This window comes from Pinus tabuliformis, chromosome 1_2 (genome assembly GCF_031772625.1).
Source record: "Pinus tabuliformis cultivar Carrire ecotype Pingquan chromosome 1_2, CPIR1, whole genome shotgun sequence".
NCBI lineage: Eukaryota > Viridiplantae > Streptophyta > Pinopsida > Pinales > Pinaceae > Pinus > Pinus tabuliformis.
Window position 1 is genome coordinate 4,727,207 of NC_142298.1, and position 72,089 is coordinate 4,799,295.

Genomic DNA, 72,089 nt, shown 5'->3' on the forward strand with positions numbered 1-72,089 from the left:
ATGAAAGGGGATTAGGGTTGGAATGATTTCTTAGAATAATAGCTTGGTTGCTTGAAGTTCGAGCATTAAAGCCACCCATTAAAAGGATATTTCCTTCATTCCTTAGAGTAGAAATATCATTTTCTAAACCAATGTAAGGACTATTTTAATCTAGATTCTTTTTCTTATAGAAGTTAGAATTGATTGGGGGGGGGATAGCATATTGCTATGTAGGTATTTTTATCATAAGTCTTAGTAATTTCTATCCAAATATATTAGTTGTGAGGGTCATTTTTATAAATCCTAGCATGGGGAGAGATGTTCTTCTTAAGGTAACAAGTTATACCCCCAATGCCTCTACGGGAGGATCGCTTATTCCAAGTAGACCATAATGTAAAGCCATCTATGTTAGTGACCTTAGATTCTTCATGCTCCCAAGTTTCAACAAGAAAAATAATATCAACATAATTCGAGATCCAACTTAGCTTGGGGCCTTTGTTACATGGAAAGCCCAGACAATTCCAAGAAAGAATCTAGAGCATGTTGAATTGCTATTTATTATCATCTTTTTGGTTTCTATCTCAAATAACAGCTTTTCTATTTCTGATTATTGCCCAATTTCCTTCCTTCCTAGCTTCCTTTACCTTTTGAACCTCCTTTCTCAATTTTGTTTAATCTTCTAGAATGATATCTTCATTTATAAATATTCATGTTCCTTTTATACTTGAGGTTTTACTAAGTATGTCATACTTATGGTCAGTAGAGCTCACCATTATTCGGATTAGCCTTCCTTTATTCTCAGTTAGTTTCCCCATCCTTGTTGCTTCTTGTGAGACACGTTGTTTCAATTTGTAATATATCATGTAATTATGTCTGGGCTATGTGTAAAGTATCCTCATCTATCTCCTATTTAAAACCGAATATTATAAGGTTCAAGGCCCTTTTGTTACGCTCATGGTATAATTCTATCAATTTTTTCATTTCATCTTTAATTGGTTTGATATCTAATTTAGCTACCACACTATTTAGGCTGAGGCAGTTATTAACTTTATCTTCTACTTCTTTAATCATGTCATTCATTTTAAGACTCTCTAAAGTATCAACATCTACTTGTTGGGATGTTTGGTTCATATCTTGGTTTTGTTTTTCTATTACCTGCAACCTAGTCTCCATTGCCTCCATCTTATTTTCCAATAGTTCTATTTTATTTTCTATTTTTTTTTTGATCTTCTCTTCAAGAGGTGTGAATTTTTCCATCATGGCTGCTAACTCTATCTGTAGCTTGACTTCTCTTTCTTCTCTACATTTCTCTAAAGACTTTATATACTCATAGAGGCTCTATAGAGTAACTATGCTAGGTCTACCTTTGGTAATCTTTGGCAATTGTGGTGAATTATTCATACCTGAAAATATATGAGCAGACATGTATTAGAACAATATAAGGAATGTGTGCACTTGATATCAGCAAGCTTCAAACGCACGTGAGCCGGATTGTTTTTCTGTTACCGCAAAATGTGAATTATTACAACAAAGAGATAATTATGACCGCAAACATCGTAAATTATACAAAACAAACATATAATTAAATTTAAAAAAAATAATATTAATTTAGGGCTAAAAATAAAAATTATTTAATTAATAATCTTAATTAAAAACACTTTAATTTTGTATTTAATGTCTCTTACTACTTAAAGCTAGTGATATGGAAAGTCACACTTGTTATTCCTTAAGTGTCCAACTTCACAAGTTCCTTTTATTTATGACTTAGTAAAGGTTGAGAAATAAAGCATGGATTTTAAATCAACCATTTAATAAATGTGAACAATTATAAAAATATATTTATAAAAAGTCTTTTATCAAGTCAACCAAATATATTTAAAAAAATATTAGTATATTAATTATAAAAATTAAATCTAAATCGAATAAAAACTAAGCAGTGTAATTGCCTTCTTTCCACCAACTAATTCTATATAAATTATTATTCTTCATTAGAATTTATAATTATTCATTAATAAATTATATAAATTAAAATCATTCTTTAATTTATATAATTTATTTTAATAAATCTATGTTGGATGTAAAATTAATGCCAACTATATTATATGATCTTGTATCCATAATGTTATTATCCAATATTATGAAAAAAAATCTTTTATTACCAGAATAATAAAATAATATAAAAAAATAAATAGTTAAATTTTAAAAATTAATATTTTTTTAAATTAAAAAATCCAATAATGGTGTCAACTATATTGTATAATATTGTACTGTTATTATCGAATATTATTATAATTTTTCTTCTATTATGAAAATGATATAATAATATAAAAAAAATTAAAGATTTACATAATTAAATTTTGAGAAAATAATAATAAAATCCAAAATATTTAGTTCACAATATTAATATTCCTTCGTTGAAGCAAGAGTCATGCCTTCTATTCATATTAAATAAAAAGGATTAATTACATAAATTACAGCCAACCGTAAGGAATCAGGGGACGTAGAATTAACTATCCCTCCTACAGTATGGGCCCACGAGCCCAAGGCTAACTAGTTGTGCCATGGGTTCCCACCCATATGTCCTTCAAAATACAGATGCAATTTGATCGATAGAAATGAAGCGAAAAAGGCCATACAAGTTGGAACTAAAATCGGACCCGAAAAGGAATTAAAAACCAAACTATTCAGATTTTGGGTTTGAAAAGGGGCATAAATATTGCATATGTGGTCTGTCCAAAATTCATTACTACCTACCACGAAGCTGAACAAGCATGGACAATAACAATAAGGCATAACTCTGACCCGGACCCACCAATATACAAAATGATCCTGGGCTATTCATTTGCCTCGTAAGATCCAACGGTTGATAAACATATCGGATGGAAAAGAAGCTTGGAGAATACCTGCCCGATGAGGGCGGTATTCTCCCTCCTACTAGGGCCATGTGTTCCATGTTGAGTGGCATCGAGCTCAGATCTTTGAAACCACTTTCCGGAGTTGAGAACTTCCGATAAGCCAAAAACCACCTTGAGGGTAGTATTGAAACTAAAGGTAATTATGAGGAAGGTTTCGAGTCCGCTGAAGAAGAAAAGACTCTGACCTGAACCCATCAATCTGTAATTCAAATCTCCACCCTTGATCCTTAGCCATTTGATCCAATAGATGAGAGGTATCTCCATTTGAGGAAAATCAGGAGTGGTTCCTGCCATCCAAGCATCTGAAAACCTATAGACCAACCCCGCCAGTTCTCTGTATCCATTGCCCATACTTATATGCCTATGGTGGGGTGCTATTGTTCCTTCTAATTGAAGACTCTTCACCCCCTCTTCCCACCGAGTAAAACTGAGTTGATCTATGTTAGGAGAATTTTTTGAAAAATTCCTCAATCTGCAGATCATCTCCCACCCAAGAACTTTGTGTCTGAGTTGTTCTGGCCTAATAAAGCTAACAAAGGCCTGCATGCCGTTTTCAAAATTACCTCTAGAAAACCCCTTCATGTTGATAGTGTATCTACAAACTACTATTGACATTCTCTATTCTAATGCATCTCTTGGTCCTCATTTGCCTGGTTGAGACAGTCATCCCTCAATCTATCTCGTGGAAACTCTTGCCATCTATTCTTATTACTACTTTTAGTGTAAAGAGCACCTTTCATGGCAAGTATGTCCAAAAATTTATTGCTCGTGTTGTGCACATGTGTGAAGCTTAAGGTTCTCATGTTTTGAAGGCAGAGATGGATTATTTGATAGACCTAAAGAGGCCTCCAGTGTCTCGAGACCTTTTCCGAAGCCTAACCACAATGGATTCTCTTGACCGAATTGATGATCAGCTCAGAATCTGCTTCAAATATGATATTCTGAAGATTATCATTCTTCAGGATTTTTAAACATTGCTATAGTGCCATTAGATTCGCCATATTGTTTGTGGCTCTTCCAAGATTGAAATGAAAAATGTATTATATGAAACCCTTTTCATCCCTTTTTACACCACCATAATTGGCCATACCCAGATTTCCTTTTGAGGCCCCATCTATGTTACATTTCATAAATCCGTGAGGGGGAGGATGCCAAAAATCTTTATCAGTGACCAGTTTCTTTACCAACCTATTCTTTCCCTGAGGAATAAGTCCCTGCATACCCAACTGTAGAAGTATCTGCACATCAGCATTTCAAGGGAGATTTGTAGGGGGTGTTTGCATTAAAGTTCCAACCATCTCCTTGAGTTGTCTTAAAATTTGTTCCATGATGGTTTGGGATGAACTTTTTTTATTTTTCAAAATTCTATCATTGTGTTCCTTCCATACATCCCATATTAGGAAGCTTGGAGCTAAAGCCTAAACTTTGTTTATCGTTTTATAATCAGAGAAGTTCCTCCTCCAGTTGCTTAGGGTATTGGTAATGCTTCGTCTTTCCCTGTTTGTTTGTCTAAACATTAAGGAAAACCCATCCCACAACATGGAGGTAAATATGCAGGTGTTGAGAAGGTGCTCCATTCTTTCCTCTTATGATTCAGAAAGTTGGCATGTGGATGGTCCCAAAACGCCCCTTTTCTAGATATTCTCCCATGTCAGAATTTTATTATGATGCACTAGCCACATGAACAGTTTGGTTTTCATCCATCCTTGTTTCCTTGAGAGATTCTTCCAAGCCCAATCCGGTTTTGTGGAATCAAGCTCAAGGGCTATGCGTTTTGCCTCTTTAAGGTTAAAGGTGCCTTCATTGTTATTTCCCCATCTAAGTTGGTCAAGATCAGCTGATATTAGTATCTTTCCTTGATCCATAATGGCCATTAGAGCATCAACCTTTTCTTCCAACGGGCTATTATCCCTGTATTCCATTTTCTTGCAGGTTCTCCATTTTCCTTCACTATTTTTCTGATCCCAAAAATAATTTACCCTAAGTAACCCTTTGTTATCAATATCATTCTTGAGATCCACAAAGTCCTCTCTTAACAACTTAGGTTCTTGTTGTCATTTATCCTCCCAAAACCATGTTGGGTCTCCTACTCTAATCTCCCAGAAGCTATTCCTTTGAACTATGTCTCTATTTACCCAAGCTTTATTCCAGATGTGGGAGCCTTTTATGATTCCAGACATTCTTATGTGGTCCTTGTTTTGCCAATTGCTTGCATATTTCTGGTTCCAAATTTGAGCCTAAAAAGCATCAGAATCTTTTACACATCTCCACCATAATTTTTCCCCCAAAACTTTATTTAGCACTTCAGGATCATCCAGTCGTAAACCTCCATGGTTTTTAGGTTTACAAATCTTTTCCCAGGCTACCAAGGCCCATTTCTTCTTTTATTCCCCTTTACCCTAAAGGAAATCTCTTTGGATATTTTTGCATTGTTGCAAAACTCCTTTTGGAGCTGGAAGGGTTGAAAACATGAAGATGGGGATTGTTTGCAGGACAGCTTTTGTAAGCACCAATCGGCTTGCCAAGTTCAAAGATCTGTCAATCCATATGCGAGTCTTGTCCTACAGCTTATTAATCACGGACTCCCAAACAGTCTTGTTCAGAGGTTTGTGTGTGAGCGGTACTCCCAAATATTTAGAAGGTAGCAAATTTATTTGAAATCCCAGAATTCTGGAGATACTTCACTGAATAGCAATGTTAGTATTCAAAAAGAAAATATTTGATTTGGAGACGCTCACCTATGTGCCCTCCACCATAGTGAAATCACTCATTATTAGTTTGCAAGCTAGTGCTTCTTTGACTATGGGAATGCCCTGTAGCATTGTATCATCTACAAATTGTTGATGGGTCAAAGCCTATTCGTTCCCACATAGTTTGAGACCTTGGATCTTACTTGCTTCTTTAACGAAATTTATGGCTCGACCTAGTCCTTCCATAATAAGAATAAAGAGAAAGGGGCATAGAGGATCTCCCTGCCTGAGTCCTCTTGAAGGTTTAAAGGTCTTAGATGGAGAACCATTTACCAAAACTGAAAAACTAGCGAATGTCACTAGGGCCATTACCCATCTTACCCAGTTGTGGTGAAATCCAAAATCTAGCAGGACCTTCCTGATGTAGGTCCAATTTAACTTGTCATACACCTTTTCTAGGTCCAATTGCATAGTCATTCTTTCTTATCTTTTACTCATCAATGGGTGAACCACCTCATGCACTTGAATGATATTATTGAGAATTTGTCTACCCTCAACATATCCCGTCTGCTCCAAAGAAACCAGAGTAGGAAGAAGGGGTTTGAGTCTATTGGCAATAATTTTGGATATTATCTTATACACCACATTGCATAAAGCTATAGGTCTAAATCTGTCTTGTGTCGTAGAATTGTCATATTTAGGAATCAAGGAGATGAAAGATGTATTAAGCGCCTTCAATACATTTCTATTTTTCCTGGAGTCCTCCACCATATTCAAAATATCTTGCTTGAAAATACTCCAGCATGCTTTAAAGAAACCTACATTGAAACCATCAGGGCCTAGCGCGTTTCCATTTTGGATTTCTTTGATGACCTCACTAACCTCCTTTCATTCATCGACCTATTAAGATTATAATTATCTTCTCTTGTTACTAGCATAGGGATGTGCTTTGTGAAGTATCTGATAAATTGTGATCTATCTAAGAGAGCTTCCTCTACTATGCTTTGAAAATGTTGAACCAACACAACTTCTATTTCTTTATGGGTATTGAGATATTGGCTTCTGGAGTCCTTGATCGTGGAGATTCTATTGTGAGACCTGTGTTCCATTGTAGATTTATGGAGAAACCTCGTGTTTCTTTCCCCTTCTTTTAGCCATTGTACTCTTGATTTTTTTCTCCAAAATATTTCCTCTAATTTGCATAAGTCCTCCCAATCGTATTGATTCTTGTTGGCTTGTTCATTTCTTTCCCCATCAAATCCATCTGTGATAAGGGTTTGATTATTTTCCTGCATTTTCCTTTCAACAACTTTTTTCGCATCAAAAATATTGCCAAACTCATTCTTATTCCAATATTTGGGCCTGAGTTTGATATGTTTCAATCCTTTTTGTAATAGAAACATCCTCATTCCTTGGATCTGCAGATCTTCTTTCCACCACTTTTCAATGTTTCTAATAAAATTTGGATGGATGAGCCAGATGTTTTCAAACCTAAAAGGTCTATTCTTTGAGGTTCCAATGCGGTTCGCCTCAAATTGAACAGGCCAATGGTTTGAGCCAGCAAAGCGGAGAATTCTCACTATCATATCAAGGCCTGTGAGCATGAGGTACTCTGAGATAATGAATCTATCAAACTTTGAGGCAACTTGAGACTCTCCTCCTATTTTGTTGTTCCAGGTAAAGAGCCCATTACTTGTAACTATGTCAACTGGCTTCATGTTGTCTATAAAGTTCTAAAATTCTATAGAGTCTCTGCTTAGTTTTTGGTCCCACCTTTTCTTCTGACAGAGATTTGATCATGTTGATGTCCCCACCCAGAATCCATGGTATTCCTGAATGTCTATCTCTTAGATCCTCTAAAGAAGTGAGTAGTCTGAGTTTGTCATCAGGTCTCTGAGGCCCATAAACATTTGTGATTAAACAAGTCTCCCTATCTCCCACACGTTGAATAGCCACTGATAAATAATTCCAAGATGCCTTAGCATCCACTATGCCAAACTTTTGGGGGTTCCAAAGTGTGAGAATACCTCCTGTTGTTTTTTCTACCTTGACTTCTAGAAATTCATATCTCTTGAGCCATTTTCTATGTGTTTCTCTTATTTTTTGAATTGAACATTTAGTTTCCTGGTTGAAAATCATATCTGGAGTTTCTTGACTTCTTGTTTTGTTATCATTACGGTTATTTTGTGTCTTCCTTCCCCCTCCTTTCCCTTTTCCTCCCACTTTAGTAAAACCGGTGTGGTTTTTCCCTTTACTGGTGTTTAGGTATTCCTCCCTTTTGTTAAGAGGGAAATCTCTGAATAGGTGTACATGCTCATGACATTTGTGACATCTCAACAAGATGTGCTCATAGTCAACTACCTGACCCATTCATCGTCATAGACTTCTAGAATAACCTCATCTGGAGGAACTCCTGATAGGTCCATCTCCACACATGTACGGGCATAGGAGGTATACTTTCCTCGTAGTGTTGCTTCTGAAATATTTAAAAAATGACCTAATTTATTGCCTATAGCTTTTAAAGACTCTGGCATCCACTAATCTAAGGGTAAGGAGTAGAGTTTAATCCATACTGATACCGATATGAAAGTTTCTCGCTCTGGCACAAAGTTCATCATCCATGGGTGTATATAGAGACCAGCTGTTGCATAGAAGTATGGTCCTCCTTCAAAAATCTTATCTTTGTTGTCCTTGTTCGTGAACACTGCTGTAAAAAAACCTTTGGACCCCAAATGTATATTTAACTCCCCCTTTTGTTTCTAGTTGTATTTTATCCAAGTGTATAGCGCTTTCTCTATCCGCCAGATTCCCATAAACTTGCATATTATAGCGTGGTTTGTCATATGATCCCTGTGCACTTGTAGAGCAATATCATTCAGCATTACCCGTGGTTTAGTGTTGGTCTTGGATTTGCAGGGCCCCATCTTGGTTCTGTTCTATGTTCCCTGACCTCTATCTTCCACTTTATCCTCCTGTCGGTCTTTCCCATGGGTCCCTTGCTCTTCATGGGTGTTGCTGCCTTCCACCTTCTGTGTTTCAGGAATTTTTGTCTTGTCCTCCAAGGAGTGTGAAGGCTTGTTCTTATTCCCTACTCTTCCTCTGTTTGAAACAACATTACTATAGGAGGGAGTGGAACTCCCTCTTCCCTGCGCTTCCATGGTTACTTGTTGACCCCTGTCTCCTTCTTTGTTGAACCCCAGAACCTGGTCACTTCCCTCGGCCCTACGAACAAACTCTTCATGTTCATCCAATCGTACAATATTCTATTGTTATTATTCAATATTATTACATTTTTTTTATTATTAAAATAACATGATAATATAAATGAACAAAAAAATTTATATGATTAAATTTTGAAAAAGTAATATTAATTTAAGATTAAAAAATCTAAAATAATTAATTAATAATGTTAATTGCAAACACTTTAATTTTTTATTTAAAGGATTCTACTTAAAGCTAGTGATATGAAAATTTAAAGGATTCTACAACTTAAAGTTAGTGATATGAAAAGAATTTATTTTTTCTTTGACTGCCCTTTTATTTATGACTTAGTAAATGTTGAGAAACATAAGCATCGATTTTAAGTTAACCGTCTAATAAATTTGAACAAATATAAAAATATATTTATAAAAGGTCATTTAATTGGTCAAAAAAATATATTTAAAAAAAATATGTATTAGTTATAAAAATTGAATTTAAATTAAAAAACACACACACACACAAACTAGTGCAACTACCTCCTCTTCCACCAACTAACTCTATACAAGTTATTATTCCTTGTTAGAATTCATAATTCTTCATTAATAAATTATATAAATTAAAATATTCTTTCAACTTATATAAATTATTTTAATAAATCTAGGTTATTTGTAATGTTAATGTCAACTATAATATATAATCTTGTATTGATAATGGGATTATCAAATATTATTGTATTTTTTCTTTTATTATTCAAATACTATATATATATATATATATTGAATTTTTAAAAATTAATATTAATTTAAAATAAAAAAAAATCCAAAAATTAAAGAATTTATAATTCTTCATTAATAAATTATGTAAATTAAAATTATTCTTTTAATTTATATAATTTATTTTCATAAATCTAGGTTAGTTGTAATGTTAATGTCAACTATAATATATAATCTTGCATTCATAATGTGATTAGCGAATATTATTATATTTTTTCTTTTATTATTCAAATAATAAAATTATATATATATATATATATATATATATATATATATATATATATATATATATATATATATATATAAAATTGAATTTTTAAAAATTAATATTAATTTAAAATCAAAAAGTTCCAAAGATTGTGTTAACTGTATTTTATAATCTTCTATTGTTATTATTCATTATTATTAAAAAAATTCTTTTATTATTAAAATAATATGATAATATGATGATGATGATGGTTAACTTCCACTGAGACCAAACTTTGGTCTATCGGACCTAAAGAAACGAATTATTTAGTTTGATTTAAGATTTTATTCGTATGGACAAAAATCTTGGAGAGAAGCCTCCCAAGCTCACTGTAACTTTGACATCGTAAAAGCGCTAGGAATGTGAGTATTGCAACAAATATTTTGAAACTGAGATCTAATGTGGTTATACGTGGGGCACTCTAGGAGGAGTGATTTTCATCCTCGATGTTTGTATTCTCACAGAGATGGCAGAACCTTTCCATCCATGGTGTTTTAGGAACTGTCCAATGACCCATTTCACTATGGAGCTCATGAGAGTTCGTTATAATCTTGGCTTTATTAATTTTCTTCTTTGACCTAATTAAAACAGAGAGATAATTTTGATCTTCTAGGGTGGGGTTCATGACCTCCTTATAATATCTTAATTTTCTTTTAGTTGCTAAATCTTTCTCACACCACATTTTTTCTTTGAACTTAGAAGTAACAATATTTTTAATGTTATTAATGTTTTGCAATGAAACATTCTCGTCGATATCCCAATGGTTTAACCATGCCCTGGTGTCTTTATACCAACCTCGTTTGAGCCTTAGGTGGTTTTGGCTAGAATTTAAAGCTAGCTTAGGAAGTCTATGGTCACCTATGTTATTGAGTTTGTGCTTGTACAACAAAAGCCTAGTCATAGTTAGGCTCTTGGTAGGCGAAATACCCACTTCTATAAGGAGAATAGGATAATGTGTGTTTCTTTTAATTTTGAGGTTATACATTATAAAATGCTTCTAGATTTGCTCAATATTTCTCTAGGATTCTCTATAGATGCTACAACCCCAAACCTCACATCCATATAAGATAACGAGAGTAACTAAAGTTTCAAAGAGGAACATATTTCTATCCCACATTACGAGGTTTACCATTTTACAATTATTTTCAAGACCAAAATAAGCTTTCCATCCCCCATTAATCCTTTTCTCAATGCTACAGTGCGAGTTGAGCTTGTGATGAATATCAATTCCTAGGTACTTGTAGGAAGACACTTCCTCCAAGTTACTATTGTCATACATAAAATTAGTGTAAATGACCTTCTTGGACTTGATAATCATAACTTTTGTTTTGTGAGTGTTAACAATCATACCCATGGTAGAGCAGAAATCCTTAAGAAGTCTAAGTTTCTTATCAGGATCATATGGGCACTTTGCGAGAAGAACAATATTGTCAATGTAGAGAAGAAGGATGATGACCATCCCAGCTAAGATCATTCCAGCACATCCTTCTTCCTCTGAACAACCTTCTAGCTTACCAATGTAAATGCCAAAGATGGTAGCAGAGAGGGGGCAACCTTGTTTAACTCCAATATTACACTTAATATCCTTCGACCACCCCTCATTGCTCTTTAACTTGGCAATTACATTCTCGTATAACCTTATAGCGGCAGCTGTCAACTCAAAAGGAACCTCTATCTCTTTTAATCTGTTCCAAAGTTTGTTTTTAGGAACCATATCGAAAGCCTTTCTAAAGTCCACAATGCAACAAAAGAGATTAGATTTATTATTGCGGCATTCCTCCACAATGATCCTAAGCGTAACGAGGTGGTCTATTGTTGAGTGCTGCTTTCTAAAACCCACTTGGCCTTTAGCCCGCTTACCTTCACTTTCAAGCCATATGCTCAACTTCCTTTCCAAAATAATACCATATAGCTCAGCTAGGAGAGGCTGATCATAATTGTCTGATAATTAGAGGGGTTATTTGTATCCCCACTTTTAAAAATAGGGATAATGAAGCTTTGACTCCATGGTTTAGGGAACCCTTTCTTGACTGCTTTATTGAAAATCATGTGAATGTGGGGGATGATAGCACGACCTCTAATGTTTAAGATTTCCTCCGGGTAACCTTCAATGTCCTTAGCTTTCCCATTAGCCAAGCAATTAACCCCAAAATCAATGTCTTCTAATGGGAAACCTTCTTTCGTTGTGAGCAGGGTTTCAAAGTTATCAATGACATTTGGAGATTCATAAAGCTTTTTAACATAGGAGTTCCACTCATGTAAAGAAATTTTATTATTGTCTTTAGTTTTCCTAGTTAGAATCTGCCTCCAGAATTTCATAGCAGCTACCTTAGAGAGGTGTAAGAGATTCTCTTGTCTTTTACGAATATACTGCCCTTTTTCCTTTTAGTTAGGGCTTTGTATATTTTTATCTTGCCAATTTTAAGAGATTCATCAACAACTTCCTTAATTGCTCTCCTCGCACTTTTACAATCCTAGTCATACCATGGGTTTGTTTTGTTATTTCTTTTATTACTTGAAACTTCAATTCAGAACTTGTTAATACAATATGAGAGGGTTGTAGTAAAATTATGATAGAGATATTCTATGTTGTCTATACTAGATAAAGGAAGAAAATTAGTTTTTAATTCATTTAGAAAGAGATCTTTTTTATTTCTATCAAAGATTAAGTTCTTTTGGCTATATGGATTATCTTCTATGGGATATCTATGCATGACAAAATTCAGAGTTATAAGTAAAGGCCTATGATCAGAGACAGGCTCGTGGTCATTTAAGTTGTCAAAATTTGTTATTTCATTGTATAGAGGGAGATAGGAGATAACATAGTCTACCACAGTGCTACCAAGCCCATGGATGCAGGTCATCTGGCTAGAATTGGGCCACTTCTTTATACCGTTGCAAATTATGAGATCTTGAGCACTACAGATCTTGACTAGCTCCAGCCCAAACAAATTCTCCCTGAGGTCTTCAGAGCTCCTTTTGTACCGGCTAGGGAGAGGAAGGTCTTTGTCTAACCAAAGAGGATTAGGGTTGGAATGATTTCTTAGAAGAATAGCTTGGTTGCTTGAATTTTGAGCATTAAAGTCACCCATTAAAAGGATATTGCCTTCATTCCTTAGAGTAGAAATATCATTTTCTAAACCATTGTAAGGACTATTTTAATCTAGATTCTTTTTCTTATAGAAGTTAGAATTGATGGGGGGGGATAGCATATTGCTATGTAGGTCTTTTTATCATAAGTGTTAGTAATTTCTATCCAAATATATTGGTTGTAAGGGTCATTTTTATAAATCCTAGCATGGGGAGAGATGTTCTTCTTAATGTAACAAGCTATACCCCCAATGCCTCTATGGGAGGATCGCTTATTCCAAGTAGACCATAATGTAAAGCCATCTATGTTAGTGACCTTAGATTCTTCATGCTCCCAAGTTTCAACAAGAAAAATAATATCAACATAATTCGAGATCCAACTTAGCTTGGGGCCTTTGTTCCATGGAAAGCCCCGACAATTCCAAGAAAGAATCTAGAGCATGTTGAATTGCTATTTATTATTATCTTTTTGGTTTCTATCTCGAATAACAGCTTTCCTATTTCTGATTATTGCCCAATTTCCTTCCTTCCTAGCTTCCTTTACCTTTTGAACCTCCTTTCTCAATTATGCTTAATCTTCTAGAATGATATCTTCATTTATAAATAATCATGTTCCTTTTATACTTGAGGTTTTACTAAATATGTCATACTTATGGTCAGTAGAGCTCACCATTATTTGGATTAGCCTTCCTTTATTCTCAATTAGTTTCCCCATCCTTGTTGCTTCTTGTGAGACACGTTGTTTCAATTTGTAATCTATTATGTAATTATGTCTGGGCTATGTCTAAAGTATCCTCATCTATCTCCTCTTTAAAACCAAATATTATAAGGTTCAGGGCCCTTTTGTTACGCTCATGGTCTAATTCTATCAATTTTTTCATTTCATCTTTAATTGGTCTGATATCTAATTTACCTACCACACTATTTAGGCTGAGGCGGTTATTAACTTTATCTTCTACCTCTTTAATCATGTCCTTCATTTTAAGACTCTCTAAAGTATCAACATCTACTTGTTGGGATGTTTGGTTCATATCTTGGTTTTGTTTTTCTATTACCTACAACCTAGTCTCCATTGCCTCCATCTTATTTTCCAATAGTTCTATTTTATTTTCTATTTGTTTTTTGATCTTCTCTTCAAGAGGTGTGAATTTTTCCATCATGGCTGCTAACTCTGTTTGTAGCTTGACTTCTCTTTCTTCTCTACATTTCTCTAAAGACTCTATATACTCATAGAGGCTCTATAGAGTAACTATGCTAGGTATACCTTTGGTAATCTTTTGCAATTGTGGTGAATTATTCATACTTAAAAATATATGAGCAGACATGTATTAGAACAATATAAGGAATGTGTGCACTTGATATCAGCAAGTTGCAAACGCACGTGAGCCGGATAGTTTTTTTGTTACCGTAGAACGTGAATTATTACAGCAAAGAGATAATTATGACCGCAGACATCGTAAATTATACAAAAAAAACATATAATTAAATTTTAAAAAATAATATTAATTTAGGGTTAACAATAAAAATTATTTAATTAATAATCTTAATTAAAAACACTTTAATTTTGTATTTAATGTCTCTTACTACTTAAAGCTAGTGATATGGAAAGTCACACTTGTTATTCCTTAAGTTTCCAACTTCACAAGTTCCTTTTATTTATGACTTAGTGAAGGTTGAGAAATAAAGCATGGATTTTAAATTAACCATTTAATAAATGTGAACAATTATAAAAATATATTTATAAAAAGTATTTTATCAAGTCAACCAAATATATTTAAAAAAATATTAGTATATTAATTATAAAAATTAAATCTAAATTGAATAAACACTAAGCACTGTAATTGCCTTCTTTCCACCAACTAATTCTATATAAATTATTATTCTTCATTAGAATTTATAATTCTTCATTAATAAATTATATAAATTAAAATTATTCTTTAATTTATATGATTTATTTTAATAAATCTATGTTGGATGTAAAATTAATGCCAACTATATTATATAATCTTCTATCCATAATGTTATTATCCAATATTATGAAAAAAAATCTTTTATTACCGTAATAATAAAATAATATAAAAAAATAAATAGTTAAATTTTTAAAAATTAATATTTTTTAAAATTAAAAAATCCAATAATGGTGTCAACTATATTGTATAATCTTCTACTCTTATTATCGAATATTATTATAATTTTTCTTCTATTATTAAAATGATATAATAATATAAAAAAATAAAAGATTTACATAATTAAATTTTGAGAAAATAATGATAAAGTCCAAAATATTTAGTTAACAATATTAATTTTTTTTGTTGAAGCAAGAGTCATGCCTTCTATTCATATTAAATAAAAAGGATTAATTACATAAATTAGAGCCAACCCTACGGAATCAGGGGACATAGAATTAACTATCCCTCCTAGGATATGGGCCCACGAGCCCAAGGCTAACCAGTTGTGCCATGGGTTCCCACCCATACGTCCTTCAAAATACAGATGAAATTTGATCCATAAAAATGAAGCGAAAAAGGCCATACAAGTTGGAACTAAAACCAGACCCGAAAAGGAATTAAAACCCAAACTATTCAGATTTTGGGTTCGAAAAGGGGCATAAACATTGTGTATGTGGTCCGTCCAAAATTCATTACTACCTAGCACGAAGCTGAACAAGCATGGACGATAACAATAAGGCATAACTCTGACCCAGACCCACCAATAAACAAAATGATCCTGGGCTGTTCATTTGCCTCGTAAGATCCAACGGTTGATAAACATATCGGATGGAAAAGAAGCTCGGAGAATACTTGCCCGATGAGGGCGGTATTCTCCCTCCTACTAGAGCCATGTGTTCCATGTTGAGTGGCATCAAGCTCAGATCTTTGAAACCACTTTCCGGAGTTGAGAACTTCTGATAAGCCAAAAACCACCTTGAGGGTAGTATTGAAACTAAAGGTAATTATGAGGAAGGTTTCGAGTCCACTGAAGAAGAAAAGACTCTGACCTGAACCCATCAATATACAATTCAAATCTCCACCCTTGATCCTTAGCCATTTGATCCAATAGATGAGAGGTATCTCCATTTAAAGAAAATCAGGAGTGATTCCTGCCATCCAAGCATCCAAAAACCTGTAGACCAACCCCGCCAGTTCTCTGTATCCATTGCCCATACTTATATGCCTATGGTGGGGTGCTATTGTTCCTTCTGATTGAAGACTCTTCACCCCCTCTTCCCACCAAGTAAAACTGAGTTGATCTGTGTTAGGAGAAAGTTTTGAAAAATTCCTCAATCTACAGATCATCTCCCACCCAAGAACTTTGTGTCTGAGTTGTTCTGGCCTAATAAAGCTAACAAAGGCCTGCATGCCATTTTCAAAATTACCTCTAGAAAACCCCTTCATGTTGATAGTGTATCTACAAACTACTATTGACATTCTCTGTTCTAATGCATCACTTTGTCCTCATTCGCCTGGTTGAGACAGTCATCCCTCAATCTATCCCGTGGAAACTCTTGCCATCTGTACTTATTACTGCTTTTAGTGTAAAGAGCACCTTTCATGGCAAGTATGTCCGAAAATTTATTGCTCGTGCTGTGCACATGTGTGAAGCTTAAGTTTCTCATGTTTTTAAGATAGAGATGGATTATTTGATAAACATGAAGAGGGCTCTAGTGTCTCGAGACCTTTTCCGGAGCCGAACCACAATGGATTCTCTTGACCGAATTGATGATCAGCTCAGAATCTGCTTCAATTATGATATTCTGAAGATTATCGTTCTTTAGTATTTCTAAACATTGCTCTAGTGCCATTACCTCCGCCATATTGTTCGTGGCTCTTCCCAGATTGAAATGAAAAATGTATTATATGCAACCCTTTTCATCCCTTTTTACACCACCATAATCGGCCATACCAATATTTCCTTTTGAGGCCCCATCTATGTTACATTTCATAAATCCGTGAGGGGGAGGATGCCAAAAATCTTTATCAGTGACCAGTTTCTTTACCAACCTATTCTTGCCCTGAGGAATAAGCCCCTGCATACCCAACTATAGAAGTATCTACACATCAGCATTTCAAGGGAGATTTGTAGGGGGTGTTTGCATTAAAGTTCCAACCATCTCCTTGAGTTGTCTTAAAATTTGTTCCATGATGGTCTGGGATGAACTTTTTTTATTTTTCAAAATTCTATCGTTGTGTTCTTTCCATACATCCCATATTAGGAAGCTTGGAGCTAAAGCCCAAGCTTTGTTTATCATTTTATAATCAGAGAAGTTCCTCCTCCAGTTGCTTAGGGTATTGGCAATGCTTCCTCTGTCCCTGTCTGTTTGTCTAAACATTAAGGCAAAACCATCCCACAACATGGAGGTAAATATGCAGGTGTTGAGAAGGTGCTCCATTGTTTCCTCTTATGATTCAGAAAGTTGCCATGTGGATGGTCTCAAAACGCCCCTTTTCTAGATATTCTCCCATGTCAGAATTTCCTTATGATGCACTAGCCACATGAACAATTTGGTTTTCATCCATCCTTGTTTCCTTGAGAGATTCTTCAATACCCAATCCATTTTTGTGGAATCAAGCTCAAGGGCTATGTGTTTTGCCTCTTTAAAGTTAAAGGTGCCTTATTTGTTATTTCCCCATCTAAGTTGGTCAAGATCAACTGATATTATTATCTTTCTTTGATCCATAATGGCCATTAGAGCATCAGCCTTTTCTTCCAAGGGGCTATTATCCCTGTATTCCATTTTCTTGCAGGTTCTCCATTTTCCTTCGCTATTTTTTTGATCCCAAAAATCATTTACCCTAAGTAACCATTTGTTATCAATATCATTCTTGATATCCACAAAGTCCTCTCTTAACAACTTAGGTTCCTGTTGTCATTTATCCTCCCAAAACCATGTTGGGTCTCCTGCTCTAATCTCCTAGAAGCTATTCCTTTGAACTCTGTCTCTATTTTCCCAAGATTTATTCCAGATGTGGGAGCCTTTTATGATTCTAGACATTCTTATGTGGTCCTTGTTTTTCCAATTGCTTGCATATTTCTGGTTCCAAATTTGAGCCTAAGAAGCATATGAATCTTTTATACATCTCCACCATAATTTGTCCCCCAAAACTTTATTTAGCACTTCAGGATCATCCAGTCCTAAACCTCCATGGTTTTTAGGTTTACAAATCTTTTCCCAGGCTACCAAGGCCCATTTCTTCTTTTATTCCCCTTTACCCTAAAGGAAATATCTTTGGATATTTATGCATTGTTGTGAAACTCCTTTTGGAGCTGGAAGGGCTGAAAACATGAAGATGGGGATTGTTTGCAGGACAACTTTTGTAAGCACCAATCGGCTCGCCAAGTTCAAAGATCTGTTAGTCCATATGTGAGTCTTGTCCTGCATCTTATTAATAATGGACTCCCAAACAGTCTTGTTCAGAGGTTTGTGTGTGAGCGGTACTCCCAAATATTTAGAAGGTAGCATATTTATTTGAAATCCCAGAATTCTGGAGATACTTCACTGAATAGCAATGTTAGTATTCAAAAAGAAGATATTTGATTTGGAGACGCTCACCTATGTGCCCTCCACCATAGTGAAATCACTCATGATTTGTTTGTAAGCTAGTGCTTCTTTGACTATGGGAATGCCCTGTAGCATTGTATCATCTACAAATTGTTGATGGGTCAAAGCCTGTCCATTCCCGCATAGTTTGAGACCTTGGATCTTACTTGCTTCTTTAGCGAACTTTATGGCTCGACCTAGTCCTTCCATAATAAGAATAAAGAGAAAGGGGAATAGAGGATCTCCCTGCCTGGGTCCTCTTGAAGGTTTAAAGGTCTTAGATGGAGAACCATTTACCAGAATTGAAAAACTAGCGAAAGTCACTAGGGCCATTACCCATCTTACCCAATTGTGGTCAAATCCAAAAGCTAGCAGGACCTTCCTGATGTAGGTCCAATTTAACTTATCATATGCCTTTTCTAGGTCCAATTGAATAGTCATTCTTGCTTATCTTTTACTCATCAATGGGTGAACCACCTCATGCACTTGAATGATATTATTGAGAATTTGTCTACCCTCCACATATCCCATCTGCTCCAAAGAAACCAGAGTAGGAAGAAAGGAACTTTAGCCATCCATCACAACCCTTAATTATCGAATGTCGAACTTCATTCTTCCATATATAGTCCAAATAGCTAATTTATCAATCTCTCTAAACCACTCATGTGCATCATGTTTGCAAATGAGGCTACTTGTGTCAACCTTCTCTCGTTTTCTAGCCAAGTTCTCTTCCAAGCCTATCTTGGTGCATCCAATGAGCATGAATTTCCATTATCTATGATGCATATAGTCATTAAAAGGGGAATCAAACTTGTCCATGGCATACCTTGAAAATGGGCCAAGAAATCCAAATTGAAAAATAAGGCATCAAACTTTTATCATGTTTATCTATGCTATTCAAATCACTAATGTGATTTTCTGGTGGATTCAATTAAAGTCTCACAAGGCTAAGGCCATATACAAGGTTTCCATTTGTTTACACCAAGGTTTTTGTTGTTGCAATATCATAATGGTATAGAGAGAAATAAATTTTCTCGTTTACTAAACATTATGCTTCTTAAGGAAATATTATCCCCTATACAAAGCCTTAAGATATGTGTTGGGTGTGGAGCTTAATTATCTTCTGTATTCAAAGATTTCAGCCGGATGTATACCCCAGGAAGACTATACACCCCTCCACACAGGGGGGTGCGGGTGGGACTTGTCCCCCCCCCGTGGGGTTCTAGGGGGGTAAATCCCCCCTGGTTGGGGGGTTCAGGGGCTAGCGGTCCCCCGGCGGGGGTTCGGGGGAAGTGCCTCTGAAGCTAAAAAAAAGATGTAAAATTGCCTTCTAAAAGTCTAGTAACTTCTAGTCAATCTGGGTCGTTCATTAGGTGGATGATCTGATGGTAGAAGTTAGGTTTAATTTAGGTTTTTTTTTCCCTAGAAGGCAACCCCTTACTATATATGAGGGAATTGTATTGTGTCTACGTAGACCTATATTCTGACTGAGGAAGAGAGAGGAGATTGAGAGAGAAGAGGGAGTTACAGTGGATGTGATGTAGGTTGTATCTCTTCAGTTTTCTGGATAATATAATAAAAGAAGGACTGGCTATTTCTCCGTGGACGTAGCCCAAATTGGGTGAACCATGTATATTTGTGTCTCTCTTGTTTTATGCATTTTCTATGTTTATATTTCTTCAATATTTTATGTGTTCCATTGCTCCATAATATATAATTTCCTAACAACTGGTATCAAAGCCGAAGGTTTATTTGGCTGATAAACTCATAGGAGAGAAGGGTTTATGGCTCAAGTGGGAGCAATGGCAGAAGATGGTAGGAATAGGGTCGAAAAATTCAACAACCAAAACTACCAGCTGTGGAAGATGTAGATGGAATATTATCTGTATCAGAGAGATTTGTACCTATCATTGAGCGGAAATACAAAGAAGCCAATGAGTATGACAGACATAGAATGGGATATTCTTGACAGAAAGGCACTTGGAACAATACAGTTGTGCCTAGCGGAGTCAGTAGTGTTTAATATTTCAAAGGAAATTACAACACAAGGTTTAATGTTGGCATTAGCCAAACTATATGAAAAACCCTTGGCATCAAATAAGGTATTTCTTATGAAGCATTTATTTAATATGAAGATGTCAGAGGGTGGATCTGTGGCTGATCATTTAAATGATTTTAATACAGTTACAAGTCAGTTAAAATCTATAGGGGTAAATTTTGATGATGAAGTTAGGGCTCTATTATTTCTATGCCCATTGCCAGAAAGTTGGAATGGTTTAGTTGTGGCCATTAGTAACTCTTTTTCTTGATCTAGTACTTTAAATTTTGATGATTTTGTCAGTGCTATCCTTATCGAGGAAATGCAACGGAAAAGCTCCGGTGAGACACCAAGTAATGCTTTGAGTGCAGAGTCTAGGGGAAGAAAAATGGAAAGAGGAAAGTGTTTAGGATATCGCAGTAAATCAACAAAAGGAAAATCCAAGTCCAGATCGGGGATAGTGTGCTAGAAATGCAGAAAGAAAGGACACCTAAAGAAAGATTGTAGATCTCGGAAGGGAAAAGAAGGAGGTGTTACAAGATGCTTTGATTCTTTCTTTCAAAAATATTACTGATTCCTGGGTGGTAGATTTAGGGGCCTCATTCCATGCCACACCTCATAAGAAATATTTTCATGACTATGTTTAAGGAGATTTTGGACAAGTCCATTTGGGTGATGATAAACCCTGTAAAATTGTTGGAATGGGTAAGGTTCTTGTAAAATAGCAGAATGGAAACCAATGGCTACTAAAGGAGGTAAGGCATGTTCGATATCTGAAGAAAAATATGATTTCAATAGGGCAGTTAGACAGTGGAGGTTGTGTGACAACTTTCACAGATAAAGCTTGGAAGGTCACCAAAGGATTCCTGGTAATAGCGAAAGGAGAAAAGGTTGGTACATTGTATTTATACAATGGTATTTCTAATTCTGTTAATGCTTTAACATCTACAGGAGAAGATATGGCATTGTGGCATTATAGGCTCAGGCACATGAGTGAGAAGGGGATGTAGATTCTTCACTCAAGAAATTTGTTGCCAGGTTTGAAGCATGTTGATTTAAAATTCTCTGAGAATTGTGTTTATGGAAAACAGAAGAGAGTCAGATTCCTTAGAGTTGGGAAAGAAAAGAAGAGCAAAAAGTTAGAGCTTATGCATACAGATGTATGGGGACCTGCTTAGGTATCATCTTTAGTGACTCTCTTTATTATGTTACTTTTATTGATGATGCAACCAGAAAAACTTGGATTTATTGTATTCGAAATAAATCTGATGTATTTGGTACTTTGAAGAAATGGAAAGCTTTGGTTGAAAATGAGATAGGGAAAAGGTTGAAGTGTCTCAGATCAGATAATGGAGGCGAATATTGTAGCAAAGAGTTTGATAGGCACTATTCAGAGAATGGAATTTTTAGAGAGAAGACAGTTCTAGGAACACCACAAGAAAATGGTGTGTTAGAAAGGATGAACAGGACAATCATGGAGCGTGCAAGGTGCATGAGATTGCATGCAGGATTTCCTTTACAATTTTGGGTAGATGCTATAGATACTGTTGTTTATCTAATAAATAGAGGGCCTTCAATTTCCTTGGATGGTGGTATTCGAGAGGAGGCATGGATAGGTAAAAGGGTAAACTACTCATTTAAAAAAAGAAATGGTTGTGAAGCCTTTGTCCACATTAATAAAGAAAATAGAACAAAGCTTGGGGAAAAATCAAAGAAATGTACCTTTATTGGATATGGTGTTAATGATTTTGGTTATCGCTTATATGATTATGAAAATCACAAAATCATTAGGAGTAGAGATGTAATATTCAATGAAAAGGTATCGTATAAGAATCAGTTGCAGGAAAAGAAATAGAAAAAAGAAAACATAGAATACACAGTGCTTGACAATATCACAGGAAAGGTGATGGTGCCTGAAAATCATAATGATCAACAGCTAGAAAAACAACCACAATAGCAGCAAGCACCTCAAACACCTGAAAGTGGTGTTAGAAGATCTACCAGGATAAGTAGACCCCCTAAACGATACTCTCCTTCATTATATCATGTATTTTTGACTGATTCTGGTGAACCAAAATGTTATGAAGAAGCAATGTAGGTAGAAACCAGGAAGAAGTGGGACAAAGCCATGAAAGAAGAGATGGACTCCTTAGCACATAACCAAACATGGGACTTAGTCAGGTTACTTGTAGGTAAAACAACATTGCATAATAAATGGGTTTACAGGCTGAAGGAAGAAGATGGAGGAAAACATAGTTACAAAGCTAGAATTGTGGCGAAAAGGTTTGCACAGAAAAAGGGTATAGACTTTGATGAGATATTTTCTCATGTTGTGAAAATGACTTCAATCAGAACTATTTTAAGTCTAGTAGCAGCTAAAGATTTGCATCTTGAGCAGTTAGATGTAAAGACAACTTTTCTCCATGGGTATTTGGAGGAAGAGATATATATGTTGCAACCACAAGGATATGAGGTAAAAGGGAAGGAGAAACTAGTGTGCAGGTTGAAGAAGAGCTTGTATGGCTTAAAACAGGCTCCAAGGCAGTGGTATCTAAAATTTGACAGGTTTATGTCTAAACAAGGTTATACTAGATGTCACTCTAACCATTGTGTTTATCTAGAAAGGCAAAATGATGGCAGCTATATTATATTGTTATTGTATGTAGATGACATGGTTGTTGTAGGTTCTAACATGCAGGAAATAAATGTGCTCAAAAGGAAATTGGCAAACACATTTGCAATGAAGGATTTGGGTGTTGCAAAACAAATCCTTGGTATGAGAATAACTAGAGACTAGAAGAATTGCAAATTAGAATTGTCTCAAAGTAAGTACATAGAAAAGGTGTTGAAAAGGTTTAATATGCAGAATGCAAAACCAATTAGTATACCTTTGGCTAGCCATTTCAAATTATGTAAGGAGGCATGACCCAAGACTCAGGAAGAAATGGCTCATATGTCTAAAGTTCCATATCCATCAGCATTTGGAAGCTTAATGTATGCAATGGTCTGCACAAGGCCTGATATTGCACATGCAGTGGGAGTTGTAAGTAGGTACATGAAAAATCCAGGAAAAGAACATTGGATGGCGATGAAGTGGATTCTCAGGTATTTGAGAGGTACCACAAATCAAGCATTATGCTTTGGTGGTTCAAACATTTCTCTACAGGGATATGTTAATGCAGATATGGCGGGTGATAGAGATAACAGGAGGAGAACAACAGGGTCTATGTTTACTGTAGGTGGAACAACTGTCAATTGGGTCTCAAAACTGCAAAGTGTTGTTGCACTCTCAACAACAAAAGCAGAGTATGTTGCTACTACAGAGGCTAGTAAAGGAATGATTTGGTTAAAAAGGTTTCTGGATGAATTGGGTAAGAAGCAGGAGTTGGGCAGGTTATACAATGATAGCCATAGTTCCATACATCTTGCAAAGAACTCTGTATTTCATTCCAATACTAAGCATATACAGCTCAAGTATCATTTCATACGGTCAGCATTGGAAGATGGACAGTTGAAGCTGGAAAAGATACACACTAGCCAGAATCCTGTAGATATGTTAACAAAAGTTGTAACCAGGGAGAAATTAAGAATCTGCTAAGTTTCAATTGTTCTTCAAGTATGATGAAGAAAATGAGAAACAACAAGGTCCAAAGTGGAGTCATTGTCTAGTAAATGAAGCAGTGGTGGAGTTGCTATAATTAGTCTCCAAGTGGGAGATTGTTGGGTGTGGAGCCTAATTATCTTCTGTACTCAAAGGTTTCAGCTGGATGTATACCCCAGGAAGACTGTATATCCCTCCATGCGAGGGGTGTCCCCCCTGCGGGGATCCGGGACTAGTGGTCCCCCGGCGGGGGTTTGGGGCAACGTCCCCGAAGCTAAAAATAGATGTAAAATTGCCTTGTAAAAGTCTAGTAATTTCTAGTCAATCTGGGCCGCTCATTAGGCGGATGATCTGATGGTAGAAGTTATGTTTAATTTTGGGTTTTCTTCCTTAGAAGGCAACCCCTCACTATATATGAAGGAATTGTATTGGGTCTACGTAGATTTGTATTCTGAGTGAGGAAGAGATAGGAGATTGAGAGAGAAGAAGGAGTTACAGCGGATCTGCTATAGGTTGTATCTCTTTAGTTTGCTGGATAATATAATAAAAGAAGGACTAGCTATTTCTCCATGGACGTAGCCCAAATTCGGTGAATCACGTATATCTGTGTCGCTCTTGTTTTATGCATTTTCTGTGTTTATATTTCTGCAATATTTTATGTGTTCCATTGCTTCGTAATATATAATTTCCTAACAATATGATACCTAACATTAGTTGTGACCATCACTAATAGATTTTGTAAGACTTTGTATGGTTTTGATTATTGTTTTTTATCGTCTATTCATAAATAATTAGAAAGTATAGTGGTCATTGTTTCTCTACTTGTTCTAAGGTATAATTACTACATACCATTTCCTTCTAACAAATATTTAATGATAATAATTGGATAAGCAAAGATTTAGTCATTCATAATAGCATATAGAGAATTCATATGCTTTTAGAACTCTTGGTATTGGTTGAAGAAATACGACATAGGTTTAAATAGAATTAGTACAAGCATTGGTTGAGAAATAACACAACTAGATTAAAATATAGAAAGAATTGAATGGTGGACAAGGAACTTGAGACACATTAAAATAAAAATAAATGTTATATGGAAATGGTTTTGTTAATTAATTTTATTAATCCTTTCTATATTAAAAATAGATGAATTGTGAAAATAATTTAATTGAAGCTAGCTACAAACATGTCTCACATTAGTGAATAGGGAAATAACAATTGAACTAAACTTTATTGATTAATAAACATTGTACTTTCTAGAATATAATATGATGTTCCTCATTTGTATTAGAATTTAGAAAATTAATAAACCTACATAGAGAATTACAAAATTTTGGAATATGTAATATTCTAAAGAAATAATTACAAATATTTACAAATTATAATATTTGAAAGATATTTCAATTTCCAATATACTTATTTTACCTATATGTTAAAACACATTTTTAATATATTAGTATATTAGTTTTATTATTGGACTCAATAAATTATTTAATATACATAAATTATAATAAATAATTAAATATTTGACTTATTCAAATTTTTATACATTTCTTATATATACATCAAATAATAATAATTCTTATATATTTAATTTAATTCAAATCTAAATTCTTGACATTATTAACTGTAATGTACCCCTGTAACCTTGCATATAAAAGCAGGGAGTTAGAATTTTTTATACAAATTACCCACAAGTAATTATCCAATTCACAACTCCTCAATTCCTCATTAACCATTAGATATAATTTTCATTAATACATCAAGTAAATTTTAGTAAAAGACAGTAAGTTGCATAACCATTTGCATAACCTGTAACAACATAAACTGTCTCATGAACCTTGCGTCCATTTCATGATTTTCCTTAACCATATTAATTAATCACATACTTTGGAAATTATGATTATCACATCAAATAAAGAACCATCAACAACAAGGATTCATCATCATCAAACTGACACAAAAGGAAATCACACCATTGAACACCAATATACCCTGGAAACCCCGTAGGGTGAAAACCAACAAACGTTTAATCTTATTATTAAACACTCATGAGGGTTTTCACCCCTCATTCAATGGCTTATAAGGGATTCCATCCCTTAACCATTGTTATAAAATTATTACAATGAATTACCATTAAAATGTCACGTAACTAGCTAAAAGCTAATACAGTTTCCATGAAACCCTTTACTTACATACCGCCACATGCAACATTCCTTGTCGCATGATTGTTCTAGCAATGTACGATCCCGCAACTCGTACTCATATGCGTGGACCATTAATCCTTTTTCTACCACAATGTTAAACATCACTTTTCTTTGGCACCAACTACCATCGTTTCCTGTTAATGTAGTTGTCAACAAGCTTTGGCAACAAGATTAGATACAATATTAATCAATCAATAAGCAACCTCTAAAAGTGATCTTTTAACATCTACTCATGTGCATGAGCAAGCATAACATACTAATTAATTAGTACATATGTTCAAGTAAATGCTTGTTTTACTTCCACAATGTTTATTCACAAAAATACATAATTCTCTTTAAGAGATCTAACCCATTAGTTCCACTAAAATGTATAACACAATCGTGATATCTTCATACATGTAATACATTGTGTGTTCTTTTCACATAGTTCTTTTTCGAGAACTCAACATAGTTTCTCTATCACACAAAGAACTTATCTCTATATCACAATGACTATTCTTTGTGCATACAATAGCTTATCATAATAGCCCTTCTTAAATGTCATCAACTCATATTCTCTTCTCTAGAATACTACCATCATTTCATGTAACAAATTATTTACTTCTTTCTTAAAGGAATTCATTATACCCTCAATTCTCTATCATCCCATAGGTAGGTTCCTCATTTCTTCCCTTTTAAGAAATTATTATAGATTCCATCTTTATGCATAAAAATTCAGGAAACAATAGCATGGTTAACTTAACCTTTTATGCACTAAAATCAAGAAACCGACACAAATCAACTAACAAGACAATCTTTTCAAGAGATTATTATTTCCAAGAAAGTTAACATAATCACTTTCTCTATGTACACACAAAATCATATTTCCAAAGTCACAATAGCTACTCTTATGTGCAAGCAACATGTGTTTTTTCTAACACAATTACTTTTACTTCAATGCACATAATCTTTTCTTAAAACAAGTATGGATTCTTGATATGATATGAACACTATTCATATGTCTTTTAAGAATAGGAAACTCTATTTTTGTTTCAATAGACCTCTCATAAAAGCCATCATTTTCATACATGAAGTATGCACACTTTTCTAAAATGAAACTATATTTATGTGTATATAAAACATACTCTTTCTTCAAGAAAGTTAGAAATGAATATCTATGTGCCTAGAAGCACATCATTAGCTATTTCTATCATGCATGTAATGCATAATTATTTCACTAGAAACTTAGAAACTAGCTATAATCATAATGCAATTAGCATATATCCCTTTTCAAAAAACTTTTATTAAATAAAAATACATAATCTTTAACTGCATGCATTGATATATTTTCTTTGCCAAAAAAACCTATAAGATATTCAATCTTTAACTTCATGCATTAACATATTTTCTTTACCAAGAAAATGTATAAAATAATCTTTCTTTTACTGCGTGCATTAAAATTCTTCTTTACCAAGAAAACACATACAATATTCAATCTTTAACTGCATGCATTAACATATTTTCTTTACCAATAAAACATATAAATATTCAATCTTTTACTGCATGCATGGAGATATTTTCTCTACTAAGAAAACTTATAAAATATTCAATCTTTTACTGCATGCACTAACATATTCCTTCAAGAAAGTGAGCAAGTTACTTATCTTTTCCCATCTGTACCACCACAAGCCATCCAAAACAAAACTGTGTACAGCAGGTTCTCCATTCTTCTTTTATTAAATTTCAAGATGTGATTCGATTTCTTTACCATAATCGTGAAACAGATGAAGTCATGGCCGTCTAAGACCTTTCTTTTTTCTGCGAGCCTACACCTTCGGAGGGTGGGCAAATAACCATAGCTCTTAGCCACAGCGTTAAGTGGCACCTTCCCACACTACAACTTCATGTACGTTCGCTCCAACCAACAAACTATCATTTTCTTCAAGTTCTGGTAACAAACACAATCAACATATCATGTAACCCATGCATGATATCCTAATACTAGCTCCTTCACTCCTCTATTGTTTCCCTCATTAAGGCTTTGTTGAAAAACAGTAAAACAACGCCTATTGAACCGATCACCAACAGACTCTCTCTTTCATTGGACTCCAAGAGAATGTTCCATCGTACAGGCAATTTGGTTCTCTCGACTTCTACTTATTCCTCTCTTTTAAATGTACTTTAAACTCAAGCGCTACTACTTGCACAGCCTCGTCGGAGTTTCAAAAACTCCTTGACCATCGAGCTCTGTTCCAGCAATCCCAGTCGATTCTCGATGAATACCTTTTTACCAAGATTTCCCTTCTTGATTTCCCCTCATTTGGTTTTCACAAATACCAAGAATCAGTTTTATAACTAATTTGTAACTTTTGATTTTACCTTGGGTTATTTACGAGAGGCATATGACATTAACAAATATTTCTTAATTAATTATAATCAAAAGTGATTTTATATATGGTTATAACTAACCCCAATAATGTAGAGTTGTCACATAAAAAATACTAAAAAAAAATAATAGATTAATGTACTATCTATTATAGAAAAGAATAATGATAATTAAAAATCACAATAGCATATATAATATAAAGTAGTAGAAAATAAAAAGTTATTCATAAAAAGTGAAATATTGAAATATTAATATACAATTTATATTAATGAATAATTGGTTATAAAATAAATAAATAAACAAAGTATATCACATAATATCATAAAATGAATTATATTTCTTATCCCAAAGAGAACCGTGATGTATTACATAATGTCATATATCATCTAGGTTGTAAAATGCAAAACCAAATCGCACCCATAAAGATTAGTGATTATATTAGTGTTTAAATAATTATTATATTAGTGATTATGCCGAAGAATGCGGAGTGTATGAGTATAGAAAGCTAATTATCAGCACCAGCTTCAGCGCACTTATCATCAAGGCAGACTATAATTTGGGTTGGCCCCATGACGAAACCGTCGTGGGAAACAGATTCCCTATATCAAATGGAGTGTAACATGTAAACCTTAAACTTATAGGTTAATCCACACACGTTAATACGCAGAAATATATATATATATATATATATATATATATATATATATATATATTGTTTTTAACGTGTAAACTTTAAACTTATAAGTAGGCCTCGGGAGGTATTTCATATTTTAAGATATATTTGAGAGTGGCTGTAAATTTTTACCCATCAAATTTGACGTGCTTCATAAATAAAAAATAGTCATTTTGACTTTTAATTTAGGATTTGTCCTGTCAAAATTTGTAGTACCTTGTCTTTAAGTTAAAAACACCAAAGTTAGACGATGCTGAGGGTCATAAGGCAAATGCATACAATACCTCTGGCTCACATGGCAATGGTGCGTGGCACACTTTCATAGATTTGAATGGTATAAAAAATTATCTCGCTATAGTCCTTCCGTAGATTTGAACTTTATGAAGGGAGATCTCGCCCTAGGCAATTAAGAACAACTACATTGTAATTTAGGTGTTACATTTAAGGAACTGACCAACCAGTGTACGTCGAGAATGTGAATTCAGTAATCAAACTATAACCTAGTACGTGATTGAAAAATACTAAAAATATACATGCATGTTTTGGTGTGTATAACACTGAGAAGGAGTGGTGTCCTTGTTTTCGTTCCTTAGGCTTCCCTCAATCGTTCCCACTCTCCCTCTTGTTTGATTATGCCATCTTCCAACATCGACGAGGAAGTGCAATCGAAAAATAAAAGCAGCCGAGGAACAAATGGTGACGTGAAGGGTAGTTGCAGTGCTTAATTCGACAACATCTTTGCCGAGGATTGTCATAAGTCACACCAAATCAGAAATAATGATAGGGCTCCCTGCTGTGAAAAAGTTGGGCTCAGGAAGGGCCCTGGATGCTCGAACAAAATCAGAAGCGCGTTACTTACACACTGTAGCATAGCCATGGAAGTTGGAGGGCTCTGCGGCAAAAAGTTGGGCGATGAGATGAGAAAGAGCCGGAGATTACATTGGGCTAACTATCTAAGACCAAATATCAAGGGGATAGGAAGAGAAGACTATTATTCAACTTCATGCTCTATTGCAAAATCGGTGATCTGCCATTTCTACTCACCATTCCAAGCAAACAAACAACAAAATAACAATGAAAAGAGGTAAGCAAAAGGTGGACCTCAAACTCATTCAAAACAATAGTCACTACCATGTTATTTCTTTGAAATGCAAGGATAGTTATTGGTTTGAAGCTCTTGCAATCTATATTATGTGTGGTGTTGTTTTTGGGAGTCATTGCATATAATTTTTTGGAATCGAAGTTTCTAACCATCTTCAGTGGTTCATGAACATGAACCACTAAAAATGGTTCAAAACCTTGATTCGATACAAAAATTTTTAAGCCATAAAAAAACAACACCACAACCAAAAATAAGGTTTCCCAGTTTTCAAGTCCCAAGTAAGTTGCCTTTTTCAACCAGTTTCAATCTCAATCAGTTGTTGGTTTTTTATTTCTTTCTTAGTATTTGTTTCATGTGAAATAAATGTTGTGAAATTATACAGCCTTATCAGAATGAATTTCTCTAAGGTCCATTCTTTTACAAGAATAATATATCATGTCACCTTAGAAAAATGTCTTAAATATTAGAAAAATAGCTTATGATTTATCCCATAATGAAGTGCTCAATTACCATTTTGAAAAGGCCATGCTTATTTTGATTATTTTTGTTTTTTTTGAGTGCCCTCGTTTATTTTGACTGAAAATAGCTTGTGATTTATTCCATAAGGTGCTTAATTACCATTTTGAAAAGCCCATGCTTATTTTGACTATTTTTGTTTTTTTTGAGTGCCTTAGCTTATTTTGTCTAAGTTTGTATTTTGAGATTTTTACTAAATGCTCTGAAATCCACTTCATTTTTACCATATGGAATTTCTTTTTAAAAAAATAATTACATAGTTATTGAGTTAAACTTCTCTTGCAATACAAATAATTATTGAAGATGTTACAAACTCATATTTATTTAATATACCTATTTAGATTGTCAACCACTTCTAATATAGTTGTATTTGGAGGATTAAAATCGTACTAAGTACATGAATAGAATAAGTGATGGTATTGTGTAAGGCAATGTTTAATAGGAAGGATTTCTTCGTGTAATTGGTTGGGTTGTATATTTCATATATGATGTGGACAATAATGTGAATCTAATTTTTTAAGATGAGGAAATCATAGGCTCATATTTAAGATATTATGAACATGATTAGTTAACAATGTTCAAATGCAGATGATGAGTTGATTACCTCATATATAGATTGCAGAGTTTACCTCGTAGATTGGAGAGTTTGCTTAGTCTTGACATTTTTTAGTGTCATGGTTTTAGGAATAATGTGTTCCAAATATGTGTAATGGATATCAAATTAGTTGAAAGGATATACAAATATTTTAAAAATATTTAGCTATCATTACTGGATTTATTATTCAAGTAGTTCACAGTTGGTTGAAAGTGCACTTATAGGGATTAAAGTTATCTTGGTATAAATAAAGAATTCAGTAAATAAAATATGTAGTGAGTAAATAAAGATGTGTGTGCCCATCTGTCAATAAAATATTTGGTGAAAATAAGTTATTAAGAAATAGTTAAACATGTAATTATATGTTTAATAAATTTGACATATGTAGTAGATTATTGGATTTAAATAAATTATAAAAGGGATAGTAGTTAAATTATTGATATTTAACCCAGATGTCGGTGATTACCAATGTCATTAAAATGATGAGACGACAGGGTGGCGGACGGGCTGGCCACATGGCCCTTGCAACTTCCCCCATGCCAATCTGAATTGCATTCAAGGCACCTTGCAGGCACCATTTAATGAATGCACAGGCTGAGACATAACCGAATCACACATAACAATGGAGCCTGCAAACTACTCTGTAATTCCTCCCCGCCTTGTTCACTATGTTTGTCCTCTGTAGGCTAGAGAGCCTAATGTGTGCACTATAATAGGTAGTTGATGCTGGTTGTTATGCTGCATTGATCTTGGAAATGGTTTCCACCATTCCCACACCTGTCTCTGCAACCTAGCTCAGGTCCACACTTCCTCTATCAATTCCCTGCGCAGTTCCTCCACCATCCCCGCTGCTACCACCGCTGCTTTCAACTCCACCATGGTCCACCACCATATGCGAAGTAGGAGAGGTGGGACTAGAGGTGGGAGCTCTCGCTCACCTGCAATGTCCAGCCCCAACTTGGTTTCCCTTGCTTCCTCAGCTGATAACCCCAATTCGCCTAGTTTCACTGGGTGTTACCCAGACACCCGCAGCGGAAGAGGAAGAGCCTAGCTCCATAGCATAGGGAGAGGAGATGCGACAGTCTGCACTACTAATTCCCCCCTACCTCTGCATCCTATTCCCCATACCACGAAATTTTGATTTCGTAGCTCCGTGAATCGCCTCGTAATCATAGCCACCATTACAATCACAATTACAGAAGAAACTTAGCCACCAGCTCCTCTGGTTGAACACACTGATGAACCAAACAGAGAAGAACCAAGCAACAACAGCCGGAGCAACCCTGGTGAACAAGGAGCAGGCGAAGATAGAGCCACCCTGCATTTTAAAGCAGTGGCTGGCAGCCAACATGTTGAGGAAGGTACGCTAAGTAACATGCAGGCATCAGGTAGTCGCCGTGGAGACACGTCAGGAATGCGTGTGGGTGCATGCAGCATTGAGGCAGACCATCCAGCACATGGCCGTGGCACTTCGGATGAGGATGAAGATTTGGACAAGTATGCCTGTCCGATTGTGGAGGAACCAGCCCTGGACAATTGACAGCCAGGTGTCGAGTTTGCCATGTGGATGTTTCGTCTTGTTGATTAGGCAGTTTTGGTTAAGTGGGTATGTTTTTGTTATGGACTTTGCAATGTCAAATTGTCTCTGTTGTTTTGTGCTCAAACTGGTAACCTCTGCGTGGGCTATTTTAGGACTTATGCTTTCTTGGACTGGTTTCCCCTCTGTTGGGGCAGTCAAAGCTAGACAATCTTACTGTGTGATGAATGATGCTCAGAACTTCTAAGGCCGGGCCTCACTGTAACTCCTTTTTTGTATCATATTAATAGATTAAACTTACTTAGAAAAAAAAAAATCTTGATATTTAAAAAAAATAACTCTATCTCATTTACTAGTAGTTGAGGATCTTCGTCATCATAATTATATGGCTTTCATTAGTTTCTTTCACATGTGTACAAATCCAAAACTATTAACTCCCAAAGGATAAAAACCTTTATAAAATCTTCAAAATATGGTTGTATACTAGGTGGAAACACATATGTTGAGAAGAAACAAGACACTCTCATAGGGAGATTAAAGGAAGTCGAGATGAACTAATAATTGTAAGAGAATTTCTATATAAGGGGAAGTCACACTCACAAATTTAAGTATAATGTAAAATGAAAGGCGTGAAAAATGCTAAAACGTCATCAAATTTTCATTTGACGGGCAGAGGGGATTTGAAATTCTAGGCCTACTTATAAGTTAATACACAAATAAATATAAAAAAATTATTTACCTTTTAAATATAAATAGAATGTACCTTCTCCTAATATGTGATAATCGTACTTGTCAATCACATTACAACAATATGTTATATGATATGTGTATATATGTAATCAAAAGTGGAAAACCATATGGGTAGAATGTGATTTTAATGTTGCATCATTTGTTAACTTTATGTTTTAATTCAAGCTTTATATTTAATGATGATGTATTGAGAAGGGTATATGGTTTATAGCTCTGTCTCACCATAACAGAGAGTTGGGCATCCAGGCGATCGTTGATTCCAGAAGGGTTGATTCCAGAAGGGTTGATTCCACAAGGGTTGATTCCACAAGGGTTGATTCGAGTGCAGGAAATCACTTGAAAATGGTTAGGGTTCTCGTAAGAGGTACCCTTTGTTGAAAATGGCAACAAGAAATGCTAAAAATAGAAATTCTAAAAATAGCATTCTTATAAATAGTAGTTTGGGCACCAGTGTTGGACATAGCAACAAGCAATGAAAAATGGAAGTGCTATAAATAGAATTGCTAAAAATAGCATTTCAGGATAGATTCCAATTTTAGTTAGTCCCTGAACTAAAATTGTGAAGTAAAATTTGAATTTGATCTTAGTAGTTGTTTGTAAAATAATTAATTAATTCATCTCGAGTTAATTAGTTGAGGAAAAACAAACATGAAGTCTATGTGAGGACATGCAACAGTTATTCCTTTGATTAAGGAATTTATCCCTTAGTTAAAGAGATAAGAGTGAGTTGTAATTTTGTGTTGTAATTAGTTAGCTCAGTTAACTAAGTTAAGTCCAATTAGATTAGTTCCAACAGTTGGAGGAACTGATTGTGAGTTCAGTTAGTTACTGCTTGCATGCATGTAACTACTACACTTTAGATAACTGAATATTCTCTCATAAATAACTCATGCATGTCAGTTCTGTCAGAGACCCTATTGAGATCAGAGGAAGGGACAATGTACTACTAGTTGGAGGAATTTTCCTATAAAGGAAACTCATAAATGCAAAAGGAATTAACTCCTTCAAGATTGCGCAGCTATTTCAGAGGTTAGTGTTGTGTGTGAGAGGATTATTCACACATGTTGTAGCTAGAGCACCCAAGAGAAACTGTGCATGGAAATAGAAGGCTTGGAGGATTGAAGGAAGACACAAGTGTTGTCTATTTTGTCTATGAGCGGTATTGAGGGATTGTATTGATAGTTGGATAGCTTCCGAGCTAAGGCTTTGTGTAATTCTGAGATAATTTCCACTTGTATGATATTCCCAGTTATATGTGTTCTTGTTTGATATTGCTCATATCGATTAAGCTTCCACAAAGTCTATTCTAGAAGTAGATCTAGTATTATGATTTAGTACATTGCATTATTAGTTGATCTACAGGTGAAATTTCTACACCCTTGGCCACAGTTTTTTATTTTTCTCTCATTCTCCTCCCAGATGATGCTCTGCAACTCGATGCTAATGCAATCTCTACTAAGGGTGAATCCACCAGGTTTGAGGTGATTCTTCCACCAAAATTTCACCATTCATGGTACTATTCTTTGTTCCCATAGTTCACTCTCCCGCCGCTCGAATCTGCAAAAAATTTTGTCCCTGTGGTATCCTCAAATTTGGGCAAAGTTCGGAATCCTCACCTCTACAAGTACATTAATTTAAATTCATTTGTTCTTATTCACCACATATGACTCAGATTTTGTGTCTATTTTGCTCTTGTTCTATTTTTACGTCCTATGTAAGTACCCTTCCTCCCACAAGATTCTCTGTTATGAGGAAACAACGTCTCTGGAATGAACTCTTGAGGATGGAGTTTCAAGGAGGGAGTTCAAGACCAAATTGTCTCGAGCCTTCATGGGAAGAAGACACCATATTCAATGTGGAAAACATTGAAGGATCTATATCAGAACAGCAGCGATCAGAGGAAGTTGACGCTGAAAGGCACGCTTCGTAAAATCAAGTGTGAAAAGGGGGACACGATCTCAACATACCTGACCAAGCTCACCACTTGCAGGGATGATCTCGGAAGTTTTGGGATCATGACAGTCGATGATGACATGGTGAGTCTTTATCTCCTCGGTCTTCCTAAGAGCTGGCATAGCTACGAAGACTCTGTAAATGGAAGAGATAAACTACCAAATTGGGAATTACTTTGGTCTGATTTGATGTAGGACGAGACAAGGAGAAGCACCAGAGATGGTTCTTCATCCAAGGAGGATGAAGAAATTGTGCCTTAGGGAGTAAGGTAAAGAAAGGGAAGGAAAATAATTCTCATCCCAAATCAAGTTCTTCCCATGGTGCGAAGAAGTTTGAAAAATTGAAAGTGCGATGCTTTCATTATAATGAGGTGGGCCATTTTGCTACAAATTGTCTACTGAAGAAATCCAGGAAGGGATTCCTTGGAAGCATTAGAAGGTGAGGCATTGGCCTCACAGTTCAAGTTGGATTTCACCCTCATTGCATGCATGTTTCATCCATGGTGGGATGTGGTTGGTTTCTTGATAGTGGAGCTTCATTCCACATGACCGACGATAAGAGTTTGTTCAGTACCTTGGAGGAGAAGGATCTCCAGATACTCATAAAGATGGGTAATGATGAAAGTATAGTGTCTCAGGTGTAGGCACAGTTTTTTTTCAGAGTGAGCATGGAGCTCGCATTACCTTGACAAATGTCAAGTATGTGCTAGGACTGAGGAAAAACTTGGTATCGATCGCAATGCTGGAAGACAAAGGCTATGATGTAGTCTTTAGTAAGGGAAAGGTTTTCCTTAGACACATCATCACAAGATAGGTAAAGCAGATCGATTCACGAGTCAAGAACTTGTATCCTTCTGAGGTTCTAGATGCATGCAAAGCCTTGAGGAGCATGGAAACTGTTGGAGACTTGGTGGTTGAGATGGAGCGTACACTACCTATCAACATGTAGTGCCAAAAGAAGTCTCAGACAATTTTAGAGGAGCCACAACTGGTGAATCAGCTTTAGGAGGTTGTGGAGCAGCCACAACTGGAGAAGTCGAGAGGAGATCGAGTGGAGGCATCCATTCATCCAGAGACCTCTAGTAGGGGGAAATTTTGAGCCAAGTGGGCAGAGGGATCACATGCAGCTAGGTGGGAGGTGGGGCCATGTGGATTGATAGTCCCACGAAGGATGAAATAGGGGGCAGGATCCTTGAGGTACCCAACCTCTTGGATTCAATCTTGCTATGAGAGCCCCGACGAGGAGTAGCAAGACTAGCTGAGTGGGTAGAGATAGATATGTATGGAGCGGTAGAGAGAGCTACAATGCAGGAGTCCCAAGACTATGTAGAGCTAGCAAGATGCAGCAATGCGAGAGGCACAGGAGTGTTGCACTAGTGCAGGATGGGACAAAAATGTGTGCAATGGTTCGAGATGCATGGAGGTTGCAGCAGCTCAGAGGTCAGCGAGGGAGTACTTATCAGTGGTAGATGGAGCTTCAACATTAGAAGGTGTTTCTAGCCCAATGGGGAGGTCAGTTGGGAGTTATTTTTGTTTCTAGAGTTGTTGGAGAAACAACACTTGGGAGAAGTGTTGCATGCAGAACATTCCAAAGGTTCAGGATCATGTTCAAGTTGAATGTCCTTATTGCTGAGAGGGAATGTTGAAAATGACAACAAGAAATGATAAAAATAGAAATGATAAAAATAACATTGCTATAAATAGGAGCTTGGGCACCAGTGTTGGACATAGCAACAATGAATGAAAAATGGAAGTGCTATAAATAACATTGCTAAAAATAGCATTTTGGGAGAGATTCCAATTTTAGTTAGTCCCTGAACTAAACTTGTGAAGTAAAATTTGAATTTGATCTTAGCAGTTGCTTGTAAAATAATTAATTACTTCATCTTGAGTTAATTAGTTGAGGAAAAACAAACATGAAGTCTATGTGTGGACATGCAACAGTTACTCCTTTGGTTAAGGAATTTATCGCTTAGTTAAAGAGATAAGAGTGAGTTGTAATTAGTTAGCTCAATTAACTGAGTTAAGTCTAGTTAGATTAGTTCCAATAGTTGGAGGAACTGATTGTGAGTTCAGTTAGTTAATGCTTGCATGCATGTAACTACTGCACTTCAAATAACTGAATATTCTCTCATAAATAACTCATGCATGTCAGTTCTGTCAGAGACCTAGTTGGGATTAGAGGAAGGGACAATGTACTATCAGTTGGAGGAATTTTCCTATAAAGGAAAGTCATCCATGTAGAAGGAATTATCTCCTTCAGGATTGCGCAGATATTTGAGAGGTCAGTGTTGTGTGTGAGAGGATTATTCACAAAGGTTGCAGCCAGAGGACCCAGGAGAAACTGTACAAGGAAATAGGAGGCTTGGAGGACTAAAGGAAGGCACAAGTGTTGTCTATTTTTTCGATGAGCAGTGTTGAGGGATTGTACTGATAGGTTGATAGGTTCTGAGATAAGGCTTTGTGTAATTCTGAGATAATTTCCACTTGTATGATATTCTCAGTTATATGTGTTCTTGTTTGATATTGCTCATATTCGATTAAGCTTCCACAAAGTTTATTCTAGAAGTAGATCTAGTATTATGATTTAGTACATTGCATTATCAGTTGATCTACAGGTGAAATTTCTACACCCTTGGCCGCATTTTTTCATCTGTCTCTCATTCTCCTCCCAGATGATGCTCTGCAACTCGATGCTAATGCAATCTCTACTAAGGGTGAATCCACCAGGTTCGAGGTGATTCTTCCACCAGAATTTCACCATTCATGGTATTGTTCTTTGTTCCCATAGTTCACTCTCCCACCGCTCGAATCTGCAAAATCTTTTGTCCCTGTGGTCTCCTAAAATTTGGGCAAAGTTCGGAATCCTCACCTCTACAAGTACATTAATCTAAAGTCATTTGTTCTTATTCACCGCATATGACTCAGATTTTGTGTCTATTTTGCTCTTGTTCTATTATTGCATCCTATGTAAGTACCCTTCCTCCCACAAGATTCTCTGTTATGAGGGAACAACGTCTCTGGAATGAGCTCTTGAGGATGGAGTTTCAGGGTTTTGGGAAACCGAAACCTTGTGACATTGGTAATTTTGTCACCCATTCATTTTCTTTGCAGTTACTCATATTACTTAACTCGTTTAGGCACAAACTCTCTTACGGTTTTTACCCTCTGCTTCATAGGGATTTCCAATGGCTGCTTCTAGGCTTCGATATCCTAAACTCCAGGTGCCTATCTATTAGCTTGCAACCTGTCGGCATATATGGTTTAGATCTAGTGTTTCTGGCCTTCATTTTATGTGAAGAGTTATCTTGAAGGTAGCAACATTTTTTTTTAAATCCCTTTGTCTTTTCGTTTAAAGTGGACTTCTCTGTGTCAAGGTTTCTTTGTATAGTTACTATGTAAGGAATATGAGGCCTTTAATTGATATTCTTAATTAAACAGTCCTAGCAACATGGTTATAATGGTTCTCATTCTATTTCTCATGATTACTAGGGTTATAATGAATCTCGTTCTATTCATGATTATTATGGTTATATTTGCATAGTCTTTATAATTTGGTATGCAATCTTTAAAAATATTCTATACATAATAGACTCTCTTTTAAGCAATAGATTGATGCTCGAGTTTGAGTTTTCCTTATGCTCATCGTTATACATGCTACCGCTATTACTACAGTCAGCATTTCGTTGTTTACTTTTCTTTAATATATTTAAGGTAATAGTGGGTTCTGAAGTACCTATCTACATACAGTCATGTAGGGGACTAGACTGAGTCATTCCCAAGGTGGCATCTTAGTCCTAACCCCTTGTTATGATCCTGTGCATTGCTAGAATGTGTTTAGATTTACACCTTTTTTTAAATAAAACCTTGGGTTCTTCAAACACAACAACACTACTTTTCTGATATTCATTTACTTATGAGTTTATATTACATGAAGCATACATGTATGATTTAGATGTTTTCTAGATCAAATTCCTTGTATTATTGTTTTCTGGGTTTACTTTTTTCTTGGTTCCAAGCTCTAACAATATTTCCCTACTTGTTGTCCTAGTTGGTTGCGGGGTTTGTTAATTTCCATTCCTTCATTTATCCTCGTTACATCCTAAGGTAGTGTTTACACCAACACTAAACATTGCCCCATTTTCCTATGAGTCTACAACTACAAAATGTATATCAAAAGTTAAAAACATTTACCAATCAGTTTTAGCTTATAAATGATAGCAAGATATAAATTCTAGAATTTATTGATGGAGTTTCAACCATAACTTTAGTAAGTACTCATCCATGCAAAATTACAAGGTAAAGACCCATCCTATATACTTATTTTTTCTCTGAAATTTCCTCGAATTCAAAACAATAGTAAAAAATTCTAGTTATTCTTGAATCAGGCTACACACCTTAGGACTAGAGTCTATTCTTCCAGCCTCTGATTCCTTTCTGTAATGAAGTGATAAACTCTATCAAGTCCAGCTCTTGATGTTCCTTCCGTTACTTCACTTTCACTAAGTTCTCGTTTTATCTCAACAAAATAAAGGTATAACTGTTTTAATTGTTCCTAACTATCTGGAGGTTGGAATTCATTTCCGGTCTCCCTTTTTGAATTCTGAAATTTCATAATATATATAAAAAGAAAAACAATATTATTACCATTTAAATTATCCATACAAAATCTCATTGGACTTTCCAGAGTCTCATTTACAAACAAAATAAAATAGCTCTGATTGCTATCCAGAAGGTGTTACATGGAGTGAGAAAAAAATTTCTCAATGTGATATTGGAAAAAATAAATTAAAAATAGATAGACAAACTCTTTTCCTCTATATATTCATTCGTTGAATCGATGGAAGGTCGGCAAAGAAAAACATACAAAATGGAAAGTGAATGTTGATATTGATTGAGACATCTGAAAACTAATGTTGATATTGATTGAGGCAACCAACAAGTTTGTGATTCTATATTATATAAAGTTAAAATGAAGATCTCTAGAAATTGATGTCGAAGCTGATACTGATAATCAGGATTTTGAGAGACTGATATTGATATTTGATGAGGTATACAAAAAAATTGTAATTATGCATTTTATAATATTAAAAGGAAGAATTCTAGAAACTAATATATCCAAGTAATTTCCAGAAACTGATATACTACAAATGTTTGAATCAAGAGAAGAATTTGCAGGACTTTGGCGAGCACAAGAGTTTCTCAGTCGGGTAGTCTTGTCATTTGCACATTCCATCACTTGCTACAACTTATACGTCTAAATTTTCAGTAGAATCTAACCACTGCAAATTATAATGTCTCAGGTGACCACCATGAAACTTCATCTTCCAAGCAGGAAGACAAAGACAAGGTAGAAGGTCAAGCAGTGAAGCTGAGATGACTTTAGGGGAGTTAGTGATGTTGTGCAAATTACCATATTTCACTTACAACATCCATATTTCCTTCTTCATTGCTTAGGGGTTGTGATTCATGGTTTTTGTCCTCCATTTGGACAACCTGATTTTCCTTGGGGATTTCAAGGGTTGTGGATGCATCCATTGGGTATAATTTATAGCTCGAAAAAAGTTCTTAGAAACGAGGAAAGCTCTTACCATATTGGAGGGTTTTGAGGGACGCGAAGTACATATTTTTTTTCCATTCCAGTGATGTAGAGATCCTTTTTGTATGGTGCACCTAGATTATTTAAATTTCTTGTGGGTTTTTCCAGTGTAGAGGAGATTTAATTTCCTCACTTCTTGGTTCATTCAAGCATACTCGTGTATACATGTTACAACAATCATAATTTTTCCAACTAGTATAATGAGAGCATTGTTTTAAGAAATTTAGTAACAATATTGCAAGCAATGCACCAAATGGTCTCTTCACAAATATTACAATGGAGGATCTCCAAAAATTTATAGAAAAAAATGTGCAAATGATTCTATGCAGTGAACTGATTCAAAAAGGGTCAGTAGTGAAGCCACAATGATTTTAGGGGAGTTAGGAAATGTTGTGCAAATTGCCATATTTCCCTTACAATCTTCCATTGTTTTTTTATGGGTTTTCATCAATGTCGTCAAACTGATGTAAAGTATCTTCTTCTTCTTCACTACTTACAACTTGTGATTCAAGGTTTCCGTCTTACCTTGAGACTACTTGATTTTCCTCACGTATTTGAAGGGAGATGGATGCATCCGTTGGGTAAAATTTATGGCTTAAACAGAGTTCGAGGAAATGAGGAAAGTTCTTACGATATTGGAAAGTTTTGAGGAACTTGGAGTCCAAATTTTGTTGCCATTCGAGTGATGCAAAGCTCCATTGTTTATGTAATAATTGGATTGTTGAAATTTCTTATAGGTTTGTCTAGTACAGAGGAGATTTAATTCCTGAAACTCAAGATTGAAAGATACATCAATGTGAAATTTGTGCTGAGCGGATTTGGGCATTCGTTGCCTCGTCGGGAGTTATCCAACCCCAGGAGAATCGAGATTGTAAATTTTTGTGTTAATCATCGAGACTTTGTCCTTGCCGCTATCAAAATATAAAAATTTTATGAGATTTTAGGTAAAAGGTACAAAGGGGAAATGAGCATTAATAAAAACATAATCAACAAATATCAGCTAAGATGGACTTTGAGAGAGGGAAACTTCACCAAAGTTTTAGTAACCTGCCTTGACAATTGTTTGACAAATCAACTGTGGAAAACAAAGTAAAAGTAACACTTGTACCATAGAAAACAAAAAGGTAATTACAATCAAAACCATTTATATATTTAAAATTAAAATTTTAGAAATATTTCTGTATTTTATAACTAAATTTCAAAAAATTTAATATATATGTAAACTATGTTAACATATTAAATAAATTGAAATTTAATTAATTATAATTGATTTCTTGTTTGGCTAAATAATATTTAAGCTACAAATTATTCAAATATATCTTTCATTTTATTAAATTAAATAAAAATGAAATTAAATATGATGAGTTAATTATATAAATAATATTTAAAATTTCAGAATATTATTTTATTTTTTACGGAGTTTATTTTAATTTTTAATAGGAACCAGAATTTTGTAACAGTTTAGATTATATTCTTTGAAATCTCTACAAATACTTGTTCAAATTTCAATAAATCGTTAACATGATTTAGATAAATCCCGTGTTTAATTTTTTTTAATGAAATATTATAATTTAACATAATTTTATTAAATTATTATCATGATTTCAATATTTAATTTTTTTAATGATATAATATAATTTTTATCTCCTGTGATATAATTTACATTTAAAATTAAACATAAACTTTCAAAAGTTTATGTTTATACTTAAACTTTATACTTAAATTTATACTTAAATTTATATTTAATTAATGAATCAACTTGGAAAAACGATATATAAGTCGAAAAACGGATCTAAATGTCCGATACGCACCTGAGTATTTTAAATATTTTCTTTCTGTTTACTCCGTAACTTGGTTTAAATTTGGCGTTGTTTCAACCAGATAATACACGTTGGTGTTGTACAGACATCGCCGTCGATAGGACGGATTGAAAGTCAGCCAAGAGAGTTCTCCGCAATATCCCCATTCTGAAGTTTCGCCAAAGTTTTCACAGCGTGCTTTGATAACGGTTTGACAAATCAACTATGGAAAACAAAGTAACCGTGACAACTTCAATAGGAAAACAAAAGGTAGACGATAATAGGTGGCTAACTGATTGAAAAGAAACGCTTTAGATCTAATTATTATTATATTTTAAATAGCGATAAAATTTGCGAGTCACATGTAAGCAGTTGCGAGAATAGGAAAAAAATATTATAATTTAATTATTAAATGTGTAAGCATGAGTTCTAAAGTTTGTTTATCAGTTTTATTAAAAAAAATAAATTTTTTTTGTAAACTGTGGTGGTACTTCTTTCTATTATCATAAACCAAAATATTACAGTATCATGGTGGCCTCACCCCGTCCTTATGGGAAACCGGGTATCTCAGCCACCTTAAGTCTTTCATTGCTAGCCAAAAATAATAAGTCTAGATTCTGTCTGTCCAAGCTAAATAAACTAAACAGTCTTTACACTTACTCTTACTACTTAAATGCATATAACATATTTCCCTATCTATAACAATGAGGATCTTAGATTTAGCTATTCTTTGAAAATTCATCAAAATTAATGCATATCTGTTTTCATGGAACTCCAGCTGCTGGCTGTTGATCAGCTTCTCGGTTGGCTCCTAGGTGTCCTTCCTTGATCATCGCCGGAATTTCCTCCATCTTTTTGTCTTGCATCTCCAAAGTAATCTGCATTATTCTCAATTCTCTTCTTAAATTTGGACCTCCCTGCGCCATTTCCGCCATTTCTGTTGCTACTTGTTCCAGAGCTTTTGCCAGTAGTCTTTTCATTACCCAATATATATGTATAGACTGCTTAAACAGATTCATCCTACCCCTAGTATTGCCCGGGTTCAGAAGAAGCAACTCCCAGTGTTCCATCTCAAAATCTGATTGAGCTTGGATGGCCTCTTCTTCCATGTGTTGTATTATCCTCCTGATTTTTGGGTTGGTGTTCATGTTGTAGGCTCTTTCTGCATGTTGGATTTTCCTATCTAGAGATCTTTTTGACTTTCTACAGTACCTCTCTGTTCTCCCTCTACCCCTTCCTTGCGGCCTTTGTCCTCTTTTTCTTCCTCCTCTATTTCTGTACTGTCCCCTGCCACCCCTATTTCCCCTGCCTAGCGTGCTACTTTCGCCTCTGCCTCGGTTACGTCCACAGACGTGCTATTCTTCTCTTTCTAAATTCTCCAACTGCTCTTCAATCATCCTTTTCCTGCTCTTCCTGCCTGTCTCACGTCTCAGGTTATCCATTTCCCTGTCTGCCTCGTACCTTTCCTCCTCCTCTTCAGTATCATCCTGAATCTCATAAATTTCCTCCGCCTTTTCCTCCTTCGCCACACTCTTTCCTTTACTCTCCTGGGTTCTGCGCTCCATTGCCTCCCTGTCTTCTTCAAGCCTTGTATTCCTTCTGGTTCCCATACTAATCCTCCTCTTACACTTATTTACTTTATTTGGTACAGTGCTCTTGTCGTTACCGCGGTCCGTCACCTTCTTACTACACGGATCTTTTCGCACTACAGCATATCTCTTCTGCCTTCTCCCGTCTTGTCTCTGCTCTTTAATAGATCTCCTTGCCTCGTTCCACCTATCCTTCAGTTGAAATTTACTGTGCCACCTGTTATTTTGCTTGCCGCCAACTTCTTCCTCTGTTTCCCGATTATCATTTCCACCTTTGGCTTCTGACATGCCGTTCTTTACTCCTTTCCTCGCCCTCGTTTCTCTGCTATTGCGGTGTGATGTTTGCTTATTTCGATAGCTTGTACGTGCCTGATTTAATGTCTTCTACTCATTGCCTAGATTTCTTCTTTGCCACTCCCAACACTCATTTACTAGCCTGTTTCGACCGTCCATCATATCCATCAATTGTTTAGGGTAATTATGTCTGTTATAAGGATTTCGCATGGTCTTGATTTATGGTCATTGCGAGTTCCTCCCATTTCTTATTATTGATAACTAACGGCTATTTGCTGTCAATCCTGTTGTCTTTGTTCATACTTCCCCAGTTGGCGAGAAAATCCACCACTTGATTTCCTTTGTGTTTGACATGGCTAAAAATTTTGTAGTCTATCCTTCTCATCAGTTTTGCCAAATCCTGCACTATCCCGGCCGTTCGCCAACTTACTGCTACTTGATCCTACTTTTTTCCATTATTGAGTTTTCTCAACATTTCGATAACCAGCTGGGAGTCCCCTTCAATTTCTAAATTTCTATAGCTATTTCTTATAGCGATTCTCAGGCCCTGGTGAACGGCCCATAGCTCCGCTTCATTATTTGTCATCTCACCTCCCCATTCCGCGAAAATCCATCTAGTGGTTTTCTCACTGTCCCGGAAAATTGCCCCAAATCCTACATTTCCAGGGTTCCCTTTTGAAGCCCAATCAAAGTTTAGTTTGATGAACCGCTCTCTTGGATAGCAAAATTGATCTGAACTTTGGATGATCTTATTATTTCTTTTTCCCCTTCTGTTATATACCATTTCATATTTCAGGTTTAGTTTTTCTAGAATTTGTTCTTCATACCGATCTACTTTCCACTCCTCCTCCTCCCATTCTTCAGCTAGGATTGTTTCCCTCACGGAACTTAAGACTCTTTTCCATACTACTTCAGTATTTTTATTTTTATCTTGGAAGGTTCTTTGGTTTCTTTCTTTCCACACCAACCAGATCACAAAGCCAACCGTGAGTCTCCATGCCCTCTGTACTACCTTGCATTGAAATTTCTCCTTATGCCACTGGAATATGGTTTGTTTTATGTCCTTGGGGTTTCTTTGAGATTTACTATACAGGTTCCTCGTTTCTTCCCATAAGTTCTTTACATAAACACAGTTGTTCAGCAAGTGCTCTTGATTTTCTACCTCTAAATTACACATACTGCATCTTGATGGGCCGCTAAAACCTTTCTTTTGAATTTTATCCCAAGTCAAAATCCTTTCTTTAGCCACTAACCAGGCGAATAGAGTTATTTTTGGCCACCACTTATTGTCCCATATTATCTTCCATTCCATATTTTCCTCTGTTCTTTCCTGCTGATCCATCAAGTAATAAGCCTCTTTGACTGTGAATTCTCCTTTCGTTGAATTGCCCCATCTAAGAATATCTTTTCCGATTCTGACCTTTATTTTCCTTGATTCGATTTCTCTCAGGTATGCCTTTTGTTGTTCCTGGTCTATGTCTGTATCCCATTCTTCTGGCTTTTTCCACTGGCGCCATATTTCATCTGTTTCCTCTGTTTTCCAGTAGTCTTTCACCTGCTGCCAATTCTTTCTTAAAGCTGCTTGTTGCATGTTCTGAAAGGAGTGTAAATTACTCAGCTTTTCTCGTTGTTGCCATTTCTCATCCCAGAATCTGGCTTCATTTCCTCCACGAATCTCCCAGAAAGCATGGTTATTTATTAGGTTTCTGTTTTGTCTTGCTAGATCCCAGATGGTAGATCCTCTCAGTGTTTCTTCCAAGCGAAGGATTTCCTCCGTCTTCTTTGGCATATTATACTTATATCTCCATATTTCCTTCCAAAGGTCGTTGCCTCCCCTCATCCATCTCCACCATAATTTTGCTCCAAGCACCTTGTTTAATTTCTCAGGGTCTCTCAATCCTAGTCCCCCTTCCTCCTTTCTTTTTGATAGGTTTTTCCAGGACACTAAGGCCCATTTCCTTTGTTGATTCGGGCCTCCCCAGAGGAATTTTCCAAAAATTTCTCTGATCTTTGAGTAGGCTTTTTGGGGTGCCGCCATAATTGATAGTGGATAGATGGGTATTTCTTGTAGTACTGATTTCAGCAGCACTATCCTTCAAGCTATATTCAATGATCGGAATGCCCAATTAGCCATCTTGTTTTGAAGTTTTTCTATAATTCCTCGCCAATTCTTCCACCTTTTGGGATTTATGTCAATCATGTTTCCCAGGTATTTTGTTGGGAGTTCCCCCTGCTTGAATCCCAAAGTCCTGGTTAGGTGTCTTTTGATAGGATCTATTGTATTGAAGATAAAAGTACATGATTTATCCTTGTTGATTTCCATTCTTGAAGCTTCTGCAAATATATCTAGGATTTTTTTCAGGTTCCTCACTTCTTTTATAGATACTTCCCCAAATAGCATAATGTCGTCTACAAACTGCTGATGGGTTATAGGCAAATTATTTCCCCATAATCGCAGCCCTTTGATTCTGCTTTCTCCTAATTCCTTCTTTATGTACCTGCCCAGACCCTCTGCTGCCAATATAAATAAAAACGGGGATATGGGATCCCCTTGCCTTATTCCTCTGTTTGCATTAAAGGTTGCTGAAGGGGTTCCATTTACTAGTATAGAATAATTTGGAGTTTCTATAAGGTTGAATATCCAGTTTATCCATCTGTTGTTGAAACCAAAACTTTCCAATACCTTTTCCAAATATTTCCAGTTTAATCGATCATAAGCCTTTGAAAGATCAAGTTTGATCAACATTCCCTGCTGTTTTTTTGTCTTCAAGGAGTGTATAACTTCTTGCGTGACAACTAATCCATCTAGGATCTACCTACCCTCTACAAATCCCGTTTGTTCAGGGGAGATTATACTGGCCAGTAGGGGCTTTAGCCTTTTAGCAATCAGGGTTGAGATTATTTTCTAAATGACATTACATAGTGCAATAGGTCAAAAGCCTTGAGCCTCTTCTGATTTAGTACTTTTCGGAATCAATGTAAAGAAAGTAGAATTAAGGGTTGGCCATACCTTTTGATTCATTCTGGATTCTTCTACGAGCTCTAGCACCTCTTTTCCCAAGAAGTACCATCCTGCCTGGTAGAACTCTATTGTATATCCATCAGGCCCCGGTGTTGTACCTTTCTTCATACTCATCACAATTTCCTCTACCTCTTCAAAGGTTGCTGCTCTCATCAAGGCTTTATTCTGATCATCTGTTATGATTTTAGGAATTACCTTACAAATCTTTTCTATGGCTTCTGATCTATCAGTGTAGGGTTCCGTCAGAATTCCTTTATGATACTGTACCACTACCTTCTCAATTCCTTCCTGTTCCACAATCCTTTCCCCATCCTCGTTTTTGATAGAATGAATTCTATTCCTCTGCCTGTGTTGTATCATGGCTTGATGGAAAAACTTGGTGTTTCTTTCTCCTTCCCTTAACCATCTAATTCTGGCTTTCTGTCTCCATAACACTTCTTCCTGCTTTCTTCTCTCCTCCAATTTACCGAGTATAACCCCTTCCTTTTTGCTGCTTTCCTCTGATCTACCTTCAGTAATTATTTTCTGTTGTAATTCTTCCATCTCTCTTTCTAATTTCTATTTCTTTGTTCCACTGCTTTATCTTGCCCTTTAATTCTTTGAGTTTTAATTGGAAGGTATGCATCTTTCCTTTTCCTTCAGCCGTGCTTTGAGACCACCATTCCTCTACTTTTTTCATAAACTTCGGATCTCTTAGCCAAAAGGCCTCAAATCTGAAAGGTCTTTGTCCTGAGTTATTTTTAATGTCTATTTCCAATCTGACCGGCCAGTGATCCAAACTTAAAGTTGGCATAATTTTCGCTTCTATAAAGACATCTCGATTCATGATTGATTCTGAGACTAGGAAGCGGTCTAATCTGGAAGCTATCTGGTTCTTCCCACCTCTTCGGTTATTCCATGTATATACCCCATTAATAGTTAATATATCTACCAGTCTTTGTTCATTTATCATTTCATTAAACATTTCCATATACTAGTCAGGTTTCCTTATTCCTCCTTTTTTTTCCTCCATCGTCCTAATCATGTTAAAATCTCCCCCTACTACCCATGGTAGATCTGGGCATATCCTTCTAGCTGCTTGCACATTTCTAAGAAACCTTTCTCTTTCGCCCGGTACATGAGGTCCATAGACTCCTGTAATAAGAACTCTTTCCTTTGTCCCTAGAATCCTACCTATTCCAGTGAGTAGTCTAATTGACAACATTTTTTATTGAAAATCATGAAAATTCCCACAATATTTTGATAAATTCATCTAGATATTTCAAAAATGATGGAAATTTGGGTGATATTTTGATAACTTCCCACATATATATTTATAAATCTAGATTACAAATGTCAAATTTCAAGATTTTGGGTGCCTTAGAGGTTTTTGTAAATCCAATTTACAACTGTCAAATTTAAATTTTTTGGGTCTCCCAGAGGTTTTGGATGGTGCTTATCTACTTCCACCATACACTCCTTATGCAAAATTTGTTGAAATTTTTTACCCAGCCACTTCTGACCTTCTTGGACAATTTGCTAGGCTATTAACTGAAAAAAAAAAATGAAAATTTAAATAGCACTACGAGAATATAAATTAAATGGTTAGTATATGTAGATACACACTAGTCTATTATAAACATTAAAACATTTATTTTAACATATATCTTAAGTGGCCAAAGTTTAAAATAAAAATGGAAGATAACTCGATTATAGTTTTGTTTTCAATTATATAAAATTGTATATATATATATATATATATATATATATATATATATATATATATATATATATATATATATATATATATATATATATATAAGCATAAACAAAATTCTTAGCTATGAACATTTCCTCTCACTTTATTATAGAAATTATTAATTTATAAATAAGATTTGTTACAAATTATGACAAAATACTATCGTTTATCAATACTACATGTCCAAAAATACCATGATGGTTTTTTAATTAATCAATTTAAGAGGGCAAAATGGGCATAACTACTTTGGAGATATATCTCAATTTCTAGTTTTTCTATACTACTATCAATATTATATAATATTCCATGGAGGTTCAATCCCTACCATCCACCCAAAAATTATTAATAATTAAATTAAAATTTTGGAAACCCTATTTCAAATTAAACAACCTATAATTTTCTTCTTAAAAATAGATTTAAATAAAAATTTATTGATATAAAAGGTAAAATATTGTACTAAGGTGTTCATCCAAGGACATGTTGTAGTGTCTCTAAATGAGTGCAAACATTTAAATGTTCACTAAATAAGAAGATGTATTGTTGTAAATGAGTGTAAATGTTCAAAAGTCAACTTAATATGAGAGACATGTCATAGTGTCCATAAAATAAAGCACTAACAGATAATAATGATAATAATAATAAAGAATTATACTCAATTAAAAATGTAATAAAAGAAATAGTTTGATTCAATTTGTTATATTCAGACATCGATAACCCTCCGTAGAATTGTCCAAAGATCAAATATTCCAAAATCTATATTTTAACTTAATTAATAAACATATAAAATTGTGGGTGGTAGTACAATTGGAATAAAACATGTTAGCAAGACCTTGTATACCTAAATGATTAGAAGTTCATGTGTCTCGTCAATAATAATAATAAAAAAAAAAAACATATAATCTTCAATATTTACAATAAACAATTATATATATATATATATATATATATAGAATCACTTAGTCTAAGTAATAGGCTAAATGGCTCTTTTGCAAATACTTTTTATGCAATAGAAATGTTTAAAAGCTATATATATATATATATATATATATATATATAGATAGATAGATAGATAGATAGATAGATAGATAGATAGATAGATAAGGAATTAATTAGAAAATTTATAAAATATGTAATTATATATACTAACAAAATTTTAATAGAATTAAAAATAAGAATATGTGAAATTTATATAAATATTAATATTATTATTAAGAGTGAATATAGATCTATCTTATCTCCAAATTTATCTCACACTTAGAGGAATCATATCTAGAGGTGCAAATTTTTCCTTGATTTTTGATCCCTCTTACAGTATGGTTAATCTTAGATAAGAGGAATCTATTCTAGTCATAATAATAATTAAGTTATAATTTGATAGTTTTAGTTGAGAAGTATAAAAACAAATTTTAATTTTAATTTTAAATAATAGAATTCTGAATAATACAAATTTTTATTTTAAATAATTTAGGAAACCTTTGATTAAAATGTAATTTAATTTTTTTTTATAAAATTACCTTCTTCAACAACCTAGTATAGAGGAGATGTGTAGGTGTTACATTAGGCTATGTTGAATTTATAAAAGCTAAAGGATTTGTAAACATTTACATGTTGTCTCAATTAAATAATAATAAAAATTTAAAAGTAATATATAATTAATAATAAAATATTAAAAGTAGTATACAATTAAAAGCAATATGTTGTAGTGTTAATAAAAAGTAAAAATGTAATAAAAATAATAAAATTCATTTTTTTATATTGGAATTTTATTTTTGAGTTAACCCTTCTATGATTCATAATGAATTAAGAAAAGTCTTTTTGTGGAAATCACATTGTGAGGATGAGATGAAGAAGAAACCATGCAAAAGGCTTAAAGGAATGTAGAGACCATAATTTCAAGTAACGGCCTACTTTTAAAAATAATATTTGAATTATGATATTAATTTATTAATTTATTAAAAATAAATATTATTAAGTAATGACTATATTAATTGATTAGTTTTTGAAAATTAATGTTTAAATTAATTTATTAAAATTAAATATTATGAAAAAAATCTATTAATGGGAAATAATTGAAAAATATAACTAACAATAGTAAAAAATCAAAGTTAGTAAGTAACTGATATATTAAACTACTAGTTTTTGAAAAAAAAAATTAAATTAACTGATTAAAATCAAATATTATTAAAATAAATTTATTAATTGCAAATAATCCAAAAATATAACTAACAAGAATAAAAAAATGAAATTCAAACTCCAAATAAAAAGGGAAGTAAAAAATAATAAAAGAGAGTAAAGACCCTTTTTTACATAAGAGACCATAGACTTCCTAAGCTAGCTTTAAATTCCAGCCAAAACCATGTAATGTGTTTGTATAGAGACACATATAGCTAAGATTAGAAAGAACTCTCATGAGCCCCATTGTTAAACCGATCGTTGAGTAGTTCCTAAAACACCATGGATGGAAAGGATCGTTGAGTAGTTCCTAAAATACCATGGATGGAAAGGTTCTGCCATCGAGGATAAAAATCACTTCCCCTTAGTGCCCTGCTTACAACCACATTAGATCTCAATTTTAAAATCTTTGTTACAATACTGACCTTGCTAGCCTTTTACGATGTCAAAATTACAGTGAGCTCGAGAGGCTTCTATCCAAGCTTTTTGAGCATAGAAATAAAATGTTAAATCAAAACTAAATAATTCATTTCTTTAGGTACGATAAACCAAAGTTTGGTCGATAACCACCACCACCATCATCATCATCATATATATATATATATATATATATATATATATATATATATATATATATATATATATATATATATATATATATATATTATATATATATATATATATATATATATATAAATAAAACAAGGTGAAAAGTGAAATACAATACTCGGGCCTATTAATATAAGTGATTATTCTTCATTAGAGTTTAGAGTTTATAATTCTAGATAAATATAATTTATTTTAATAAAACTATTTTTTTTGTAAAATTAATGTCAACTATGTTATATAATTATGGATTTTAGGCATGTGGTTCATTTCTTTTGAGTCTTTTCTCGGAGTATCCTTCAAAATACAGATGCAATTTGATCCGTGACAATGGAGCGAAAAAAGGCATACAAGTTGGAACTAAAACCAGACCTATAAAGAAATTAAAAACCAAACTATTCAGATTTCAGGTTTGAAAATGTGCATAAACATTGCATATGTGGCCTGCCCAAACTTCATTTCTATCCACCATGAAGCTGAACAAGCACAGGTGATAACAATAAGGCATAACTTTTACATGGACCCACCAACATGCAAAATGATCCTGCGTCATTGATCCACCTCGCAAGATCCAACGGTTGATAAACATATCAGATGGAAAAGAAGCCCAAAGAATACCCGCCCAATGAGGGCGATATTCTCTCTCCTAGAGCAACATGTTGCATGTTGACTGGGATCGGGCTCAAATCTTTGAAACCACTTTTCAGAGTTGAGAGCTTCTGATAAGCCAAAAACCACCTTGAGGGCAGTATTGAAACTAAAGGTAATTATGAGGAAGTTTTCGAGTCCACTGATGAAGCAAAGACTCTAACCTAAACCCATCAATCTGAAATTCGAATCTCCCCCCTTGATCCTCAGCTGTTTGATCCAATGGATGAGAGGAATCTCCATTTGAAGAAAAGTAAGAGCGATTCCCACCATCCAAGCATCCGAAATCCTGTAGACCAACCCCACCAGTTCACTGTATCCATTGCCCACAGTTATATACCTATGGTGGAGTATTGTTGTTCCTTCTAACTAAAGGCTCTTCACCCCCTCTTCCCACCAAGTAAAACTAAGTTGATCTGTGTTAGGTGAAAGTTTTGAAAAATTCCTCAATCTGTAGATCATCTTGCACCGAAGAACTCTATGTCTGAGTTGTTCTGGCCTGATAAAGCTAACAAAGTCCTGCGTGCAATTTTCAAAAATACCTCTGGAAAACCCCTTCATGTTGATAGTGTATCTCCAAACCCAACCTCTGCTACTGCTGACATTCTATATTCTGATGTATCTCTCGGTCCTCATTTGGCTGGTTCAGACAGTCATCCCTCAATCTACCCCATGGAACCTCTTTCCATGTGTACTTATTACTGCTTTTAGTGCAAAGAGCACCTTTGTTGGCAAGTATGTCTGCCAATTTATTGGTCGTCCTCCACATGTGTGAATCTTAAGGTTCTCATGTTTTGAAGGTAAAGATGGATTCTTTGATAGACCTGAAGAAGCCTCCAGTGTCTCGAGACCTTTTCCAGAGTTGAACCACAATAGATTCTCTTGACTGAATTGATGATCAGCTCAGAATTTTCTTCAATTATGATATTCTGAAGAATCTCATTCTTTAGGATTTCTAAACATTGCTCTAGTGCCATTAGCTCCGCCATATTGTTTGTGGCTCTTCCCAGATTGAAATGAAAAATGTGTTGTATGTAGCCCTTTTCATCCCTTATTACACCAGCATAACCAACCATACCCAGATTGCCTTTTGAGGCCACATCTATGTTACATTTCATAAATCCCTGAGGGGGAGGATGCCAAAAATCTTTATTAGTGACCAGTTGCTTTACCAACCTATTCTTGCCATGAGGAATAAGCCCCTACATACCCAACTGAAGAAGTATCTACACATCAGCATTTGAAGGGAGATTTGTAGGGGGTGTTTGCATTAAAGTTCCAACCGTCTCCTTGAGCTGTCTTAAAATTTGTTCCATAATGATCTGGGAGGAACTTTTTTTATTTTTGAAAATTCTATTGTTGCATTCTTTCCAGACGTCCCATATTAGGAATCTTGGAGTTAAATCCCAAGCGTTGTTTATTGTTTCATAATCAAAGAAGTTGCTCCTCAAGTTGCTTAGGGTATTGGTAATGCTTTCTCTGTCCCTGTCTATTTGTCTAAATATTACGGCAAAACCATCCCACAACGTGGAGGTAAATATGCAGGTGTTGAGAAGGTGCTCCATTGTTTTGTATTGTGATTCACATAGCTAGCATCTAGATGGGCCCAAAATGCCCCTTTTCCGGATATTCTCCCATGTCAGAATTTGCTTATGATGTACCAACCACATGATCTGTTTGGTTTTCATCCATCCTTGTTTCCTCCAGAGATTCTTCCAAACCCAATTTGATTTTATGGAATCAAGCTCAAGGGCTATGCATTTTGCCTCTTTAATGTTAAAGGTGCCTTCATTGTTATTTCGCCATTTATGTTGGTCGGGATCAGCCGATATCAGTATCTTTCTTTGATCAAGAATGGCCATTAGAGCATTAGCCTTTTCTTTCAAGGGGCTATTATCCCTGTATTCCATTTTCTTCCAGGTTCTCCATTTTCTTTCGCTATTTGTATGATCCCAAAAGTCATTTACCCAGAGTAACCCTTTATTATCAATATCATTCTTGAGATCCACAAAGTCCTCTCTTAACACCTTAGGTTCCTGTTTCCATTTTTTCTCCCAAAACCATGCCAGGTCTCCCACTCTAATCTCCCAGAAGCTATTCTTTTGAACTATGTCTCTATTTTCCCAATCTTTATTCTAGATGTGAGATCCTTTTATGATGCCAGAAATTCTTATGTGGTCCTTGTTTTGCCAATTGCTTGAATATTTCTGGTTCCAAATTTGAGCCCAAGGAGCATCTGAATCTTTTATCCATCTCCACCATAATTTTTCCCCCAAAAATTTATTTAGCACTTCAGGATCATCCAGTCCTAAACCTTTGTGGTTTTTAGGTTTACAAATCTTTTCCTGGGCTACCAAGGCCCATTTCTTCTTTTCTTCCCCTTTACCCCAAAGGAAATCTCTTTGGATATTTATGCATTGTTGCAAAACTCCTTTTGGAGTTAGAAGGGCTAAAAACATGAAGATGGGGATTGTTTGCAGGACAACATTTGTAAGAACCAATCGACCCGCCAACCTCAAAGATCTGTTAGTCCATATTTGGGTCCTGTCCTCCAGCTTATTAATCAAAGACTCCCAAACAGTCTTCTTCAGAGGTTTGTGTGTGAGCGGTACTACCAAATATTTGGAAGGTAGCATATCTCTTCGAAATCCTAGAATTCTAGAGATATTTCGCTGAATAGCAATGTTAGTATTGAAAAAGAAAACCTTCGATTTGGAGAGGCTCACCTCTGTGCCCGCCGCCGCAGCGAAGTCACTCAATATTTGTTTGTAAGCTAGTGCTTCTTTGACTGTGGGAATGTTGTTAGGCCCCTATACTACTAGTGTAACCCCTTATTGTTATTAGTACAACCCACTTATTATATTGATGTACCCATGTAGTGCCCATATTGTTACTAATGTGCCCCATAGAAGCCCACTATTGTTATTATTGTGCCCTTACATTATTATTGTTATGTCGGCTCTGGTTATGTTGTGACCCCTTAGACTCCTATATATACAAAGGAGGTCTTTTCATTTGTATCATCAAAGAATTGTTCATTTATGTAATGTAAAGGAGGTTTCCCCCTCGAAGAGGCTTAATTCTAAGGTGTTGATCTATCTTTTCTTGAGCTCGTTTCATAACATTTGGTATCAGAGCTTTGGATTCTAGGGTTTCGCTGCTCCAAACAGGTCATTATGGCATTTGCACTGTAACTTTTTTTCTGTGATGTTTCAGAAGTAAAAAAAAAAACCCATTTGAGAAGAAATCTTGCTAAACCTTAGGTCCAAATTTCAGAGCCTTTTGCGTGACATTTGCAGAGATATGATCTGAGGAAGTTGGTCTTTTTGTAGACTCCTTAATTAGATTCAAAACAGGTGACCTGGGAAAATAGTCATAACTTTATCTCTGAGCATTGGATTGAAATTTTGTAAGAAGTGACAGAAAGAGGATAGACTGTAGTTTCTTGTATGCATTTTTCAGATCCATAGGTCGAAAAATTGACACGTGGCTCTTCATACAAGTTCGTTCTTCTGGAAAGGTCTATAATCAGGTCATCTTGGGAGATTGTGCACAACTCTTTTTTGGGGAATCCAATTTGGATCAGACTGGTGGCATTGGAAAGAGGACACAGAGGGCTACTACAGGTAGCAGTTTTAGAACTTAAATATCCGCAAGTACAGAGTTACAGTCGTTTCAAGTTTGAGGTCCTAAAATCAAGAAAAAGCAAGATGAGGAAGTTTGATGGCAAGGATCCGGTAAATTGGATACTTCAGATGGAGCAATATTTTGATCTACATGGTGTACCACTATTACAGAAGGTATGTATTGCATCTTCATATTTAGAACCAGATCAATTTTTATGGTATAAAGGGCTTTTTTCTCGTAAAAAACTTGTTACGTGGTCAATTCTCACGGAGGAAATGATAGCACATTATGAGGATACAAAGAGAAACACCTTCTTTAGAGCAACACCACAACAATTGGAATGAGTAAAAGGGCTTTGTGACATATTTGAAAGTAAAATTATGGCAACAAGGAAGTCTACCCCTCACAACTATAAAGATGGGCGTGTCGTTCCTCCTAGCCTTCTACAACCTACAAGGGTTACACCACAACAATTGGAAGAAAAAAGAGAAAAAAGGCTTTGTTACAATTGTGATATCAAATGCACTAAAGGGCATAAGTGTGATGAGAAGAAATTATTTTACATAGAGTATGAAGAGGAGGAAGAAAAGGATCAAGAAACATCAAATGAAGAGGATATATGCCAGGACCCAACCCCAGAGAAAGAAGAAATGAATCAAAACATATCTTGTAAACTATTGGCAAGAATGACCACTCCTCAAACTCTCAAGATAGAAGGAAATATCAAGAAGAAAAAGGTGCAAGAAGTGAAAGATCACATCAAGAAAGAACAAATGAATCCAACCATATCTTGTAATTCACTGGTCGGAATTACCACTCCTCAAACTAGCGAGACAAAAGGACATATCAAGAAGAAAAATGTTCAAGAAGTGAAAGATCACATCGAGCGTCAAGAAATGAATCCGACCATATCTTGTAAAGGATTGGAAGAAATTACCACTCCTCAAAATCTAAAGATAGAAGGACATATCAAGAAGAAAAAGGTTCAAGCAGTGAAAGATCACATCAAGCATCAAAAACAAGTTCTCCAACTTTTAAAGGATAGCGCCACTTCAGTGCAAATTCAAATGAAACAACAGGTAGATCAACATCATAGTGAATTTTTTTTTTATGTAGGCGATTGGGTATTTTTACTGCTACATCTAAAGCAAGATAATTATGAGAAGGAAACATTGGCAATACTACATGCACTTAAAAAATGGTGACCTTACCGAATGGGAAGACTCTTCCAGGATGAGGATGTGGAAGCATTGTTTTGTGCTATTTCTATTATCCAACCAGATTGGATAAACGAAGCAAGGGATGAATGGAAGAAGGACAAAGAAGTATGGCCACTTATTCAAAACTTGCAAAAGATCCCAATTCAAACAATATTGCCAGATATTGAAAAGGAAGGAAAAATCATATTGGAACCTGGAGCAGTCACAGAAACGAGAACCCGACAGCTATGAAATCGATCAATTTCAAAGTATCTCATCAAGTGGAAGAACTTACCCGCTGAAGATTCCACATGGGAGGACAAGAATTTTATATAGAAGCATTAAGAACTACTCAAGCGTTGAGGACAATGCTTTTTGAAGGAGAGGGGCATGTTAGGCCCCTATACTACTAGTGTAACCCCTTATTGTTATTAATACAACCCACTTATTATATTGATGTACCCATGTAGTGCCCATATTGTTGCTAATGTGCCCCATAGAAGCCCATTATTGTTATTATTGTGCCCTTACATTATTATTGTTATGTTGGCTCTGGTTATGTTGTGACCCCTTAGACTCCTATATATAGAAAGGAGGTCTTTTCATTTGTATCATCAAAGAATTGTTCATTTATGTAATGTAAAGGAGGTTGCCCCCTCGAAGAGGCTGAATTCTAAGGCGTTGATCTATCTTTTCTATCTTTTCTTGAGCTGGTTTCATAACAAATGCCCTATAGCATGGTATCATCTACAAATTGTTGTAGGGTCAAAGCTTCTCCATTCCCAGATAGTTTGAGACCCTGGATCTTACCTGCTTCTTTAGTGAACTTTATGGCTCGACCTAGTCCTTCCATCATAAGAATAAAGAGAAAGGGGGATAGAGGATCTCCCTGCCTGAGGCCTCTTGAAGTTTTAAAGGTCTTAGATGGAGAACTATTTACCAGAATTGAAAAACTAGCGGAAGTCACCAAGGCCATTACCCATCTTACCCAGTTGTGGTCAAATCCAAAAGCTAGCAAGACCTTCTTAATGTAGGTCCAATTTAACTTATCATACACCTTTTGTAGGTCCAATTGCATAATCATTCTTGCCTTCCTTTTACTCATCAATGAGTGAACCACCTCATGCGCTTGAATGAAATTATTGAGAATTTGTCTGCCCTCCACATATCTCGTCTGCTCCATAGAAAGCAGAGTAATAAGAAGGGCTTTGAGTCTATTGGCATAATTTTGGATATTATCTTATACACCACATTGCATAAAGCTATAGGTCTAAATATGTCTTGTGTCATAGCATTGTCCTGTTTAGGAATCAAGGAGATGAAGGATGTATTGACCACCTTCAATACAGTTATATTTTTCCTGGAGTCCTCCACCACATTCAGAATATCTTACTTGACAATACTCCAGCATGCTTTAAAGAAATCTACATTGAAACCATTCGGGCCTGGCGCTTTTCCATTCTACATTTCTTTGATGACCTCACTAACCTCCTCTTCATTCACCGACCTATTAAGATTATAATTATCTTCTCTTGTTACTAGCATAGGGATGTGCTTTGTGAAGTCTCTGATAAATTGTCATCTATCTAAGAGAGGTTGCCCTGCTATGCTTTAAAAATGTTGAACCAACACAACTTCTATTTATTTATGGGTATTGAGATATTCGCCTCTGGAGTCCTTGATCATGGAGATTCTATTGTGAGACCTATGTTCAATTGTAGATTTGTGGAAAAACCTTGTGTTTCTTTCCCTTTCTTTTAGCCATTGTACTCTTGATTTTTCTCTCCAAAGTATTTCCTCTTGTTTGCATAAGTCCTCCCAATCATGTTTATGTTTTTTGGCTTGTTCATTTCTTTCCCCATCAAGGCCATCTACGATAAGGGTTTGACTAATTTCCTGCATTTTCCTTTCAACAACTTTTTTCACTTCAAAAATATTTTGAAACTCATTATTATTCACATCTTTGAGCTTGAGTTTGATATGTTTCAATCTTTTATGTAATAGAAACATCCTCGTTCCCTAGATCTGCAGATCTCCTTTCCACCATTTTTTGATGTTGCTAATAAGTTCTGGATGGGTGAGCCAAATGTTTTCAAACCCAAAAGGTATGTTCTTTGTGGTTCCAATATCGGTCGCCTCAAATTGAATAGGCCAATGGTGTGAGCCACCAAAGGGGAGAATTCTCACTGTCATATCAAGGCCTGTGAGCATGAGGCCCTCTGAGATAATGAATCTGCCCAACTTTTAGGCCACTTGAGACCCTCCTCTTTTGTTTTTCCAGGTAAAGAGGCCATTACTTGTAACTGTGTCAAATAGCTTCATGTTGTCTATAACGTTCTGATATGCTATAGAGTCTCTGCTTAGTGTTCTGGTCCCACATATTTTTCCTAACATAGATTTGATCATGTTAATGTCCCTACCCAGAATCCATGGTATTCCTAAATGTTTATCTCTTTGATCCTCTAGAGAAGTGAGTAGGCTGAGTTTGTCATCAGGTCTCTGAGGGCCATAAACATTTGTGATTAAATAAGTCTCCCTATCTCCCACAGGTTGAATAACCACTGATAAATAATTCATAGATGCCTCCACTATGCCAAACTTTTGAGGGTTCCAAAGTGTGAGAATACCTCTTGTTGTTTTGTCTGCCTTGACTTCTAGAAATTCATATCTCTTGAGCCATTTGGTGTGTGTTTCTCTTATTTTTTGAATTGAACATTTATTTCTTGGATGAAAATCATATCTAGAGTTTCTTGTTTCATTATATTGTTAAGGTTCCTTTGCTTCCTTTTACTTCCTAGACCTCTAATATTCCAAGATGTGAGCTTCATTAAGAAATATTTGTAAAGGAGTAGCTGGTTAGACCTTTCATCTTGCCTAAATCTATCATTAGTTTTCCACATTCTATCAGTAACTCATTTTGTTTCTTTTTGCCTCTCTTCCTTCCTGGGTTTCTCAGAGCGCGTTTCGATGTGGTTTTCAAGGTTTTCACCCCTTCGTTGTCCTGTCTTTCGAGGTTTCTTTTCCCTCCCGGCTCTTTAGCCTGAGTTATCCACATAAACAACTACTGTGCTCTATTAAACTCATCTCGAGGTAATGAATCCATACCTTCCATGGTCCCCTCTTTTAGGAATCTTTCCAGATCTAAATGTTCTCTTTCGAGAATATCCTACAGCTCATGATCCTCTGTTTCCACCTCACTCGGGGTCATTTCTTGGTCCATTTCCTATTTGATGTTGCTCAACATAGTCTCATTTTGCTGGTTATTGTCCTGTATATTCTCCCTAATTTCTTCCTTTTCCTTCTCCCATGGGCTGTCCTCTATGGCCTGATTTGCCTTTGTTACTTCTTCCTCTTCTTCTAGTATCTTGTACCTATTCTGACTTGCCTATCTTTCCTTGGTGTGGTTTTTATTTTGCAACTTTTTCCCTCCTTTACCTCTATTTCCCACTTTATGAAAACTTTCAGTTTCTTTTCCTATTGTAACTTTACTTCTGCTCTCTGTATTGTTGATAAGGCAGGTTCTGAATAGATGCCCATGTTCACGGAATTTGCGACATCTAAAAGGAACATGTTCATAATTTATTGTTTGCTCCCATTCTTCATAAAAAACTTCCAGGATCACCTCATCTGGTAGAGCTCCAGAGAGATCCATCTCCACACATATATGGGCAAAGGAGGTGTACTTTCCCCTTCTTATTGCCTCAGATATTTTAACAAAACGCCCTAATTTATTTCCTATTGGTGATAAAGACTCTGGTTGCCAGTAATCTAGTGGTAAGGAGTAGAGTCGTACCCAAACCAAGACGGAAGTGAAGGTCTCATGCTCTCGAACAAAATTAACCATCCAAGGCTGCATATAGAGGCCTACACCTGCATAGAAGTAGGGCCCTCCTTCAAACACACTGTCTTTATTCTCAATGTTAGTAAAGACTACAGTAAAGAAACCCTTTGACCCAAGATGTAGGTCTATATCCCCTTTAGGTTTCCAGTGATATTTAATCCATGCCTATAGCGCCTTCTCTATGGGCCATAACCCCATGAATTTACAAATGATAGCATAATTCCTCATGTGATCCCTTTGCGCTTGTAGTGCTAGATCACTTAACACCACTCCGGATGTGACAACGGTCTTAGGCTTACATGGACCATTTTGTTTTTTTTTTTCTTCTTCCTGTTTCTTGTCCTCTTCTTCTTTATCTTTTTTCCTGTCTCCCTCCCTCCTATTATTCTGCTCCTGTGTGTCATCATTGTCCCATTTCCCTCTTCCTGAAAGACCTTTTTCAACCTCCAGCGGTTTCTTGCCTTGGTTGGAGACTGCTTGACTGTAGGAGGGAGTTGAGCTCCCCCATTTACGCCCCTCCATGGTGTTCAATGCCTAATTAGTTTTTGTAAACCCATGTTCTTACCAGTCATCGCTCCCTAAATCTATTTCCTCTAAATTCACCGTACAATATTCTACTGTTATTATTCAATATTATTACAATTTTTTTTATTATTAAAATAATATGATAATATAAATGAACAAAAAATTTATATAATTAAATTTTGAAAAAGTAATATTAGTTTAATATTAAAAAATCTAAAATAATTAATTAATAATGTTAATTGAAAACACTTTAATTTTGTATTTAAAGGATTCTACTTAAAGCTAGTGATATGAAAATTTAAAGGATTCTACTACTTAAAGTTAGTGAAAAAAGTCAGAGTTTTTCTTTTCTTTGACTACCCTTTTATTTATGACTTAGTAAATGTTGAGAAATATAAGCATCGATTTTAAATTAACCATTTAATAAATTTGAACAATTATAAAAATATATTTATAAAAGGTCATTTAATTGGTAAGGAAATAGATTTATATATATATATATATATATATATATATATATATATATATATATATATATATATATATATATATATATATATATATATATATATCTTAGTTATAAAAATTGAATCTAAATTAAGAAAACGCACACACACAAACTAGTGCAACTACCTCTTCCTCCACCAACTAACTCTATATAAATTATTATTCTTCGTTAGAATTTATAATTCTTCATTAATAAATTATATAAATTAAAATTATTCTTTCTATTTATATAAATTATTTTAATTAATCTAGGTTAGTTTTAATGTTAATGTCAACTATAATATATAATCTTGTATTCATAATGAGATTATATATTATTGTATTTTTCTTATATATATATATATATATATATATATATATATATATATATAATTAATTAAATTTTTAAAAATTAATATTAATTTAAAAAAATAATGAATTTATAATTCTTCTCAATAAATTATATATATATATATATATATATATATAATGAATATTTATTTAAGAGGTAAAAATCCCAAAATATTGTGAACTATATTATACAATATTCTATTGTTATTATTGAATATTATTACAATTTATTTTATTATTAAAATAATATGATAATATAAATGAACAAAAAATTTGTATAATTAAATTTTAAAAAGTAATATTAATTTAAGATTAAAAAATATAAAATAATTAATTTGTCAGACCACGCAATCACTCCTCACAAACAATTCGTTGATTTTTATTCAGGTTGGACTTTATTATATACATGAGGGAGAGGTTGTTCATTTCATCTCCCGATGACTACTCATATTCTTTATTATTTATTTACATCAATTTCAGTTATTCACCCAATCTTGATGATTAGGTGTCAACATTGCCCCCCCCCCTAATCTGAAGGGATGTTGTGAGTCCAAGCATCATTCTGAATCTTTCAAGCTTTTCTCATCCAAGCACTTTGGTGAAGATGTCTGCAATTTGTTCATTAGTGGAACAATGGTGGAGATGGATTGTTTTCGCCTCAACATGATGTCGAATCAGATGATATTTAGTATTGATGTGCTTTGTTTGATCATGGAACTTGGGGTTCTTGGACAATTTTATTACTGAGGTACTGTCAATCATGAGTGGAGTCGATTGTACTTATTTTACCTGCAAATCTTCAAGAATTTTCCTTTGCCACATAGTTTCTTTTGCTGTCTCAGCTGGTGCCACATATTTTGACTCTATTATGGAATATGTTGGAACTGATTGTTTGCATGATCTCCAGGAGATAAATCCTAATCCAAGACTCATAGCATAACCTAAAGTAGATACCCCAATTTCTTTGTCTCCATAGAAGTCTAAATCGGAGTATCCAATCAACTTGAAGTTGTCCACCTGTGTATACTTGATTCCAAAGTCTTGAGTTCCCTTCAAGTACCTTAGAACTCTTTTTGCAGTAGACCAATGTCCCTCACAAGGCTTTTGCATAAACCTGGAGAGGATTCCAACAACAAATGAAATGTCTGGTCTGGTAGTAGTTAGGTAGTTGAGACTTCCTACAAGTTGTCTATACTTTGTTACATCCTCAAATTCTTTTCCTTCAAGGGACGTGAGCTTTAAGTTTTGTTCCATTGGAGTAGTAAGAGGATTGCATTTTATCATGCCAAACCTGTTCAACAAATCTCCAATGTACTTCTTTTGGGAAAGGAATATGGACTTCTGATGTTGAGTTACTTCAATACCAAGATAGTAATGAACATAGCCCAAATCAGTCATTTCAAAACCTTTCTTCAATTCCTTCTTTATGGACGCAATGTAGCTTTCATTGTTCCCTATCATCAAAAGATCATCTACATATACCACAAGATATACAATTGTTTTGCCAACTTTCTTGACAAATAAGGTTCCATCATCAAGATCATAATGTTTGAAATTGAGTTTTAGAAGATGCTCAGTTAATTTTTCATACCAGGCTCGCGGTGCTTGTTTGAGGCAATACAAGGATTTCACAAGTTTGCATACTTTATGTTCATGTCCTTTCACAACAAATCCTTTAGGTTGGGACATAAAAAAATTCTCTTTTATATCTCCATCAAGCAAAGCCGTTTTTACATCCATTTGATGGACTTTCCAACCGTTCTAAGCTGCTAGGGCAAAGAGTGTCCGGATGGTAGCCCATTTTGTTGTGGGGGCAAAAGTCTCCTCATAATCGACCCCTTCCTTCTATGAAAAACCTTTTGCCACAAGCATGTCCTTGTGCTTGTCAAGTGAGCCATCTGCATTATACTTGTTCTTGTAGACCCACTTGCAGCCAATTTGTTTAGTTCTCAGATGGTCCAAGCTGTTCCATTGATTGAGTTGTGACTGAATCAAGATTGAGTCTCCCAATTCTATCAATCACATCACTTAAAGCATCATTCGTTGTTGGAGTTTCATGTGGGGGAGAGAGTGCCTCAAAAGAATATTCCACAGGTTGATCTAGTGTAGGAATCCCCCCTTTAAGATGTGGAATTTTATTATCAAATTCTTGAAATGATTTTGCATTTGCAAATCTATCCAGGTGATCAAGTTTTTGCTCAAAAACATTGTCAGTTTTGGATGCTTCAAGAAATATTACATCTCTAGATACAACAAACTTTTTATTGACTTCATCGTAGAGATGGTATGCTTTGGAGGTGTTTGAATACCCGAGGAAGATACACTTATGAATTCTTACACCGAGTTTGTTTCTATGTACCTTTGGTATCAAGGCATAACAGGTGGAACCAAAGACCCTGAGATGCTTTACCGAAGGAATGTACCCATACCAAATTTCATAGGGAGTCTTGTTTCTGATAGCATTAGATGGACATCTATTCTTTATATATAAAGCACATAGAACTGGATCAGCCCAAAACGTCAACTTTACATTTTTAAAAAACATCATGGAGAGTACCATACTTAAGATTGTCCTATTCATTATTTCAGCTACATTATTCTGTTGGGGATTATAAGGCACAGTTGTTTGATGTTTGATCCCATGTCGGTGAATATAGTTTTCAAATTCATTTGAAGTGTATTCTTTTCCATTATCAGTGCGAATAGAGCCAATATGAGATTGTACATCATTTTAAATCCATATATGAAAGTTCTTGAATGTTTGAAAACCATCAGATTTGTTCTTCAATAAATAAACCCAACACATTCTGCTGTAGTCATCAATAAATGTCATCATATATTTATTTCCATTTGCAGAAGGAATAGGCATTGGACCACATAAATCTGAATGAATGAGTTCAAGTTTTCTATGGGCTCTTGAATGTGAATCATGAAAAGACTGTTTGCTATGCTTTCCTAGAATACAAGCATCACATTGGTTAAGTTTCCTAGGAATTGTAGGCAAACTAGCAACACCATTTTTCTTCAACAAGCAAATGATGTCATAGTTCCAATGTCCAAATCTAGCATGCCATAATAAACTTGATGGAAGTGTACCTTCTTCATAATGAGAGCTATATGAAAAATGTTGTGCACGAGCAGAGGTACGCTGCAGCTTGAGAATCCTTTCTACTTCTATCCCCCTCATGACAAGTGAGTGGTCAGATGCTCTTCTCACCTCAAGCTTGCCATCAAACATATGAATGGAGTGACCTTGCTGGCAGATGTGGACCAAGGACAACAAGTTCCTCTTCAGCTAAGGGAGATATAGAACATGATGCAGAGAAATTCTAGAAGACTAGGCAATTTAAGCCTAATTTTGCCAAGCCCTTATGGCTTGATTTTTGATTAGTCTGCGAAGTATACTGCTCCATCGACATTGTTAGTAAATTCTTCAAAAAAATATTTTCTATGAGTCATGTGGCAAGTTAATCCTTAATCAAGCAACCAATCATTTTTCCAAGAAGCAAGTGAAGCATTAAATAAGTCTTCACTTACTCCGATATTACATTGTGCAACAAGATAATGAGCGGATTCAGGTTCTTTACCTTTGTCCATGTCATTAGTTTTACCTTTGGGTTGGTTTCTTTGCTGCTCAATTTTGTCCCAAGTTAACTTGCATGTAGAGGCATCATGTGATCCATTTCTTTTGCAGTGTATGCAGTGCAAATCTGACTTTTCTCCTTGAGAGTGTCTGCCCCTCCTCTCTCTGAAATATCTTCCTCTTCCTCTTTGACCACCTCTTCCTCTGGAAGAATCTTGGGCAAGATTATTTTCTTTATGATCAAGGCACACAGCCTCTTCAGAAGATTCATGAGTTGTCTTCTCTCCAACAGCTTTCTCTCTTTTAGAAAAATTTTTCACAAGAGAGTCAAAGGTAATATCTTTGAGATTTCCATTTGCTTGCAATGACTCAAGATAATTGGAGTAAGTAGAATAAAGTTCTTTGAGAAAAGAGATAAGAGGAATATCCAATTCAACCTTAGTGGCTTTGATATCATGCATTATAGATTTTACTTCGGATGAAAAAGCAAGAGGATCATTACTTTGTAATTCAAGAGTGAAGAGTTTAATCATGATTTGAACAACTTCAAGTGCATAATGTGAGTCGTAGAGTTCTTTCAGCTTCTGTAAGGCTTCGAAAGCAGTTGAAAATGGTGAAATATGGTGACTCACCTCTTCACTTATAGATGCTGCAATTAGTGCATAGTCTTTGTTGTTCTTATTTTCCTAAATGGCGAACTCTTTGTCTGAGGTAGGTTGTTCTGGCTCTTTGTCTCTATCTCCAATACACACTCCCTTCCACAAATCATTGAAATTGAGAGCATGTTTTATCATCCGGGAACACTCAAGATAGTTCTCCTTGCCAGTGAGAACTATTGCCACAATAGATATGATTGAATGCATTGTAAAATCTATGTACCCTAAAAAAAATGCTTCTACTGGCAAAAATGTGCTTCGAAATAATACAGAATTATTCTTCCTTCTTGATTAGGTAAGAAGTTGATTTAATATACAAAGAGAAAAACTATACTCTATCCATATAGAATATCACCATTTGTAATTTCAACCTTATTTCATACAATATATCAAGCATCCATGCCCTCCACAAAAAAGGAACCGCCCACTGCACCGTTATCAATATATTGTATTCCATAAACCTAGAATAACTAATAAAATAAGGAAAAAATCTTGAGAAAAATTGTTTCTTTCCAATATATTATCATGCTCAATGCCCTTTTTTTCAGTGATACCGAGGTTTACAATAGTGATATCGAGGCTCTCGGGCAATATATTATCATGCAATATAAAATGTTCAGGAAAAATATTATCACACAATATAAAATATTATCTCTATTACCAAGTCACTGCACTGATATCATGTCATCGCACTGATAACAGCTGCCTCCACCACCATTGTTGTTGCCACCAGCACCATCTTGGGAAATCTTGGATACCAAGTCACCCCAATGAGATCATGTCATCGCACTAAGAACAGCTACCTCCACCACCGTTGTCATGAAGTCTAGCAACTGCTCAATAGGTGTGGCTTCATCTTGCAAATGATCCTCACTAGCTCTCTCTCACAACAACTACTCCACAGCTGCGAAGTAGAGCAGATACGTGTGATGCCGAGGGGATACAGACGGGAGTCTACTTTTTAACTTGTTTGGTCTGATAAAACTATTAGCACGCTAATGTTGAGAAACAAAATCACCATAGGTTCCACATATATTTAACAACTATTGCATAAAACCGACTGGGAGATGTTCAGATGTTTAGCACAAAAAATTTGATGAGGAGATGGCATTGTGGCTTACTGGAGCAATGAAAATGTAGTACGTATTCAACCTCATAGAATACAAAGGTGGTAAGACCAGAGAATACAATGGTGTTTTCAATACATTGAGAGCATTTCAAAACAGTACAAGGAGTAGCGAGAATAATGGTGAATAGTAGGGGAGCAAGCTTCAGGAAACTAACACCATATATTATATGAGAGTTGGTGGCATATTAGATCAAGGGGCAACATATATATGGGACACTAAATTCAGTCAGATGGGCGGGTGTGAATTCTACAAAATAGGAAGAACATAGGCAGAAACTTACACCAGGAGTTACACAAAACCTAATTTTGAGAGCTGGCTTTGATACCATGTCAGACCAGGCAGTAACTCCTCAAAAGCAATTCATTTATTTTCATTCAGGTTGGTCTTTATTATATAGATGAGGGAGAGACTGTTCATTTCATATCCCGATGACTATTCATATTCTTTATTATTTATTTACATCAATTTCAATTATTTGCCCAATCCTAATGATAAAGTGTCAATGTAATTAATAATGTTATTTGTAAACACCTTAATTTTGTATTTAAAGGATTCTACTTAAAGCTAGTGATATGAAAATTTAAAGGATGCTACTACTTAAAGTTACTGATATGAAAGGTCGGAGTTTTTTTTTTTTCTTTCGCTGGCCTTTTATTTATGACTTAGTAAGTGTTGAGAAATATAAGCATCAATTTTAAATTAACCATTTAATAAATTTGAACAAATATAAAAATATATTTATAAAAGGTCATTTAACTGGTCAAAAAAATATATTTAAAAGAATAAATATATTAGTTATAAAAATTGAATCTAAATTAAAAAAGAAACACACACACACACACAAACTAGTGCAACTACCTCCTCCTCCACCAACTGACTCTATATAAATTATTATTCTTCACTAAAATTTATAATTCTTCATTAGTAATTTATATGAATTACAATTATTCTTTCAATTTATATAAATTATTTTAATAAATCTAGGTTAGTTGTAATGTTAATGTCAACTATAATATATAATCTTGTATTCATAATCATATTATCGAATATTATTATATTTTTTCTTTTATTATTCAAATAATATATATATATATATATATATATATATATATATATATATATATATATATATATATATATATATATATATATATATATTTTTAATATTGTAAATATCCCAAAATATTGTCAACTATATTGTACAATATTCTATTGTTTTTTTTTTCCATAAGCAAGAGACGATCCTTCGATTTCCTTGGGAAAGAAAATAAATTACAATGGTTACAACAAGCGCACATAGGCGCAAACCCGCACAAAGGAAGAAGGATAATTAAATCAAGTGCCCTAAAAAGCTTGGAATTAAGAAACCAAGGCCAGAGCTGCCCTTAGTCCTCTCACATAAGGACCTCTTAGCCCTCTCAAAAGTTAGCCTCCAATGATCTTGCTCCTTTTAATCTGACGATTTAAAAACAAATCTCACGGAGAAGTAGCCCATGGGATACCCCGTCAACTGCTTGACCAATTATGATCGTCGAGTGTTCCCCTTCTGATCTGACGGCTAGTATCCATATCGCTCAACTTAAAAGCCCAATGAATACCACGTGATGAGGGTGGTATTCCTTCCTCATCCCCTGCCATTTGTTGCTCTCTGAGTGGCATTGCTAGCTTCACATGAAAACCATCTTTGGGTTTGAGGGCACCCGATAAAGGTGGTGAGCCATAAGCAGTTTTGACCTTTTGTCCCCACAAACCTACATGACCATATGTGGTCATTGATCGTACCCCTCTTGATCTAACGACCATAATCAATATCACGCAGAACATAAGCTCTAGGAATACCATGCGATGAGGGCAGTATTCTTTCCTCTTCTCCCACCACGCGTCGCTTGTTGAGTGGCATCGCATCCGGGTCAAATGATGCCTGATGTGGGTGGTTTATCTCGAGCAGTATTTGACTCTGGTTTTCTACTCCCCTTGTCCCCAAAGCATTGCACGATGAACACGTGCCCTGAAGGGTCGCTTCTTGCACGGAAAACACCAGGATTTGCATTGGCCTCCATTTTCGTTCTTCACGGTAGCCAATCTCCTCGAAGATTTTCCTTTTGAGCAGATAGCTTTTGGCCCAATGACTTCCTATGTCTGGGTTTCTAGTAGCCCTTAGGCTAATTTAGACTTTGTTAAATTCTTATGTGAGCATAAAGTGCACATCCTCTGAGAAATTGTCTAATGTGATTTTATTCCTCATTTACGTAGAGAGATATACTATCTCTTTGTGTGTTCTGATAGTGCTGTCTGTCCGTGAGGGCCCAAGATGAGCATTCATCTCTCATTCTGTCATTTGTTACCTCCTCCCACCAGCAACACCTGTCAATAAGCTTGCTTCTAACCCCCTAATTAGGTAGCCAGTCCGCCACATTGTTTACATTCCTACGAACATGCACAAACCTGAGAGTTCTTACAATTCTTAGGTGTGATTGAATTCTTTGGTAGACTTTCAAAAGCAGCTAATGACTTGAGATTTTCTCCAGTGTTGCTCCTGCGCTTATCTACTTGACCAAATTAATGACTAACTCTGAGTCAACCTCAATGATGACATTATGAATGTGGTGCTTGACCAATATTTCCAAGCATAGTTCCATCGCCATGACCTTAGCCATGTTGTTGGTTGCCTTCCCTAGATAACTATGGAAAATGACCTGTATGTTGCCCTCCTCATCTCCGATGACCCCTCCATACCCTACGTCTCCAAGATTTCCTTTTGAGGCTCCATCTATGTTAAATTTCAAGAAACCTTATGAAGGGGGTAGCCAAAAAGCCTTTCCTTCTAGGTTGTGTTTGGTAATCTACAGAGGACTCTCAGGGAGATGAACTTGAAGCTCCAGATTTTCTAGGATGTTAGCCTCTCTGTGTCCCCTAAGTTTTCTGGAGGATACACCCTCCAGGATGTGGACGGTCTCCTTGAGTTGCTTGAGGATTAGCTTTATGATGCTGCTCACAAGGCCCTTTTTATCTTTGAAAATCCTATTATTGCACTCCTTCCAAAGATTCCAGATCAAGAACCTTGGAGTCAAAACCAAGGCTGAGTTTATTGTCTCATTATCTGAAAAAAAATTCCTCCAATTTTTCAGCGTGGCAATGATGTAATTTTCATGCTTGTCTATCTACATGAAGACATTCCCAACCCAATTCCATAGTGTGGCAGTGAAGAAGCAACTATTGAGGATATGATTAGTGGCTTCTTCCTGTTGTCCACATAGGTGACATCTTGAGGGGCCAACAAGCCTCTCTTTCTAAGATTATCCCATGTCAAAATCTTGCCTTGATGAACCAACCACTTGAACAGTTTGACCTTCATCCAGTGAGGGTTATCCCAGAGTTCTTTCCAAGTCTTGTCAGTGCTTGGAAAGTTAAACCCTGTAGGTATTCTTTTGGCCTCTTTAGGGTGAGGAGACCC